Source organism: Anomaloglossus baeobatrachus, chromosome 2 (assembly GCF_048569485.1).
Source record: "Anomaloglossus baeobatrachus isolate aAnoBae1 chromosome 2, aAnoBae1.hap1, whole genome shotgun sequence".
In the NCBI taxonomy this organism is placed as follows: domain Eukaryota; kingdom Metazoa; phylum Chordata; class Amphibia; order Anura; family Aromobatidae; genus Anomaloglossus; species Anomaloglossus baeobatrachus.
This window is the reverse complement of record NC_134354.1, coordinates 375,871,240-375,943,328: the sequence shown is the minus strand read 5'-3', so window position 1 is coordinate 375,943,328 and position 72,089 is coordinate 375,871,240.

Here is a 72,089-nt window from a genome sequence, read left to right as displayed (position 1 = left end):
ACACAATTATTGGATCACATCACCCGGCGCAGCAGCACACTCATCTGATAGGAGCGGGTTAGTTGCATGTATCTCTATGCAGCTGACACACTCCTGTCTGAAGAGTGTGCGGTGTGTGCGGCCGTGCCAGGTGATCGATCCAACAACACTATGTAACAAAAAAAACAAAAAATTCTCTTCCTGGGTTAAAAGTGTTATTACCTATTTAATTGTGCATTACGTATTTTGGAAAAAGGTGATGTAACCTCGAAACTTCGCTTTTGCGACTGCCACAATGATTTTAGGATACCTGTGTAGTCCAATAGTAAACTCATTATATTCAAATGTCATTGTTCATGCGAACTACACATTACAGTTGTTTCATTAGTCTGATAAGATTTATTTTCTCCTTTCATGGTAATAAAAGTATGAAAGATGTTTAGGACTTCAGGATTCCAGACTTTACATCATTCAAAGCTTTTGATACACATAATATTACTCCATAATGGTAACCAGTATCCTTCTCTTCCCCTTGCCCATTTGGCAAAGCTTAAAGAAGACTATGAAAATGTGAAGTGATTGTTAAATGCAATGAAATATGAGGAACAATGTTGGGAAGTAATTCGAGATTTCAAAATGGTTGCATTCTTGATGGGTCTTCAAAGAGGCTTCCATGCTTTGCTTGCCTTTGGGACAGCAGGGACGCTACCATAGACAATATAGGCCTGAATGTACTGACTTTCTGTGGGGAACAACAACATTAAATGGGAGCCACTTGTAGACCCTCGAAAGGTACTAATGCCACCTTTCCATATCAAACTAGGCCTCATGAATCAATTTGTCACAGCTTTGCACAAGGAATCAGTCCTATTCAAGTATCTACAAGATCTCTTCAAAAACCTTTCAGAAGCAAATGTTAAAACTGGTGTTTTATGTTGGCCCTCAAATCAAGAAAGTTATGGAGTGTCAAGAGTTTCCCAAACGCCTCAAAAGAAAAGAGAAAGAAGCATGGATCCATTTTGTTAATGTAGTTACAGGCTTCCTTTGGAAATCATAAAGCCGAAAACTATTTTGCATTGGTTAAGACTGGTGAAGCAAAATGGGCTCCAGGAGGTCTCAAAGTCCATATCCTTGATGCCCATCTTGATAGACTGAAACAGAAGATGGATTCCGAGGAGCAAGGAGAGTGCTTCATCAAGATAGTAAATTTCAAAATGTAGGATACCAGGGAAACTAAAGGAAAACCTGATGGGGGACTACATTTGGGGATTAATGCGTAAAAGTGGTATGGCATACCCTCACAAAAGTAAACATTTCTAGGTTCAATTTGTAGCATTTTGATTAAAATATGCTAATGATTTGAAATATATTGCATTTTATTTTCATTATGAGCTTAAACCCAAAAGATGGTATTCCAATTTCAACTTTTCAAGTTTTTGCTGGCTAATAAATTTTTTCCATGTTTCTATGATATGACCAATTAAAAAATGACATTTATTGCCTGGGAACAAAAAATCATGTTACATAGTGTAATCGTGCAAGCTGTACGTTCGTGTGATCGCACCCTTAAGGAATAGAATGTATGGGAATTATCCCTGTAAAATGGGGTCTTGCTTGGTGCAGCAGTAAGTTACTTAATGCAATAAACGCTGTTTGTATAATCTTCCAGCCGGTCCTCGCACGTACTAACACTGTCCCTTGTCCAACAGCAGCTTTCCCTTTGCTCTCTCCAGATGAAATGCACCTAAGATGGCGTCGGCAGGTTGAGTATAGACCCGATGACACAATCCTGCCAGCTAATCACAGTAATGCCAGTAGAAAAGATATATATATATATATATATATATATATATATATATATATATATCATTACTATGATTGGCAAGCAATCCCAGCATGTTTAGTTGCTGAAAATCAGGCAGCAAATATGCGGGGCGGGGACTCGAATCTCACGAGGTGAGGACCAAAATACTGGTCAAGTAAATACCTCACACACTATTGTTTGAAACGACTAGTGCTGAATACATTCGCTCATCACTATTATTACATTCCAAATTAATCTTTGGCTGTGCTTCATGACTGGCTCATTGAAATAAGCATTCATGAAACAATGAAAGACAATATGAAGACCTCAATAGATCAAAAGGGAAAAAAAATTATAATAATTTAAGAGCTCCTACCTCAAAATAAATATTGGTAATTACACAACATCCTATAAAGTGCAGTATACTTTGGCAAATAGACTAAGTAAGGTTTCTTTTGTTAATGTAGATAATGTGTTCCAAAAGCACCAAGTAGTCAGATATGTTCAAAACACTGCCGATAAGAGCAAAAAAAACTGAGATGAGCATAAATAGAAAGAAATGTGAAATCCAGGCGATAGCCCCACTCTTATACATTTCTGTTAGTGTCATTAGGTTTCTTGCCTACCTTTTTTTTCTTTTTTTCATTGCAGAACATTATGTATTACCTATATTAACCTTTATGAGTCCAATGCACTTTATTTTTATTTCAAGGAGTGGTCCATTCATTCAGTTACATGTACTGGGTGTATTTATACAATTCATTTGAGATAAAAAAAAACACATTTTCCTACGTGACCTGAAGTGGTCAATAGATAGGGACCGTATTATCAAAATGTGTTTAGGTTTAGATGTTTACAATATTGACATATTTTTTTATCATCCATATGTTAACCCCTTACCAACATATACTATAAGTCAAACTTGCATCTTTGTTGGCAAATGATGGCTAGTATTCACTTTGACACTAAAAGCCGTGGGTGGAGTGTAGCCCGTGACTGTTAAAGGGAACCTGTCCCCAGATTTGGTGACTATAAGCTGCGACCACCACTAGTGGGCTCTTATATACAGCACGCAGTGGGCTCCTATATACAGCATTCTACTGTGCTGTATATAAGAGCCCAGGCCGTTGTGTAGAATGTAAAAATTACTTTATAATACTCACCTAAGTGGCGGTCCGGTGCAGACTGGTCGGATGGGTGTCTCCAATCTCCGGGTCCGGCGCTTCCTCTTTTGGCCATCTTTGTCCTCCTTTTTCTGAAGCCTGGGTGCATGACGCGTCCTATGTCATGCACAGAGGCTGGCATTGAGGTCCTGTGCAGGCACACTACAATACTTTGATCTGCCCCTACTTTTCCTCATTCTCTTCCATTGGCCTTGTATATGTATTCTTTCTCCAGCTCATACCGGTCACTATTCCTCTTGTGATCCAAACCTCTTTTTATTGGCGTTTTACACCTTTTTCCTTATTTGCTTAATTATTAATTAATCTGACTATGTATTACACATTTTTCCAATGGCAGAATATATACATCTTTATCTGAGATTCCTTTGATTGCTGTGTTTTATAATAGTGACTAATATATATTTCTTATCTGTGTTGTTTCAATCTCTTCATTATTTGTATCAAAGTGGTGTAAAGATATACATTTTTTCATGTAACACATTGTAAACAATGTTTTGTTTGTTTTGTTTGTACTTATTTAGACAGTATATTGACAAAGGCCAAAAAGAGCCGAAATGTCCATTGGATTCTGTCTTTTCTGATTATCACAATTGAACTAATAAAATCAAATTCATTACATCTGTAACTTGCAATTTTTGCCTTTTTCCAATTAGAATGCAAAAGTATTATATATTTTGCACTTGTTATCCAATGAAACAAAAAGCGGATCATATTGATAACTTGGTACAGAAAATGTTTGTCTGTACTTTCCTTTGAAATTGCAAGATGTCCAATAGCGGTATCAGCTCATAAATGGTAGCAGCCAAATCGATTCAATTACACCCGTCTAGCCAGAAGTCTGGCTGAGCCCTCGGTTCCACTTGCGATTATCACAGACCAGTGCAATCCGATAAAACATCTGATTGCACTCGCACCAGTGTTAAACAATGGAACAGTGTGTATCTGTTATTTTTTTGTCATGCCAAGTCAGCATGAGAAAACAATCAAAGCATGCTGCATTTAGCAAAGAGTCTTGCATCACACACACTCATACAAGTCTACAGGTGCGTGTCAAGCATCGCACTGCACTCACATGTCATGCACAGACAGGCAGTGAAGAAGAGGGAGAAAGTATTCTCCCTCTTTTCTGCACCTGTGATTCGATCGCAAGCTCAGATCACAGTTACATGACATTTGGCAAACGCTCACAGCAGAGCCTGAGTCAAGGGTCAATAGCATATTTCATCCAATACTCTCACATCGGATGCCATACGTTAGTGGAACCAAGAGCTTAGAATGGTCTTCTTGAAAGAAATATTGCCCACAGCATACAGTTAACATGAAAACATGGACATAAAGCCAATCAACTCAACTATGCACATCAATATAGAAGTTGTGGTGCAGAAAAATTGGAGCCAATGCTCTGAACTGGTGAGTCAAAATTTGAAATCTTTGACTGTTACAGAAGACCGCTTGTTTACCAAACCATTGGAGATCAGTTCAGTAATGAGTGTTTGCAGGCAAAAGAGAACGGTGATGGAGGTTTCTTGCAAGTTTGTGGCTGCATTTCAACTAATGTTGTTGGTAAATTGGTCAAGACTAAAGGCTGCTTTACACGAGTCGATATATTGTGCGATGCATCGTTGGGGTCACGGATTTTGTGACGCACTTTCATCATTCGTAACGACATCTCCTCATGTGACAGCTCCTTGCGAGTCCAACCGATGCCTAATCGTTTGAAATTCGGCCATCGTGTACTCATCGTTTAATTCCATAAAATCGGTCAGTTTAGTCTTAATGAACGACACATTGCAAAGTGTGACACCGTGCAATCGGCCATCCTCGTAGTTATTTGTGACGTCATTAAACGTTCAGGGCGTATTTGTGGTTTTAAATAATCACGCCTAATCTAATCGGATTGGTTGTAGCAGATGCGTTTTGATTGGTTATTACTGTTATAAAATACTGAGCTGTAGTCATGATGTGTGAACATTCAGCCTTGGCGTCATGCACAGTGTTTTATAGTGCATTATTCCTAATTTTTCTTACGTTTGTTTGTTCGCTGCCAATCACCCCATTTTGTGACTCCTGAATGGAAAGCATACTTGTTGATGACCTTGGAATCTCTTGATCTCTTGTGAAGTCAAGTAGATCAAAATACCACAGCCGTGGGACATAAAGATCGGCAGTCGCAGCCCCTGAACGTCGTGACTCCTCGACTTTATTGAGTTCCTTTTTATATACAGTGCGTATTCCTTGTATTTTTTTCTTGATAAGATTTACATCCACAGGCTCATTAGGAAAATGGTTTTTATAGATAGAAATCAGATCCGCATAAGCTGCTTGTTTGATGCGTTTGTTACTATATTCAGGCGATTTAATTTTCCAAAGACAGGTTAATGTGCGATATTTTTCAATGAAATCACGCAAAAATAATTCGTTTTGATGAGCCGTCATCTGGGAATGAATATATGAGAACATTTTATTTGACACTGTTATAATAAACATGTAATCTTTTTTCTTTTTAAAACAACAAAAAAGCAAAAAAAAAAAAAAACAACAAAAACATTGTTTCAAAAAACATAATACACGATAAAACCTACACAAATAAAAATAAAAAATAAAAAAAAAAAAAACATTGTGAACGGCTAAATGACACAATAAATAAACCATACAAAACCAAATTTAACCCACCTTTGGAAGATAGATACTCTGAATTCGTCATAAACCAGACCACAAACAAGATTGATGCTAAGGACACACGAGGCAACAAAGACAGACGCAGAAGAGAAACTATATATATGGGATGTAACCAATCAACCACATTAGCAGAACTGGATTGAGCAGGTCAGAATAATTCAGGGCGTGCAACAATCCAGACAACGTCACGGAGGGGTGTATAGTTTGCCTAATTACGCCCATACAAAAGACAGATTGACCAAAGGAAAACATGTGTGAAGCCTTTTGGACGTCCGCCATGGCCAATCAATATATCGATGAGCGCTTTGTGGTCGTTTGACAACACTCAACGTGTGACACATGGACAACTACCTATCAGCGATACAAACAAAAAAAAAAAAAAGACTTTGCAAAATAAATCGCACGATGGATCGACTCGTGTAAAGCAGCCTTTACTGTGTCCTAAATGATGAGAATTATACCAGGAACATAACTAAGGGGCACTTTGCACACTGCGACATCGCAGGTGCGATGTCGGTGGGGTCAAATTGAAAATGACGCACTTCCGGCATCGCATGCGACATCGCAGTGTGTAAAGGCTGGATGATACGATTAACGAGCGCAAAAGCGTCGTAATCGTATCATCGGTGCAGCGTCGGCGTAATCCATGATTACGCTGACGCGACGGTCCGATGTTGTTCCTCGCTCCTGCGGCATCACACATCGCTGTGTGTGAAGTCGCAGGAGCGAGGAACGTCTCCTACCGGCCTCACTGCGGCTTCCGTAGGATATGCGGAAGGAAGGAGGTGGGCAGGATGTTTACATCCTGCTCATCTCCGCCCCTCCGCTCTGATTGGCTGCCTGCCGTGTGACGTCGCAGTGACGCCGCACGACCCGCCCCCTTAACAAGGAGGCGGGTCGCCGACCACAGGGACGTCGCACGGCAGGTGAGTGTGTGTGTGAAGCTGGCGTAGCGATAACTTTCGCTACGCCAGCTATCACCACATATCGCTGCTGCGACGGGGGCGGGCACTATCGCACTCGGCATCGCAGCATCGGGCTGCGATGTCGTAGTGTGCAAAGCCCGCCTTAGTGTGTGAGGTACATGCAGTGGTCAATGCTAACCATGGGGTGTCACTGAGTCATTTCTGCTATGAAATTATGTGAACAATGCACTTTAGTTGGTGATCCAAGGTGTCTTTTAGAGAGCGTTATTCTGTCACCCACCAGAAGTGCGATCTGGTGGGTCTCGGAACTAGTTCTTAACCTGATAACCAAATCAGAGAACAAGTAGAATGACAGTTCAATGCTTTCTGTATCAGTTGTGTTTGTGATTTTCAGACATAAAAACAAATGACGCTCTTAGCGTCTTCACAGCTTGGGGATAGGTGATGTCTAGTGGGGCGATGAATTCATTGCTGTACCACATAGGAAGTGAAGATGACAGGAAGTAAACAATCCATAGTAAATTCCAGACCCCCCTCAGACTTCCCATGGGGTCAGCTGGAAAAATGCTTGCATTTCCAATTGACTTCTATTATGCGCTTTACTTAAGATGAACACCCGAGCATTAGAAATTGCTTAGTATGAGTAATTTTACAAACCATGGCACTGAAGCTAATCTGTATGGATGTGAATGGCAGAGAAAAATTGAAGAAAGGTTGTTGCACAGGATAGCCCAGATGGTGGATAAGCAGCACCAATCAAGTTCCAAAGAAATTTGACTTGCAGGCTCAGTGTGCAGTAGTGTCAGTGTGAACTATCCATCGCCATTTGAATGAAATGAAACACTATGGCAAAAGACCCAGGAGAACCCCACTGGTGACAGAAAGACATAAAAAAGCTAAGCTGCAGTTTGCCAAAATGTTTTTGAGTAAGTCACAAACTTCCTGGGAAAGCGGCTTTTGGACAGAACAGACCAAGATAGAGCTTTTTGGTAAAGCATATTATTCTGTTTCCTGAAAATGGAATAAAGTCTACAAAACAAAGAACACAGTACCTGCTATCAAATATGGTGGAGGTTCAAGATGTTTGATCTTTTGGGGTTGCTTTGCAGCTGATTGAGCTAGGTTCTTTGACTGTGTTCCAAGCATCATGTACTCTAAAGATTACCAAAGGATTTTGAGTTGCAATGTAGTGCCCAGTGCCAGAAAGCTGGGTTTGCATCCTAGATTTTAGGTCTTCTGGACGGACAATGACCCCAAACATACATACAACTGGAAGAAGTACCCAAAAATGGATGGAAACAAAAGTGCTGGAGAGTTCTGAATAGCCAATAATGTGTCCAGATCTAGATTTCATTGAACAACTCTAGAGATAGCTTAAAATTTCTGTTGGGGAAAGGCACCGAGACCTGGAGCAGTTTGCCAATGAAGAGTGGTCCAAAGTTTAGAGGTGTGAGAACCTTTTTGATATGGTTATAGGAAGCGAATAAATGCAGTTATTTATTCCAAAGGGTGTGTAACCAAATAATAAGGTGATGGTGTTAATCATTTTGTCTGGCCCATTTTTTTTAAGTTTTGTGTGAAACTATGTCCAATTCGTCTTTTTTTCCTCTAATTTTTGTGTTGCTCCAATGCACACAAAGATAATAAATATGTCTAACAAAATATGTGTAATTGCAATAATTTTCAGGGAGAAATACTTTATTTTCTGAAACCATATCAAGGGTGCCAATAGTATCAAGCATGACCGTACATAGATCCATATAATTATATCATGATGTGCTCAAAAAATGCGCAATGTTTTTGGGCAAAAAGGGTGTATAAGATCCAAAAAATGGAAGGTAAATATAATATAAGAAATATAAATAGTAAAAGGGTGTGCAATAAATAGACATGAAGTAGGAAGCACTGTACAAAAGTGAACAATGCATAAATGACAATGTTAAAAATCCACAAAGAACATAATAATATGAGATAAATACATGAGGAACTATACAGTGGTGAAATGAGAGAGAATGGAGCAGAAATGAGGTAAGAAATAAATGATTAGGACATTGAGCATAGAATTATATACAATAATCCCACAATGGTTATCAATATATAACTAAGGCGGGCTTTGCACACTACGACATCGCAGGTGCGATGTCTGTGGGGTCAAATTGAAAGTGACGCACATCCGGCATCGCATGCGACATCGTAGTGTGTAAAGCCTAGATGATACGATTAACGAGCGCAAAATCGTCGTAATCGTATCATCGGTGCAGCGTCGGCGTAATCCATAATTACGCTGACGCGACGGTCCGATGTTGTTCCTCGCTCCTGCGGCAGCACACATCGCTGTGTGTGAAGCCGCAGGAGCGAGGAACATCTCCTACCGGCGTCACCACGGCTTCCGTAGGATATGCGGAAGGAAGGAGGTGGGCGGGATGTTTACATCCTGCTCATCTCCGCCCCTCCGCCGCTATTGGCCGCCTGCCGTGTGACATCGCTATGACGCCGCACGACCCGCCACCTTAGGAAGAAGGCGGGTCGCCGGCCAGAGCGATGGTCGTAGGGCAGGTGAGTGCGTGTGAAGCTGGCGTAGCGATAATGTTCGCTACGCCAGCTATCACACGATATCGTACCTGCGACGGGGGCGGGGACTATCGTGTGCGACATCGCAGCATCGGCTTGCGATGTCACAACGTGCAAAGCCGCCCTAAGTATATAAATAGCAGCTAGTAAACAATATGTCCACCCATACAACATTTATGCATTTAAAAACCCCTTTAAATGAAACTCATAACATGAATAAGCATGTGGATGCCACATAAGTGAAAATAATTATTTTAAATTACAAAAATTTAAAAAGAAGCTAGTCTATAGTGAGAAAAAATGATCAAATAATAAGAACAATTGTGACAAAACTGATTCAAAGCTAATGGCCTCATTTAGTCCTTTAGGTTGTACAGTGTGCAAGGTCCAAATCCATTTGCTGTTATGTTGAGAAAGCCCTCGAGTGATATTATCACCCCAGGTACCTGTAAAAATGCAGTCGAAGCTTCGTACACGTAACAGTGTTGGGTGACATTAGTGGTAGGCTTTAAGGTGTCTGGGAATTGTTTTGAAGGCGTTCATATTTTCTTTTTTAGCTTCTTAGTTGTCACAAACATGTTCTCGTACTCTCAACTGCAACACTCTGGAAGTGAGGTCTAAATAAATTGCTGGGCAGATGCACACAGCATAGTAGACCACTTCCCGAGTAGAGCATAAAATACTATGCATAACGGTATTGAGTTGGGGAAGTGTGTCACCCAAGTCCTGTGTCCAACCAGCACATGCTTTGGATGTACTGTATCAAACATCAACAGGAAGTACAGTTGAAACGAGAAATTTCTATACACTAGCTAAAAAGACACATCTGCATGTTTTTCTCACCATGTGCCATGAAATTAGAATAAACCTTTCCAATGTTAGGTCAATTAGGAACCAAAATTGTTTATATTTGCCAAATGCCAGAATAATGAGAGAAAGAGAGAGAGAGAAGAAAGAGAAGAGAGAGAGAAGAGAGAGAGAGAGAGAAGGTTTTAAGGCATTTTTATTACTTTCTGCAAAGTCAAAAGTTTACATTTATTTCATTAGTTTTTGGTACAATTGTCCTTCAACTGTATGATTTGGGTGAAACATTTTGGATATCTTTCCATAAGTTTCTCACAATAGTTGGTAGGAATTGAGACTATTTCTCCTGACAGATTGTAACTGAGCCATATTTGTAGGTCACCTTGCTCGCACCTTGCTCTACCACTCCTGTTTTTCACAATTAGGATGGTGTTCTTAGGCTTTAAAGCTTCCCCCCTTTTTCTTCATAATGTAATGATGGGCATTATGGCCAAACAGTTCAATTTTAGTTTCGTCAAACCACAGGACATGTCTCCAAAAATTAAGGTCTTTGTTCTTGTGTGCATTTACAAGCATTAATCTGTCTTTTTTCTGTTTTTTTTTGGAGTAATGGCCTCCTCCTGACAGATCGGCTTTTTATCTCATGGTGATAAAGTACTCATTTCACTGTAGATAATGACACAGTCTTACCAGCTTCCACCAGCATCTTCACAAGGTCTTTTGCTTTTGTTCTTGGGTTGATATGCACATGTCTAACCAAAGCATGTTTATCTCTGGTTCACAGAACACATCTCCTTCCTGAGAGGTATGATGGCTGAATATTCTCATCTTGTTTGCACTTGCGCATAATTGTTTGTACAGATGAACAAGGCACGTTCAGGTATCTGGAAATTGCATCCAAGGAGGAACCAGTGTGTCACCCAGAGAAGGAGGTACTTGGTCCCGGGCAGTAACATGGGAATGTCACTCTGGTGGCCGTTGCCGGGTCCCGTGCTCTGGGCCCCTTTTGTTAATGGGGGGTATTTACAGGGGAGATAAGAGTTGTGACGCCATCTGCAGGTTGCGGTTAGGAATGGAGAACCGCCGCTGCTGAATGTGGGTACTCCCAGGGCTGGTGGTAGTGGCAGCTGTGATGGTAGGCCATCCGCAGGTAGTGCTGTGCCTGGGAGATGTAGTGGGGCAATAATGGGGACCACACCAGGTTTAACTTAACTTTAACAGTCTCTACTCACTGTGGACTCAGGGGTTGCTGGCCCAGGTCCCTTGAAGGACCAGTGGCAATGTAGTGACCCAGGTTGCTCTGTCCCTGGCACTCTCTGTAGATTGAGTCCCCATAGAATTGAGCATTTGGGGACCCCGACTGTCTCTTTTGGGGTACAGTCTCCTCCATACGGCGGACAGTGTGGACCCTGCGGGCGGTAAGTGTCCGATCCCTGATCCTAGTTTACTGATGATGCCCCAGGATTATTTGGTTTGTTGAAGTCCGAGAAGGTGTCCGCCCCAGGCAGGTATTTGCCAAACAGTCTAAAACTTGCGCTTGACCTAGGGCCCTGTGCCCCTTGCGTGCTTCGGTCCCAGCGGTATCCCGGTACCCGTCCTGGTGACCTCTCTCCTGTGCCCCGGGGTCACTGTTACACAGACCAAGCTCATGCACGTCTGCACACCTCTCCTGTGTGCTCCCAACTCTTAACTCACTACTCACTCTCTCTGACTGCTGACCCCTCCCATCAGGCTGGTTATACCCAGGAACTCGTTCCCATGGCGACAATCTCCTTACGTGGTTAACCCTCTATGCCCAGTGTGGAGAAGAAAACTAGGATTTAGATTGTGTTTGGATAGAATCGGCACTGGTACTCCAGGTCCCAGGGATGTAGGTCATGCATCCCCAAGAGGATGCAGTTCTCTGTAGTGCCCTGAGGGTTTCAGGGGTGCTACACCAGACTTGTGCAAGTCTGCAGGTACTGCAGGCAAATTAAACTCTTGATAATAGGTTCCATAAGAGATTATACATGATCAATAGGGATTTTTACAATAGCACACCATGTGGTCATGGTATGTAAGGGGAACCAGCAGCTTCAAAAAATAGGTGTCATATGTAGTCTTGCACAAAACTCGCTGACTGTCATGGCGGTGTCAGACTCTGTTCCCATTTCAGAGTCTGACACTTTGTCCAATGGTTTCAATTGGACCCGGCATTGACCTGCTTTCTGCCTATTGATAGACAGGCTAGCTAATGTTAACCTCTGCTAGACTTAGGCTTTTTTGATCACATGTTGTAATGAAACCAATCTCTTCTGCGCCTATCATTTTTATGCTGGAGGAAATCCTCTACCTATGCCACTAAAGTTTATGCTGTGTTGTTCTGTGAGCTGTGGTATCCCAGACTTGATGGAGAAAGAGTTGCTTTGTGATTGATGCTGTTGTGGAGTTACTCGTCATCTTGTTGTTTTGACCCTGCTCTTGTTTTCCTCCTAATCTCTTATTAAACTGTTCAAAATCACTGCTGTCATAAATCCACTGGCTTTTTGCCTGGTGTAACCAGTATCCTAAAAGATTTATAATGTGTTTCATAAATACCTGTATAAAAAATGTGTGGGTTCAGGAGCTCTGCTTCCCGCACCTCTGCATCCCGTTTTACTAGATGGGTCATTGGAATTTCAGGTATCTAAGATAATTGATTCTTGTTTTGTTTGCTGATCTTTACAGTACCTGGTTTTTCTGGCTAGGTTATGGTCCTGAAGAAAGGACTTGGGTACCACATATCCATGTGAAATGTCTGGTTAGGGCATTTCATAACCTCGATCCAGAGAGTAGAGGAGACAAGGGCTCTCAATACCGCGCCAATGACGCAAACGGATTCAGAAGGAGATTAATGCTTCTTTATTTCCATGCACAAGTCAACGGGTTTCAGGAGTCTCAGCTCCCTTCATCAGGACAACAGGCAAAGAACATCAAATCTGCTGTGACCGAGGTTCAAACAGCATATAAACCCCATGTAATGACGTCATAGGTCCACCCACATCAGAAAAAATCATCGGGATCTCACTCATACAGGATCCACATGACGTATTAGCATATAATACATTCATTGTTAACTGAAATACACAGTAAGAAGTCAGTTACATAAAAGCCTGACCAATCCCCCAGGGAGACTGATTATTTCGGGGATAGACTCCCTTACAGTAAATTTAGCTGCCTATGTAGATCGTATCATGTTTATCCATGTACTCAATCTAAAAAGCCACCTACGAGATTCCACACAGCTCATTAACATGATTAAGGATATTAAATGGAAGGATTCTTTCCTGTTCATCACTCTAGATATAACGGCCCTTTACACCAACATTGCCCATGATCTTGGATTGGAATGCATAATAGGTTGAATTCACACCGGCATAACATCAAAATAGGCTTTTTACTACATGGATGTCAAGACATGTCACTCTGGTACACAATAAGAAGTCTAATTTAAGGGTCACCCCTATTGAACAGATCCCGTCCCATATTCCTAATCGGATAGAGATGTTAAGTAAAAAAGAGACATATTGGATTTACTGATTGAACACGCTTAAACCCTTGGGTTTTAATGAGGTGACAGACTTGTTTTACTAATAACTTTTTATCCATTTTACAGTTATATATTTTTTTTTGATCTTTTATGATGTTTATATTATCTTATATTTATGTTCATATATCTTAGATTAATGCTCATTCCCTTGAAATCCCCTTTAATAGAAATGATTAAAATTTTCCCCTTCTTTTAAATAGGATTTTACTTTGAAGTATATGGCCCCCTCATTTATTAGGCCAGGTCAATAGCGTCCAATTGATTTTAGGTCAATCGTGCTATTCAGTGTTTCAGTAATTATGTATATAGATACAGTTTTATACATATTTATATGTTTCCCTTTCTTTTTCCCGGCTCCCTTTGTTATTCAGCCCCATTCACATGGTTATTGAATGTATCTCTGAAGTGATGTCCTGGAATCAGGTGCCACGCAGGCGTAATAAGTTTTTTCCCACGCTTCTGAACTTTTTTCACCTTTCTAACTCCTGTGAACCTTTTGGAGACATGCGCAGTACACTGTTTTCTGTCACCCGTTTCTTTTTATCAACTCACTATTGATTCAGTTTTAGACGTGTGTAATTTAATACCTTTTATGTCAGTCTTTTTCCTGAACTGACAAGTCCTTATGAAGAAAAAAATCGCACACACACATAGATGTTCAAGTTGTTTAGATTTAATAAAGAATTCTGACACGGGTGGATGGTCTTGTGGTTAAAACTCCTTTCATGTCTGCTGCACAATTTCTAGACTCTTGAACCAAGTTCTAGACAAATGTTTCACTCCTTTTTTCTGTGTCTATATGTTTTTTTCTTTATTTACTAATATAAGTTTTTACTAAATTATATATTTTTTATGGACCTAATCTTTTGGCTAACACGCAACTGACTTCTTGCTGTGTATTTCAGTTAACAATGAATGTATTATATGCTAATACGTCATGTGGATCCTGTGTGAGTAAGATCCTGCCAATTTGTTCTGATGTGGGTGGACCTATGATGTCATTACATGGGGTTTATATGCTGTTTGAACCTCGGTCACAGCAGACTTGATGTTCTTTGCCTGTTGTCCTGATGAAGGGAGCTGAGACTCCTGAAACGCGTTGACTTGTGCATGGAAATGAAGAAATATTAATCTCCTTCTGAATCCGTTTGGGTTATTGGCGCGGTATTGAGAACCCTTGTCTCCTCTACTCTTTGTTATCAGCCATACCTGGGACTGGTGCCTGGACCCGGATTCTTAGATGCTCGCATAGTGGTTGTGACTGGCACAACCACTATAGGTGAGTTTGATCTTACTTTTGTACACTTTCCATATTGGGGTAAGACCTTATTGCACTTTTTTTCCACAGCTCTTCTCTATAATAACCTCAATCCAGAGAGACCAGGTCTTGAGGGTCCAGAGGTTCCTCTTAGAGGGAGGAGTATTGTCACAATGTGTTTTTCAAAAAACTTGCCAACTGTTTTGGTGGCTTCAGGCTCTTTTTAGTATATCATTTGCAGGCTCCACATCTTCTCCTCTTCCTCTCAAGGATCAGTCCTTGGCCGTCTTCTTTTCTCCCTCTACATTGCCCAAATTGGATAGACCATCAGCAGTTTTGGCTTTCAGTACCATCTTTATGCTAATTACACACAACTATACACCTCATCCCTTGAGCTCACCCCCGTTGTTCTACAGAACACCAATGACTGCCTGACTGCAGTTTGCAGCATCATGTCTGCTCTCTATCTGAAACATAACCTTTCCAAAACTTAACTTCTTCTTTTCCCTCCATCTTCCAACCTTCCTAAACCCGACATCTCCCTCTCTGTGTGTGGTACAATGATAAGTCCTAGGCAGCAGGCCCGTTGTCTGGGTGTTATACTTAACACTTATCTCTCCTTCACCTCCCACATACAATCTCTTGCCCGCTCCTGTCGCTTGCACCTCAAGAACTCTCTAAAATCTGCCCCTTTCTCACAATGGAAATTACAAAAACCCTCACTGTGGCCCTGATCCACTCCCGTCTTGACTACTGTAACTGTGGTACCCCAATGGTTCTGGGAGCCACAGTGGCGTTGTTCTCATCACTGGGGGCAATGTTATGCTTGAAAGCAGTGGGGAAATCTCTGCCAGGTACACTAACATGCAACATCACTAACTTCTCCAGACCAGTATGGGAAGCTCATAACCTGTGTTGAAGGGAGCCTCTCTGGACATACTGACCTGAGGATGGATTAGGGAGCAACAGGAAGGGAGACCTCAGAACAGTAGTACAAAGAAAAGAGAATGTTTTCTGTCTGAGAGCTGTTGCCCAGCTCTCCAAGACCGAGTGCATAGAGCGGGATTCCGACATCCCATACTACTGGGTGCTAACGGTCCAGTAGTAACGCCGGAGGGCAGAAGAGTTCACCCCCTCTGGCCTACCTAAAATCCGGAGGCAAAGTGGCAAGAAAGAGCCCGGGGTCACTGCTACAGAGTGGGCACCAGTAGTGGCTCGCGCTACCCATCAGACGGAAGACTTACCACACTTAGAAAGAGGGATGCTGTTCAGCTTCAGGCCACAGTGACCTACAACTGCGAATAGAAGGAGGCTTAGAACCATCAGGCAGAGAGAAATCCCCTGCTGCTTTCAGGCTGAGCAGGCCACCAACTCCTGGACTTCACCAGTAAAAGATAAAAGGAGATTCCAACCTGTGTCATTCAGTTCTTGCCGTTGCCCTCAGGCCTGCACCCCCAACATATTACTACATTCCACCGTCATCATATCCCTGGGGCCTAGCTTCACCTGCGGGAAGCAAATCTACCCTAGTTGCAGTGACATCTGCCCCAGAGGACAGCGACAGCAGCGGTGGCTGTTACCTGGCCGCATACCACAGGTGGCGTCACGATCAAGACTTTCCTAATTACCACCCTCTACCCTCCTTTCTGTACACCTCGGGGTAATGGAACCAGACCAGACCACCCCGTGACATCGCAGAGGATCTGCATCCCCGGCCCGGCAACGAGAAGGTTAAAACACATGCCTCATCCACACTAACTTGAACCTCTCACTCCCGGATCCAATACTTCTTCCGAGCTGCACCAATCCTCTGGAATGCTCTACCCAAACAAGCTAGGATGAATCACAACTTGCTCAGCTTCAAACGCACCCTAAAAACGCATCTTTTTAGGGCGGCCTATCACACTCCCTAACCGAACTAAATTCACATAGTCCCTCACATATTCCCTCCACGCCTTCTCAGAATATAACCAAACGTCAAACTCCATGGCACCCAAATGCATCTCAAGGTTCCGTCCGAATGGTCCAGGCAGCCATTATCTATCCCCCATTTCCTTGAGATGGCTGGTTTGTCATTGTAAATAAGAACCTGTACCTTTGTTCTCCCCCCCTCATTGTAGATTGTAAGCTCTCACGAGCAGGGTTGTCTTTTTTTTCCCTCGAATTATTGCATTTTCTATAACTGTTACTTGTTTGTATATGATCCTCCTGAATTGTAAAGTGCTGCGGAATATGTTGGCACTATAGAAAAAAGATTATTATTATTATTATTATTATTATTATTATTAATACATTGCAAAGTCTGACACTCCATCCAATGGTTTCTCTGGTGTTTCTGATCAAATCAGGCAGACCCTTCGGTCGACCTACTGTCTCCTCATTCATAGAGATGCTAGCAAGAGTTAACTCATTAGGTTTTTTGATTACATGTTGTAAAGAAGTGTGACGCCTCAAGGCTGTGGGGTACCCGGTCTCGGGCGTGTGGTGCGCAGGGGGGAACAGTCATGGTCACGGCCGATGTCCGGTTCCGTGACTCTGGTCAGCCCGATAAAAAGGGGGTGAAAAATAAAAAGGAAATAAAAATAAAGGAGTTCTCGACTACGCCACTTGCGGTTTGCGGCCAGGTTATTGAGGCCGCTGCTGCAGGGCCTGCTGGGGCTGGTGTAGTAGTCCAGGTTAGGTGTTTTTTGGGCCCTCCGCAAGCAGGGCTAGGCCCCAGAAGCAGATGATGAGGGGGCAATGGTAGGGGACAGTCAGTGTTCATGTACGGAGGCGAGGAGGAATTAATCCCCACCGGTATTGCAGTTTCACCTTCCCTTTTACTTGTGGCTGGTACCTGGACCCGCTGGTGCCAGTTACAGGTGTTCCCGCTCCCCTTGTTCTCTGTGCCAGTTGTGACCTGGGTTATCTGTCCTCAATGCACATTTGTTTGTATTAGGCTTCCGTGACCTAGCGCTTCTGGGGAACCCCTCCGTTTCAGTCTTGGTCCTATTGCAGGCAGCCAGGACTATTTAAGGGGTTCAATCCTCAGTACCCTCTTTGCTGCTGATGATTCAGACTCTTTGGGTTGGTGAGGGACCCTGGAGATCCCCTCACCTGGCAGAATTAACAGTTGACCATAAAGTGTCCCGCTGTTCTAGGGTCTGCACCCCACCTTGTGCTGAGTCCTGTGAGCCTTGGTTCAAGACTTCCAAAGGCATCCCACGGTTCCTGGAGTATTACACTTCCACAGGTAACTGACGGTTCCTGGAGTCCTAGTTCCTTACTCCACAGTCCCTCACTCCTGTTACAGCATTCCATTGTTACTTCGGGTCTTGTCCCTTCTTTCTGTACTTTCACTCTCAACTCTCAACTTCCACCTCTCCTTTCCATGACTTCTTCCCGCCATTTTCCCAACTGACCACATGCCCCTCCCCTTGCTAGGTCTCTCCCTACACATTGGGTGGCAATTATCCAATAAGTTCCATCCCTTTTACCTGTTGCTAGGAAGTCTCCCAGTCTGGAATTGGGGTTATGTATGTGGCCTGGGGGTGCTGGTGCATTGACTGCCATGGATATTCCAAGGTTTAGGTTTCCAGAGGTTACATTTTGTGGCACCTGATACCTCAGGGGTGCCACAGAAGCCAATCACTTCTGCTCCTCTCATTTTTAGGCTGGAGGAAACCTTCTACCTATGCCAACTATAGTTTATGCTGTGAGTTGTGGTGTCTCAGACTTGATGGAGAAAGAGTTGCTTGTGCTTGGTGTTGTCGTGGAGTTACCTGTCTTCTTGTTGTTTCCACCCTGCTCTTGCTTTCCTTCTAATCTCTTATTATCTTATACCTCTGTGTGTATGTGTTGTGTGACAGAGTTTTGGTTTCCCTATTTGTCTATCTCTATTGGTATAAACACACTCCTGTCCTGGCCCCCCTGGGAGATGGGGAGGGGGTAATCATGGCGGTTTAGGACGAGGGACAGGTAGGAGACTCTGACATCCCCACCATTAAGGGTATCTCTGAGAATAGGGATAGCACATGGCCCCCTAGCCTGATGGTCAGCTTATTGGATCGAGTTTCCCGCTACCCTCATGGTCCCTTATGATATTAGGTGAGCTAAAACATCATTTATTTTAAAAATGTTTAAAACCAATGGGAGGATAAAATATTTTTATAGAAAAAAAATAGAAAGACATCAGGTCTAAACATTTCAAGCAGAAAGCTCTTAGTCTTCACCGTTTTTTTTCTCCTAACCTGCGGTTAGTTTATTTTCATGGATCTTTGAAATAAAATTAAGTTCTTAGAAGTGCAAATTCCCTTTAAAATAGTATTTTATTTATATACATAGTATAAAAAAAAAATATACAGATGCTATATGGTGAGCCAAGGACTCAGACACCAGTTTTTTGTTACACCATCTGAGAGCAGCATAATGCAGGAATATGATTCCAGAGATGTGTGACTTGCTGGGTGCTGCAGCTTTCATTGAAAACTTTTTTATCTGCTGCAGATCTATCAGTTCTCTGAAAGGTAAGCTCTATACAACCCCGCCTACAGTATAGATAAACAGCATTCTGTGTACACTGTTTATAAGCATAAAGCTGCCAATCAGTGGTGGGGGTGATTCTGGACTACCTGGCCTAAGATCAATTAACCTTCTAGGTGGTGTCCCTTCCGATGAAACAGAAGTGATTTTTATAAAACTACAATTAGGAGACTAATTAGACTAATAAGTGACACATCACTGGAATCAGGATCTCTGCTCTAAATTATGAGGCTCTTACTGTATATTAAGTAGCAAAAACCTCATGACAGATTCTCTTTAATACAATCAACTAGTTTTCCGCTTTTAGAACCCTTTACGTGTGTTTTCTTTGTTTCCAAGCCTTTCCTTACCTCATTTCATTTCTCTAAACAAATTAAAATATAGTAATAATAATATCATTATATTTCCCTGCGCAACCAGCAGCAACAGCTTTGAAAAGAACACATTACTGCTGACCACCTTGTAATCACATGCAAAATTAAGATTGATGGAGTGATCAGAAGAAATGAAATTACCCTTTCCCTCTGTATTATCGGCACTCGTTTAGGAAATGCACATATTGACCTCCATTTTTTTTATTCAATCTGTAGCTCAAATGTCGAATCAATATGCAAATTTCTCTTGCCACACATTTCCCAAATATGACTCATTAAAAACTTTCAAGTAAATAAATGCAGTTCCCTTGCAGTTTGGATGGAAATATTGCAGTACATATAAATGCAAATGAGTTCCTGCTTGTTACTGACGCTAATGTGATTAAAGGGGCAATTTCATCAACTCAGAAATAAATCCTTTTCTGCTCTACTCAACACATGCTTCACTCTCACTGTATGAAATGAATTTCGTGTACAACATACAAAAACACACTTCCATTATGCATCTTGGAATATTTAGGAAGAGAATTATATTGTATACAAAAACTAGGACATGACTTTCTGGAGTTATATATTGTGGTTCTATAACAAAATGCCATGTATTAACAGCATCTTTTCATGACTTTATATACTATATAGTTTACTTAATGTAAATACACTATATAAATTATACTGTAGTATTCAGTAAAGAGTCCCTTTTTTCATTTTAACAATGCCCTCCCCAACCCGTCAAATTGGTCCAATGCTGCCCATTTATAACTAATTTGTTGGAGACAACCTAGTCAAAAATTAACTACTCATGCACCATTTACACTATAACTATAGACCACACGTAAGCTAGGCTGCAGCTAAAAGCAGTTTCATTGGTAATTTTATTGTGCTACTGCACAAGAGAATTACAATATCACACAGCCCAAAACAAACTGCTTTCCAATTTCAGTTTTCATGACATTGCGGATAAGTCAAACTACAGCCACAAGGAGTCAAGTCCTGCTCATCCCACTACGGCCCCCTTCACACATCAGTCAAAAGCACAGACATTTTTCACTGATGTGATAATGATGCATATGTCCCTCTGTGTGCCATGATTTTGGCACACGTGTGATCTCCGTGTGCTAGCCGTGATAACACACGGAGATCAGCCACTTATACTCACCTGTCCACGCTGCTGCTGTCCATGGTACTGAGGTCACCCACAATGCTTTGTTTGGCCGCTGCTGTCTCCTCACTGCTGCTACTTATGGGTCGGCTGTGCAGTGAATATGCGTGAGTATAATTAGCTGGCCTGGAATCAGAAACAGCAGCGGCTAAAAACAACATCGCTGGAGACGGGTGAATTTAAACAGTTTTTTATTTTAAATGTACATGATTTCTCTGGTACGTATCACACGGAACCCATTACTCTGAGAAATTACTGATGAGAAAGCCATGGAACCCATAGGGTGTAGGGACGACATGACAGCCTAGAGGGCAGGGAGTTGATAGGGTTAAACAGTGATGGTTAGTATAGGAATGAGGAAAAAGAAGGTGATTGGTTAGGGGGTGGAGTAAGGTGGTAGGACAGGGGGGAGCTTCATGGTGTATATAATAGGAGGTGGGGGTCAATTACCTCCTCTTGCACTTCCTGGATGACAGCTTGGAGGAATCTCCATCATGACGTCCTGATGAATCCTTGGATCTGGTCAGCATGGCGGTGCAGGGTGCCCAGGCAGCGCAGTCCCACATCCAAGCTGCCTGGGTGTCTCCTCGGCACCATCCCCTCTCCCCCCCTCCTTCTGTGGTGCATTGCTGGCGGCGGTTTTATTTTTCAGACCTCGCCGGGGGTCTTTTGGCGTAGGTGGGGGAGAGGAGGGAAACTTGAGAGCCCCCACCCCCGTGGGGACCCTCTGAGGCAGAGCGGGCAGAAGCAGCTTGTTGTGCCCTCTCTGGCTGCTGGGAGGAATCTCCTGCAGGGCCGCGGTGGCCGAAAAGGGGGCGTGTCCAGCCCGGGGGCCTACTTTCGGTGCGAGGCCTCGGGCTGGATTTAGGAGTGAGGCGGCGGCCCCCGGTGGAAGCGCGCCCAGCGGCGATGGATGCACTACATACTCCCCGAAGAGGGTATGGAGGGCTGCAGCCTGCAGGGACACCTGTGTGGCTGGATCGTCGGGTCCGGAGGAGGAGAGACAAGAGGCCTGCTGTCTCTCCTAGAGGAGTCATTGGGTCAGTGGTGCAGCTCCCATCAGTAGCGGCTTCCCCCAGGAGGGGGGAGAGCCCAGCATTGTGGAGGCGACAATCGGCCCAAACAGGGCATATGGACGTGATGCTCCTGGCTCAGGGGGCGAACCCAGCAGGCAGTTGGTGGGTGCAGCTTGAGGGACTGTCCCGGGACAGACAATGGACATGGATAACTGGCGAGAAAGGACGGGGATGGCTGATCTGAGGACGTCCTCTGGAGGCAGCCTGGCGAGTTAACCAATTTAAGTTTTTGCCTTGTGTGGTGGTGGGGACAGTCGCTATAGTGTAGTAGTGACTAGAGGTGTGAGTAGCAGCTGGGGGGTTGTGGGGTCAGTTGGTGATGTGGTTCCCGGGGGGGTGGGTTCATGTTCTGGAGGCCGGGGGCAGAGTTACGAACGGGGTGGTGGCATGGTGGCATGGCTGTAAGGGTGCAGGTGGCGTTAGGCCCGGTGGTCACAGTTTCAGGATGAGGGATGGCGAAGTTCGGCATTCACCGCAGTTCAGGTCATTGGAGACTTGGTTACGGCTGCTGATGATTGCAGCACACGTGAGCGGGTGGAGACGGAGCATTTGTTGAAGGTTCACTGGTGTGTTCAATAGGAATCTTCTATTGCATGGTGGTTCATATTGGTTGAATTAGGATGAGTAAGGAAAAGGGGCGAGGGGTCCCACCGTACGGAGTGTGCGGAGAGTTTTCCGAGAATTTCGTAAGTGATGAATTGTGGGTGTGGGGCTTCGGTATAGCGCAAGGGGCTGTGGATAATTGGAGCAGGAGAGTGGAAATGTGAAAGAAGGTGAGGTGTTGGTTGCTATAATGGGTTTGTAGGTTTGACATTGCATCTATGGTAGCATGGTGGTTAATTCGTGGGTAGTCAGCATGTTATCCCATTTTGGAGTTTGGTGCTGGGAGGCATTATGAGTCAAGCGGGACTGAATTGGTGTTACTGTAGGTGGTGCGCAGCATTGGGCTGCTGTGAGTGAATTCGGTGAATCAGCAATGATGGGCTGCGGATGGAACAATGGAGTTCCTCGGACATCCGTGACTACGAGGGGGGGGGACTATGCGAATTATGGTTCGGACTTCAGGATTGGGTCCTCGTGGTGCATAGAATGTAAGTCGTGTGGCCTAGGGCCGTATGGTGTTATTATGTTTTTTGTGTGGTTGGGCTCATGGCATCTTTGGGCTGGTGGAGTTCGATTATATATTTATATACAATTTATAAAAAAAAAAAAGGAAAAAAAAAATGATTGGCCCAATGGTAGGTATGTGGATCTTGGCAAGGGTTTGCTTGGGGAGCCGTGGTGCTCCGTTCTCACAGCAGAAAGGTAGTTGGTTTGGAGGGTGCAGTTGGGCGTTACGGGAAAATAGTGGAACACCCTATGGTGGTCGGCTTTGAGCGGGTACTACGGTGTGACTACTACAGTTTTAATTTATCATGGGGTGTAATATGAGGGCTCAAAAGGGGTTGTGTGTTATAGGGTGTCCTATAAGAACACAAGGCCCGGACATTGTGTTTAGTAAAGTCTGTGTCTCCTGATGCCCATAGTTGCATATGGAGTCAATCGGGGCTAGTGGTGTGGCTGAAATTTTCTGTGGTGTATTGTTGTACAGGGGACTTGTCGTTGGTGCAGTTTGCGGAGGGAAGCAGGCCATGAATTACGGTTTGGAGGTCAGGGCGATGGTTGTAATTGCGTTCTGTTTTTGGGGGCATGTTAACATTGGTGTGGGGCATGGTTCTGTTAGGCCGCGTGGGCTTCATGGAAAATTAAGTGGGCCCGAATTCGGATGAAGAAGGTCCATTAGTGTGGTGGTTGAGTATGTGGGAAGAATTTTTGGAATATTCTGGGAAAGACAGCTTGAGCCTCTGTTGTTGTCAGACGGTGTGATTGCGGAATAAATCGGTCCGGGGAGACCGATAGCGTTATTTTGCTCTGGGGAAGAGGAATATCTAATGCATGTGTTAGTGAGTCTGGGGCGGGAAGGCAAGGACGGTGCGCCCCCCCTCCCCCACCCTACTTTTTATTTTATTTTTTTAGGCTTCAGGGGAAATGTGAAGGCTATGGATTGCAGTCATTTTCAAATGGGGGTCAATTTTTAACCATTTCCTTAGGGGACAGGATGCAAAGTGGCTCAGCCGAGTAGGCAGTGTGAGTGAGAATCTGTTTGTTGTATCTCAACCCCAGTTGTGGTTAAGTCCAGCTGTAGACAGGAAGAGGGGCAGGGTGACGGTACAGTGGTTCCTTGGTCGGTAATGGGGAGGCCGATGGTACGGGCAGTACTGCATTTAACTTGTTTAACTGATGCCGGTTGGGCATGGTGTGGATTCAGGAATAGTTGGGAGCTTGTGGCATGGTGTGCTGGGTGTGCCTGAGTGGCCATCAGGCTGTCAGAGGGAACCAGTGGCCGTCAGAGGTAGCCAGTAAGCAGAGTGAGCCAGAGACGTGGCTGGGTCCCTGTCGAGCTGGAGACAGGGTTGCCTACAGTTGTTTAATATTATGGGGTGGCACAGGCTACGTATGATGGTGTGGAAAGCAAGGAGGTGGCTTTTGGAATGTTTGTCTTGGGAGCCGAATCGTGGTATCAAGGGCGTTTTGGTACGAGGTGGTGGCCGTGTTATGGGGTGGTCATGGTGTGTTGTCCACTGTGACCCATATTGAAGGGCAGTTTTGAAATAAATAAACAGATTGTGACATGGGGAGGTTTAAGGGATTTGGGGTGTTGTGTGCTGCCACCAAGGATGAGGGGAGTGTGGTGCAGTAAGGTAAACTGGTAACGTTGCCTGGCGCATATATGGGATGCTCAGAGTTTAAGTTGAAGGATGGAAGGGTTTAACGGTTGGTTTCAGCTTGCAGATTGGAGGAGCAAGCTTTGGGTGTGTGGGGGTCCAGGCCACGCAAGGTGTCATGTGGCCTGTCCTGTGGCGGGGGTAGGTCTGGTCCAGAGGCCGTTTAACGGATAATGTTATTTGATTGGAGAGTCACTTGTAGGATATAGTGGCTCCGGTTACAGGGATCTTGCAGGCATGGGTCCTGCAAGGTGGGGGTATTGATCCGCAAGTGATTAATACCTCATCTCCGGTCCGGTGTGTGTTGCGGCCAGGGATCATGTTTTGGCGGTGGAAGGTGGTTTCTGGACCAGGCCTACCCAGGGTTATGTATTGTATTACGTACTGCATTATTATTATGGTATTACCTATTGTTAAATGTTGAGGACGCCCGTTGGATGGCACCCCCCTTGTGTTAGTGTGTAAACAATAGGCAAAAAAGGGCTGCTGTGGCCATTTCTACCAAGTCGCAAGCAGTGTCCGTGTATTATTGATAACGGACAGGGGTGGGATTCAGCCAGTTCTGGAGAACTGGTTGTTAAAATAGCAGCCGGTTCCCTGTATTCATTTGTGTTAGTGTCTTTTTAAGACACTGACACAAATGAATGCCCGTACCTCCGCGCCACACTTCCTGGTTCAGTGGAGCCTGTCGGCTCCCTGACCCGGCGTGCAGCAATGTGCTGATGCTGCAGAGGTGACGGCAGTGTGAGGAGGGAGCTCCTCCTCCTGCCGTCTGTCAGCGTGCAGAGAGCCGCGAAGGAGGACGGGAGACAGAGGAGAGGCCACCGCTGCAGGTAAGCGCTCAGTCAGCCAAAGATGCAGGGAGAGGGGCCGCATAAGAGGAGAGCGCTATATGGGGAGAGGGGCCACATAAGAGGGGAGCGCTATATGGGGAGAGGGGCAGCATAAGAGGGGAGCACTATATGGGGAGAGGGGCCGCATGATAGGGGAGCACTATATAGGGAGAGGGGCTGCATAAGAGGGGAGCGCTATATGGGGAGAGGGGCCGCCTAAGAGGGGAGCGCTATATGTGGAGAGGAGCCGCATAAGAAGGGGAGCGCTATATGGGGAGAGGAACCGCATAAGAGGGGAGCTATATGTGGCTATATGGGGAGAGGGGCCACATAAGAGGGGAGCTATATGTGGCTATATGGGGAGAGGGACCACATAAGAGGGGAGCTATATGTGGTTATATGGGGAGAGGGGCCACATAAGAGGGGAGCTATATGTGGCTATATGGGGAGAGGGGCCACATAAGAGGGGAGCTATATGTGGCTATATGGGGAGATGGGCCACATAAGAGGGGAGTGCTATATAGGGAGAGGGGCTGCATAAGAGGGGAGCTATATGTGGCTATATGGGGAGAGGGGCCACATAAGAGGGGAGCTATATGTGGCTATATGGGGAGAGGAGGCCATAAAAGGATAGTATTTGCATAGAGAAAGGGGCCATAATGGGATCGGATCTGCAGGGGGAAAGAGGCCATAATGGGATGGGATCTGCAGGGGTAAAGGGGCCATAATGGGATGGGATCTGCAGGGGGAAAGTGGCCATAATGGGATGGGATCTGCAGGCGGAAAGTGGCCATAATGGGATGGGATCTGCAGGGGGAAAGGGGCCATAATGGGATGGGATCTGCAGGGAGAAAGGGGCCATAATGGGATGGGATCTGCAGGGGTAAAGGGGCCATAATGGGATGGGATTTGCAGGGGAAAAGGGCCATAATGGGATGGGATCTGCAAGGGAAAGAGGCCATAATGGGATGGGATCTGCAGGGGAAAGGAGCCATAATGGGATGGGATCTGCTGGGGAAAGGGGCCATAATGGGATGGGATCTTTTGGGGAAAGAGGCGATAATGGGATGGGATCTGCAGGCGAAAGAGATCCCATGAGATGGGATCTACTGGGGAAAGAGGCCATAATGGGATGGGATCTGCAGGGAGCAAGAGGCCACATGGGATGGGATCTGCAGGGGGCAAGAGGCCACATGGGATGGGATCTGCAGGGGGCAAGACACCACATGGGATGGAATCTGCAGGGGACAAGAGACCACATGGGATAGGATCTGCAGGGGGAAAGAGGCCACATGGGAAGAGATCTGTATGGGGAAGGTCATCCGTTCCAATTTTAGCAGGGCTCCTTTAGTAATTTTTTAAAACTGTAGAAAAACTGTTTAATATAATAAGAGTGACAGTGACTGGAACAACTGGTGCTGGACAGGAGAGTGACGGTATAGGAAGGGAAGAAGAGGAAAGAGATTATACTTTAAATTACTTGTATTTTTTGGTTGAGGAAAGTGCATGAAAATGGGTGTAGCTAACAAAATGGGTGTGGTTACATAATGGGTGTGGTTTTCAAATGGGCGGTGTTTACAGAGAACCTGTTGTTAAAAATTTGAATCCCACCACTGATAACGGGTAAGGGTAATTGGGAATAATATAGGAATCAACGACCGGAAAATCCCTCCTGGAAATGTCAAGAAAGCCATGGAACCCATAGGGTGTAGGGGAGACATGACAGTCTGGAGGGCAGGGAGTTGATAGGTTTAAATGGTGATGGTTAGTATAGGAATGAGGAAAAAGAAGGTGATTGGTTAGGGGGTGGAGTGCGGTGGTAGGAAAGGGGGGAGCTTCATGGTGTATATAATAAAAGGAGGGGGTCAATTACCTCCTCTTGCACTTCCTGGATGACAGCTTCCCACCCACCCTCCCTTCTATTGTGTATTGTTATTATTGTTGTGTTTATATGCATGTATAATTAATCAATTTTAAAAGAGGCAGTATGTTAAAAAAAAAAAAAAAAGAAAGAGAGAAGAAAGGAGTGGAGAAAGTGTCTTGTGTATATATATAAAAAATAAAAGAGCAAACAAGAGGAAAAGAAAAGAGAGAATATTTCTTTGTGGATTGTGATGTATATTGTCATTTGGGGATTCTTGTAAGTGGTGTGTGGCGCCCTGGACAAGCCAGGACGTCACAGATACAGCAACACCACACCCCACACCCCGGTTAGGAACATCAGAGTCAAACACAAATCCTTGTTGCCTCCCTCCAGGGGCTGATGTCCACACCAGGTGGGGCGGAGCCAGGTGGTTGGCTCCACCCACCGAGGAGTTCACAGTCCTGGAGGCGGGAAAAGGAGAGAGAACGGTGAGGGACAGTGAGAATGAAGGAGTGAAGTGGTAAAGGAGCAGTCTGACCATGTCCGGGCACGTGGCCCGGGCACAAACAGCAAGGTTGGCAGACGGTGGTGACCGCCTGCAGGCGAGGCCCATTGATGCACAACCGTAAGGACCGGGGACGGGCGGTGGCCTGCCGGTACCGGACCGGGGAGCGAAGAGAAGCCAGCACCATTCGGCAGGGCCTACGGACCCCGACCAGGCTTGGAGTCACCGTTAAACTGGTCAAATCCGTCAGCGACGAGAACCTCCGGGGTTTCCCAGCAGTAAAGACCCGACTGAAGGCAACCGCTCAACCATGAAGGGAAATACAGCTACCGCCACAATTAGAGTTCCCAGGGCCAGAGCCTGCGGGCAAAAGGGGCTCCTCTGGCAAATACACCGCTGGGGAGCGGAAGCAATCGGGGCCAAAAACACATCAAAGGTGCCAGGAGAGACAGTCACCGCCAACCTACCGGGAGTGACCACCGCAGCCGTCTGTGGGACCCGTCCATCCAGGCATTTGTTTTACCAGAGACTCCGTGTACGTTACTGGCTGAGTGAGTACCACCGTGCCGTCTGGCACTGCGCTGCCCCCGCGACCCTGCACCTCCCCAACTCCTGCCATCCACCCTCCAGTCGCTATCACCGGGCCCCGGGACCACCAAACCCCCTACCCACGGAGGGGAGAGAAACACCTCAGCTGCTCCCTGTCATCGCTCCCAGGATCCCTGTCCAGAGCAGCGGTGGTGTCCCATTATCATCACAAACCGTGGGTGGCGTCACGGACTACATCCCCAAACCAAACCATCCCTTTCACTCACGGGCGAGGAGCGCCGCTCGAGTCCCCGGATCCGGCCCACCGCTCGAGCCACCGAGCAGCAGCATCAGCGTCGGACCCGAGCGTTGTGAGCGCAGCGCCCTCCCCGCCCGCAACAGGTGAATAAGAGGTGTGGTAATGTGGGAATATATGTATATGTATATGATGTATATGTGAATGGTCAGCATAAATAATGGGGATTAAGTCCTTTGTCACAGCAGCGGAGGTAGGTCTGGTCCATAGGAGCTCTAATTGTTACTGGTGTTTGGATGGAGAGCCACTGAGGAAGGTAGAGTGGCCCCGATTACTGGTGACTTGCAGGTACAAGGTTGTCTGCAGGGTGAAGGTATTGCTCTGTTGGTGATCAATGCCTCATATATGGGTCAGTGTTGTTGCCAAGGGTTATATTAAGGAGTTCTTGGTTGCAGGGGAGTCGCAGGGGAGTCACAGGTGGCTACAGTGGTCCAGGTGACAGGTAATTGAAAGCACGGGAGTTTTTTGGTTTGGGTAAGGGTATTACTGTTTGGTGACTATTACCTCATTTATATATGGGACCATTGTTATGGTCAGTGATCTATTTTGGCGAAATGGTAATCGTAGGAGGAGCCACTGGTTGGGTTTATGGTTCTAGATCCCAGTGCAGTGCAGGCATGGGGTTTCTGCAAGACTTGGGGGTTTTAATCCGTAGGTGATAAATACCTCTTATCTCTGGGCTGGTGGTTGCGGCCGGGGGATGTTGTTAGATTAAAGTCGCTAACGGGCTTTAAGGTTTTGAGTTCACAGTTACTGTTATGCACATGGGGATTGATCCGTAGGTGATTGATGCTTCATATCTCTGGGCTGGTGGTTGCGGCCGGAGATGATATTGGGTTGGAGGTAAAGAGTAAGGTGTAGGGTTGGAGGCACAATTGATAATTGATGCCACTTGGGGGTTTAATCCGTAGGTGATTAATGCCTCCTATCTCTGGGTCGGTGTGTTGCGGCCAGGTATTGTGTTCTGGTGGTGGAATATGGCTTCTTCTGAACCGGATTTACGTCAGGAGTAGGTTTGGTCCAGAGGCGGATTAATGGATAAGGTTGTTTGATTGAAGAGTCACTTGTGGGATATAGTGGCTTTGGTTACAGGGATCTTGCAGGCATGGGGTCCTGTAAGGTTGGGGTATTGATCCATAGGTGATTAATGCCTTGTATCTCTGGGTCGGTGTGTTGCAGCCAGGGATTGTTTTTTCTGGTGATGGAGTATGGCTTCTGGACTGGACTTATGGTGGGGGTAGGTCTGGTCCTGAGACCGTTTAACGGATAATGTTATTTGATTGGAGAGTCACTTGTAGGATATAGTGGCTCCGGTTACAGGGATCTTGTAAGCATGGGTCCTGCAAGGTGGGGCTATTGATCCGCAGGTGATTAATACCTCATCTCCGGCCCGGTGTGTGTTGCAGCCAGGGATCATGTTTTGGAGGTAGAAGGTGGTTTCTGGATCGGGTCTACCCAGGGTTACGTATTGTATTACGTACTGCATTATTATTATTATGGTATCACCTAATTTTAAATGTTGGGGACTCCCGTTGGACGGCGTCCCCCTTGTGTTAGTGTGTAAACAAAAGGGAAAGTAGCAATATACAATAAAGATCCAAAATATACAATTGTTCGGGTAGCTGGACCAATCACTGAGTCATAAAAGAAAATTTCAGACCTAAAACATAACTTTTACTAATCCATATAATAAAATGAACAATAGTTCATAAAAGGTTAAAACCACGGTTCACAATCGTCTCAAAAATTGGACGACCAACCGGACCAAAGTATAGAACTACTGAGATCCTAAGCAGCACATTCAGCCTCAGCTGGTTTGCACATCCGTGTACCAGTCTATCAGCACTATCAAGCTTGAATTAGGCTATACACGCGCCTGGATGCGTGAATCGGGCATTGTGGAGGGTCACGAAAGAAGCGTTGTTTCAGTGACGTCCACTGCTGATATCCCACCTGGACTCCCCTGATGATCCACATTGAAACGTTGGGAGTGGGAACCGTTTAAATTGCCTGACTGCGGCTATCCAACTATATGGGACTTGACGTGCTGAGAAACAGCCCCCCGTGTATGAGTTGGTAATCCGACAACTAATGCCTGCCATAAAATCTGGAACTTGGTAAGACCATTGCTGTTTAGAGAGGAATATATATATATTCATTCTTAAATTCCTCTATAAATATCTGCCGACTAATATACACAGTGTGAGTTCCCCTGATGGGGGTTCCAATATGACAACTTATCTGTGTTTATACCTCAGGTGGTTTTAGCACGTATGCCAGCACAAATATATATCTGTGTCTAATCTGTGCTGATAGACTGGTACACGGATGTGCAAACCAGCTGAGGCTGAATGTGCTGCTTAGGATCTCAGTAGTTCTATACTTTGGTCCGGTTGGTCGTCCAATTTTTGAGACGATTGTGAACCGTGGTTTTAACCTTTTATGAACTATTGTTCATTTTATTATATGGATTAGTAAAAGTTATGTTTTAGGTCTGAAATTTTCTTTTATGACTCAGTGATTGGTCCAGCTACCCGAACATGTGTAAACAAAAGGCAATAAAGGGCTGCTGTGACCATTTCTACCAAGTCGCAAGCAGTGTCCGTATATTATTGATAACGGCTAAGGGTAATTGGGAATAATATAGGAATCAACGACCGGAAAATCCCTCCTGGAAATGTCATGTGCGCAGATTCATTTATTTTAATGGGTCTGCATATGCCCGTGATTCTGGTACGTGTAAAAACATCAACATACAGTCAGGGCCAGAAATATTTGGACAGTGATACAAGTTTTGTTATTTTAGCTGTTTACAAAAACATGTTAAGAAATACAATTATATATATAATATGGGCTGAAAGTGCACACTCCCAGCTGCAATATGAGAGTTTTCATATCCAAATCGGAGAAAGGGTTTAGGAATCATAGCTCTGTAATGCATAGCCTCCTCTTTTTCAAGGGACCAAAAGTAATTGGACAAGGGACTCTAAGGGCTGCAATTAACTCTGAAGGCGTCTCCCTCATTAACCTGTAATCAATGAAGTAGTTAAAAGGTCTGGGGTTGATTACAGGTGTGTGGTTTTGCATTTGGAAGCTGTTGCTGTGACCAGACAACATGCGGTCTAAGGAACTCTCAATTGAGGTGAAGCAGAACATCCTGAGGCTGAAAAAAAAGAAAAAATCCATCAGAGAGATAGCAGACATGCTTGGAGTAGCAAAATCAACAGTCGGGTACATTCTGAGAAAAAAGGAATTGACTGGTGAGCTTGGGAACTCAAAAGGGCCTGGGCGTCACGGATGACAACAGTGGTGGATGATCGCCGCATACTTTCTTTAGTGAAGAAGAACCCGTTCACAACATCAACTGAAGTCCAGAACACTCTCAGTGAAGTAGGTGTATCTGTCTCTAAGTCAACAGTAAAGAGAAGACTCCATGAAAGTAAATACAAAGGGTTCACATCTAGATGCAAACCATTCATCAATTCCAAAAATAGACAGGCCAGAGTTAAATTTGCTGAAAAACACCTCATGAAGCCAGCTCAGTTCTGGAAAAGTATTCTATGGACAGATGAGACAAAGATCAACCTGTACCAGAATGATGGGAAGAAAAAAGTTTGGAGAAGAAAGGGAACGGCACATGATCCAAGGCACACCACATCCTCTGTAAAACATGGTGGAGGCAACGTGATGGCATGGGCATACATGGCTTTCAATGGCACTGGGTCACTTGTGTTTATTGATGACATAACAGCAGACAAGAGTAGCCGGATGAATTCTGAAGTGTACCGGGATATACTTTCAGCCCAGATTCAGCCAAATGCCGCAAAGTTGATCGGACGGCGCTTCATAGTACAGATGGACAATGACCCCAAGCATACAGCCAAAGCTACCCAGGAGTTCATGAGTGCAAAAAAGTGGAACATTCTGCAATGGCCAAGTCAATCACCAGATCTTAACCCAATTGAGCATGCATTTCACTTGCTCAAATCCAGACTTAAGACGGAAAGACCCACAAACAAGCAAGACCTGAAGGCTGCGGCTGTAAAGGCCTGGCAAAGCATTAAGAAGGAGGAAACCCAGCGTTTGGTGATGTCCATGGGTTCCAGACTTAAGGCAGTGATTGCCTCCAAAGGATTTGCAACAAAATATTGAAAATAAAAATATTTTGTTTGGGTTTGGTTTATTTGTCCAATTACTTTTGACCTCCTAAAATGTGGAGTGTTTGAAAAGAAATGTGTACAATTCCTACAATTTCTATCAGATATTTTTGTTCAAACCTTCAAATTAAACATTACAATCTGCACTTGAATTCTGTTGTAGAGATTTAATTTCAAATCCAATGTGGTGGCATGCAGAGCCCAACTCGCGAAAATTGTGTCACTGTCCAAATATTTCTGAACCTAACTGTATGTACCAGAATCACTGACGTGTGAAGGGGGCCTAAGAGAGATAGGGCCCTTCCTTATGATTCTTATGATTGGCCTTACTACACAGGCAACTTGTCCACTCCTTATCCTTTTGCTTGGCCTTACTACACAGGCAACTTGTCCACTCCTTATCCTTATGATTAGCCTTACTACACAGGCAACTTGTCCACTCCTGAATTAGCTACTTAAGAGCATCTTCCAATAAAATGCCTTATTTTAAATAATTGTTTTGAGAAATAAAACATGCTGCAGAGACACATTAAAAGACATACAAAAGAAAACAAGATATGTTACAATATATATATATATTTGCATTTGCGTTAATAAATAAAAGTACAGCAAACTATCATTACCAAAGAAATAGAAGGTTTATAGAAGAAAAATACTTAAATCATGGTAATGACTTGGTTTTAAGAAAGAAAAACATCACAGGTCCCAAACTTTGTCAGGACAAGCCCTATTTTAACACAATTTATTCTCTTGGAATGATGGGGTTCATTATGGGATCCATGATGTGTTGACTGCAGGTCCGGATTTGGAATCGGCCACACTGGGCAGATGCTCACTAGGCCACAGCCCTGAACTATAAAGTGGGCCACCAACCCTCCTTTTCAGCTGCCTACCCTAAAAGTACAGGCAATGTGCATGTGCACATACTCAAGACGCTACTATGGTCCACACAGAGACGTTATCATGTCTGACACTGATCAGTACCATTGTCAGGATGTTTTTCTGTGAACAGAGTTCACATCTGCTCTGTCCATAGCAGGAAAATGGAAACTGATCCTCTGCGTGCCATCAATGGACACACTGCCGCATTTCAGCTTCCCTCATCTTCAGGATCCGGTGAATCCAGAGATAGAGTGTTTTTAGTGTTTGTTGTAGTCTCAGCCTCCTATATAATGTATATAGCACAGTTTCAGCCTCTATTTGTGATAACCAGTAGAGATGAGCAAACCTGTTTAGTAAAGGTTTGCCAATTTCAAATTCGGTACGAGTCTTAGATTGCTCGTTTGGGCTGGGTAACCCCGAGCACTATCCCCAAAAGTCGGAGAACTTCTGTTTTGTTGGGTTTTATGCCCCCGAACACTGGCTGCATTTCCAAAAATGCTTTTGTAATATCAATTTCTGCTTTTGTATAGGAATGTTGTGCTGTCTGATGTGGGGATGTACATATTCAGTGGAGGAGGTGGGGACTCTTGACCGGGAGAAGGCTTTTGGCGGAGCACTATTTTTTTTCTTAACTTTATTTGCGGATATTCCTGCAGCCATTCCTGGTGGCAGCAAACATCCACAAGGTTCAGCCATAAGGGCTCCTGTGATTGTATGCCTAAGTGACAGGTTCGTCTGTATATAAAATGCAGACATGTTGCGTCTGCACCATTTTGTGAATGTGGAACGTTAGGGAAGGTGCTGGCGCCAGTGTTCCCGCGGGTGCTGCTAGACAGTTAGCTTAGCTAGGGGTTTAATGCTAGGTACTTGAGTTAGTTGAGATAGATAGAAGAACAATAGTTTAGACTAGGGTTGTGCAGTGTAGGTGAGCTTAGCTAGGGGTTTAATGCTATGTAGTTGAGATAGATAGTGAGCGATAGTTTAGAATAGGGATGTGCAGCATAGGGAAAAGTATGTGTGTGCTACAAATTGGCACATTTTATGATAGAAATAGGGATTGGTACTTGTAGTGCCTGCTAAAGCGTTTTCAGGGGAGCATCTGAAAAGGTATTGCTATGTATTGCTGCCTGCTCCAAATTAGGCAGTCCAACCACATTTATAGGTATTGTTACTTATTGGTGCCTAACCTAAAAAAGTTGCTTGGGAAGTATCTAAAAAGTGTTTCTTGGAAATTTTAATTGCTTGTTCAAAATTATGCAAACACAGTTATTAGTATTGTTACTTATTATTGCCTGGCCTAAAAAAGTTGCTGGGAAAGTACTTAAAAGGTTTTTCTTGGCAATTTTAATTGCCTGCTCAAATTTCTGCAAACACAGTTAAAGGTATTGTTATTTGCTAATGCCTGGCCTAAGAAAGTTGCTAGCGAAGTATCTAAAAAGTGGTTCTTGGCAACTTTAAGTACCTGCTCAAAATTCCGACGTGAAATACATTTATAGGTATTGTTAACGGTGGCTACGGAAGATTTGCTATTGAACAACCTAAAAAGGTCTTCTTGGCACTTTTCTGAGTCTGTTCCAAATTACGCAGTGAACCGCATTTGTAAGTAGTGGTACTTTTTAGTGCCTTCACAATATTTCCAACTCAGGCAGGAAATAAATAATTTAACTTTTGTGTCAGGTTTCTGACAGGTGTGAGCATACGGTTACTAAACAAAAAAATTGTCGTGGAAGGGGGAATATTTGGGGTGTTGGATGTGTACGTGTGGGAAGATCTGTTAGTCAAAAGTCTAGTCAGCAAACAGTGGCTCATGCTATCCCAATAGAAATGAGGAAAATTTCTGTTACTGGACTGCTTACTCCACTAGATTTCTTTGGTAAGCCGCACATAGCTTCAACTTTGAAATGAGGCTGATAAACAGCAGATGCTGGAGTGGACAGGCAGTGCATCAAGCAGCCTCTCCTCCTCTTCCTGCATCTCAACATCACACACAGTTCATTCCTCAGAGGTGCCACTCCAACTACACTTCTTTGCACCGTCTCACAAATTGCCAATCAGCAAACTAACTGTGAGGAACAACACATCGGCGAGTCTCAAGGATACTCTGAAGGTTCTTTGTGATATGAGTTTAAATATATTTTCCTTGTATCCTCATGGCCTGAATACATTAATTTTATCTTTTACATTTTTTGTCATCCCACAACTGTTTTATGTTCAGCAATCAATTTTTGGGGGAAATTGTAGGTTAACCTATGGGCAGCAAATGCTCACCAGCCTTAGAAAATATTTATATGGTGAATTGGGAGCATGAATTTCTGCTTTCTCCTAATAATCCGTTTAGTGACCAAATTTTATGGGTGGGACGATACATCGATAATCTGATATTCATATGTGATGAGAGCATTCATCAGGATTCTTTTTTTTTTATATTTAAATAATAATGATAAGAGATTACAATTTATATCCAAAAAGAAGTCCATCAGCACGTCCTTTTTAGTCAAATTTGTTATAGGTGTCGCGGGCTGCGGGGCGCTGCGCTCGCTAACGCTTGGGTCTGGCGCTGCTGCTGCTGCTCGGTGGCTTGAGCGGTGGGCCGGATCCAGGGACTCGAGCGGCGCTCCTCGCCCGTGAGTGAAAAGGGGGTGGTTTGTTTGGGGATTTAGTCCGTGACGCCACCCACGGGTTGTGGTGAAGATGGGCACCACCGCTGCTGGTGACGGGGATCCCGGAGCGATGGTAGGAAACAGCTGGGATGTTGTTTTCCCCCTCCGTGGGTAGGGGTTGGTGGTCCCGGGGCCCGGTGGTGTGACGGAGAGGCAGGGTCAGTGAGGTGCAGGGTTGCAGGGACAGCACGACACGGTGACAGATGGCACGGGTGTATTCACTCAGCAAGAGATGCACAAAGTCTCAGGTAAACCAAACGGCTGGATAGATGGGTCCCGCAGCTGGCTGCAGTGTCTCTCCCCGGACAGGTGATGGTGGATGTCTCTCCCTGCACCTTTGTGTACTCTGTTGACTCCAATGGTTTCCCAATGGTAGTCTGCTCCCCGGTGTATAGATACCGGAGGAGCCCGTTTTGCCCATAGGCGCTGGCCCTTGGACTTCTAGCCGGTGGTGGTGGCTGTATGTCCTCAAGGTGTGAGCGGTTGCCTTCAATCGGGACTTGGTTGTTAGGGAACCCCAGGGGTTCCTGTCACATTTGGATTTGACTATTGTTGGCGGCTCCAAGCCTGGTCGGGGTCCAATGGCCCTGCCTGGGTGTGCTTAGCTTCACTCCATTCCTCGGTCCGGTACCGATGGGCCACCGCCCAGCCCCGGTCCTTATGGCTCTGCGGAGTTCCACCAAGTCCTGCAGACGGTCACCACCGTCTGCCAACCTTGCTCTCAGTGCCTGGGCTCCAACCCAGACACTCGCAGTACGTGACCTCTCACTTGCACCTCCTGAACTCCAACTCCTCGCGACTGTATCTGACTGCTTTCCCGCCTCCAGGTCTGTGAACTCCTCGGTGGGCGGGGCCAACTGCTTGGCTCCGCCACACCTGGTTTGGACATCAGACCCTAGAGGGAGGCAACAAGGGATTTGTGTATGACTAATGTTACTGTCCTGGGGTGGGTGTGTGTGTGTGTTTTGTCTGTGGCTACCTGGCTAGTCCAGGGCGCCACATAGGTAATGCTTCATCTGGGAGAATCAGTATAAAGATGTATAGGAATCTGATCTCAAGCAACATTGTTACATGCCTCCAGTTGTCATCCCCATCATGTCCCAAATAATTTGCCTATATGTGAATTTATATGTGCCAGATGGGCCTACTTAGATAAGCATTTCAATATAGCTTATGAGGATATAAAAATGTGACTAAAGGATAGGGGCTATTCAAACAGCTGTATTAATCGTGCACTAGCCATAGCCCCCTCTCAGACAAACCATGCCCGCTTGTATAATAAAAATTAAAAAAACACATTGCACACATTCGGAAACACCTGCCATTTTTTCCACTACGTTTTAGCAAGAATATCCAAAGACTGTAACAATTTTCAAGAAAAATCTGCCTTTATTGTCTCAGGATCCAAAACTGGACAATATCTTCAGCAAAGGAAAATTATTTATCCTTAAGAACGCAAGATCCCTTTCCAGACTACTCTCACTAGGTCTTTACATTGGTGTAGGTAGATCTAGGGATCGTTGCATCTGGCTACAGATTCAGGGCTGTTACCAGTATGGCTTACCACGGTGTTCCTTCTGCAAATACTGTATATACAAAAAGGAGACATAGTCACATCATATAGCACAGGATTAAGTCACAAAATAAAGTCCTTTATCAATTGTAATTATACAAATCTTGTGTATATAGCCACTTTCCATACATGTAGGTTACAATATATTCGAAGTAGGAATTGTAAGCTAAAAGTTAGACTTTCTGAAGACATCAATAAAGTGAAAATCAGTCCTAACACAGTAAACAGATCGCTATCAGGATTGTCAAGACACTTTCTTGAGAAATGTCATGGGAACACTGAGAACTTATCTTTATCTGCTATAGAAATGGCTAAGTGTCCGACACGAGGTGGTGACTGGATGTATCTATGTCTCTATTACGGGCTCGGGAGGCATACTGGATTTTACGTATGTAGAACAGTGCACCTTTGAAACTGAATTATAAAACAGATCTCCTGTATTATTACTAAGGAATATCCCAGGGGGTTTCCTCGTCATTTTGTATTTTTTGCCTTTTCTGTTTTTTCTTGATTTATTCATTTACATATTTTTTACATTTGCATACTTGCATATACACATGTTCATATTGGCCAAGAATGTCATGATTATTGAATTGATATAATGTAATGGCTAGCACTGTGAATGGTGTCATTATATTGATTGGTATATGTGGACAGGTAAAACTTTGCAAAAAGTTTTTTACATACTTTATTTAAATATCTAGTGATCCCATGCTCTCTCAACAACTATATAGTGTAAAGCCTGCTTTACACCTTTCAATTTCGCATATGATATCGTATGTGATGTGACCCGCCCCCATCGTATGTGCAAATTTTAGATATAAAGGACTGGAGAAAACGGGTTTAATGCCGCGCTAAAAACCACGAGCATGTATAAATCAAATTATTCTCTTTATTTAGATCATTCCTACGCGTTTCAGAGGCTCATCTGCCTCCTTCCTCAGGGAAAAGAATCTTACAGACAGAAAGGGTTTATCCTTATGAAGCAGCAAACAGAGAAAAGAAAAAAAATAAAAATGTGAAAGCAACCAATCATGACATCATCATTACATATGTTCCTAGGCGATGACTCATTGCCTCGTGGAATAAGGCTATGTCATAACATATACAACACAAATTTCAGGATATTTCGCATAAGAGGCAATAAACAATAATAAAGGATAAAAAGAAAATGAAAAATGAATAAAAAAAATTTTTATTTGAATGAATGCTTGTCTGTGTTTCATTTTTAGAAAAAAAGTCTTTTAATGTGTATGAAAAAGAGGGAGAAGTTTTTATTTGTATTTTATTTATTTTATTTTATTTATTTTATATATATAAAGAAAAAAAAAAAAAAAAAAGAAGAAAAAGTTTTAATTATATGTGAAAATATATATGTAAAAACAATGGACAGAGGAAAAGAGGGTTAATTCCCGTATCCAAGACAGATTCAAACCCATAGATTTGTGTCTGTGTTCTCATATGCTATTAAGCTACCAATGCTCCATATAAACAGCTTGGTGTTGAAAGCTAACACAGGTAAACACCTGAACAATTAAGGGATTAGAAAAAGGTATATATTTATGAGACCTATAAATATAGAAAGATTCAGGTTTGTGATATACTATTTAGTATATGTGAGATTCAGTATATATAAAATAGAATTTTGACTGATTTTTTAGCCCTAAAATCGTCAACCAAAAAAAGAAAAAACACTTTAGAGGGGTCAGAGCAGGATCTAAATTACAACAAAAAAGAGAGAAAGACCTGCTGAGAAAAGCTAAAAAGCAAAAGAATAATACAAATCCCCACATCCATAATCTTCAGGAAATAAATGGTACCACCAAAAATAGAAATATCTTTAACCTATCTGATCATATCCTTGATAAACTTGAAATTCAAGTATTAAATAAAGGCTTATCTTTTTGTCCATCATCTAGATCCAAGGACTTTGATCTTTTTCTAGATGTTCAAAATTACATTAGGAAACTGACACTCAAGAGACATTTTCTCTTGAAAGGTGACACTGTTCCCACCGCCACCCCAGAGTCAAGTCCATACTGTCATACCACAGTTAAAGCCAAATCTAAATTTTACCCAATAGCGAGCCAGGGGCATTTTTTAAAGACTTTTTGCGACCTGGTGTTAATGGATTTAAAAAGAACTGTCAATCAGAAAAAATTCTTCAAACAAAATCTGTCACAAAAAGAAAAAAAGGCTCTAAACAAACTTAAAACTAATGGAAACATCGTCATTCGAGCAGCAGATAAGGGAGGGGGAATAGTCGTACAAAACAAGGTGGATTACATTAACGAGGCACTTAGGATCCTTTCTGATCCATTGTATTATGAAGTCGTAAGCAATGATAACTATAATGCTGCCATCACAGCTTATAAAACTTTGATCCAAAGTGCAATTGATTCATGTATACTTAATTCAACTGAAAAGAAATTCCTACAAGTAAAAAATCCAGCAATGGCTTTCTTTTACCATCTCCCAAAAACTCATAAAAATCTGTATAACCCCCCGGGCAGGCCTATCATTTCAGGTATCAATTCCCTTACAGCTAATTTAACGGGGCCGCTGCAGAACCACCTAAGCGCTCATCCACGCTAACAAAGGGGTTGTGACTGGCACAACCCGGCCAGGTGAGTGCACTGTCTTTATCCTCTTTTAGGCTATGTGCGCACTTACCGGATTTTGCCGCGGATTTTCCGCGGATTTGCTGCATGTTTCGCTGCAGAAAATGTTCATAACATCTCTGCAGTGAATCACCTGCAAATCCTATGGAGAAAAAAAATCCTGTGCGCACTGGGCGGAATTTGACAGCTGCATGTTTTGCTGCGGGAATCCCGCAGCAAAAACAAGTGCATGTCACTTCTTTTCCGCACATCGCTGTGGGATTTCCCTCCATTGACTCAATGTTAATCATGAAATCCCGCAGGGAATAACGCAGGCAGCAAATTCTGTGTGGTTCACTGCGTTTTCCTGCGTTATTCCCTGCGGTATTTCGCGGTTTACCTCCGGTAATGTGCATCACTTGCTTGCGGTTTTGCAGGGAAGTGATGTCATTACAGGAAGAGGAAGCCGTGCAGAGAGTAAACACACACACACACATCACAGACAGAACACAGACACACATCACAGACACACATCACAGACACATAGAACACATAGACACAGACACATAGAACACACATAGAAAGAAAACGGAAATATAGAAAAAAAAGAACGTGGGCTCCGCTGTATATTTACCGTCCAGCCGAGGTAAGCACACAGCGGCGGCCCGGTATTCTCAGGCTGGGGAGGGAGAGGGGCAGGGATAATGTCCCCCGCCTCACTCCCCCTCCGGCAGCCGAGAATATCAGCCGCAGCTGCCCCGACACTGTCGCATGCAATATGCGACAATACCGGCGTGTCCTCGGCTCTTCTTGCCACCGTGTAGCAGTGGTGGCAAGGTAATACAAGGGGTTAATGGTGATGGGGGACCACCGCCATTAACCCCAGGCTTGATCATGGCAGCGTCTATGTGACAGCTGACATGATCAACCCGTAAGTAAAGTGAAAAAAACACAGACACCGAAAAATCCTTTATTTTAAATAAAACAAACAAGCCTCGTTCACCATTTTATTAACCCCTCCCAAACAAAGCTCCGGCGTAATCCACACAGCTCCGGCTCCGGCGTCCTGCACTGCTGACATCCAGCCACGACTGTCAGACACAGGCTGAATGCAGCAGACAGCAGAGGTAATTACCGGTCATTTCCCACGGCCGGTAATGTGAACTCACTGCCGACCGTGGGAAATGCAGCGATCTGTCATCTATCTATCCTTCTGTCTATCCCTCTATCTGTCTATCTGTCTATCCCTCTATCTATTCTTCTGTCTATCTACTATCTCAGAATTAAATGACTTTTTTTTTTCTTTTTTTTTTTTTTTTTCAATGTGCTTTATTGCATTGAATGCAATAAAGCACATCCCAACCCGCACGCGGCAAAACTGCGGCAATACCGCGAATAATACCGCGGTAAAACTGCGGCAAACCGCGGCAAACCGCATGCGGTTTTCGGGTGCGGTTTCCCGCGGTTTTTTACCGCGGGTGCGGTAATCTTTGAGAGGATGCGGAATTTTCACAAGAAAATTCCATTTCCCAGTGCGCACAGAGCCTAACTCTGTAAACCGGGTAAAACCCTATTGCGCCTTTTTTCTCCCCCATTACAGTACTTCCCATCGTATGTGCAGCATGTTCAATTTTTTGACCGTACCGCACAATCGATTAAAAGCTGTCACACGTACTTACCCGCCCATACGACCTCGCTGTGGGCGGCGACCATCCACTTCCTGGAGTGGGAGGGACGTTGACGTCACAGCGACGTCACGTGGCAGCCGGCCAATAGAAGTGGAGGGACGGAGATGAGTGTGACATAAACATCCCGCCCACCTCCTTCCTTCCGCATTGTCAGCGGGAGCCACGGACGGAGGTAAGCTGTCGTTCAATGTTCCCGGGGTGTCACACACTGCGATGTGTGCTGCCTCGGGAACATTGCACAACCGCACGTTCAGTTTTTGAGAAATGAACAACGTGCATACGATGAATGGATTTTCGTTCAATCGCAATTGCATGGAGGTTTTACATGCTACAATCATACTTACGATGCCAGATGTGCGTCCCTTACGACGTGACCCCGCCGACACATCGTAAGATTTATTGTAGCGTGTAAAGCGCCCTTTACTATCATTGATTGTGCAATGTGTCATCTAATTTGTCACCAAATCTTCCACCATTTTATGCATATGCCATAATATATCATATGTGATCGAGATTAAATATGTGATTTAGAGAAGATATTGTTTGGTTTTCTGTGGGTTTCTCTGTCATGGTAAGTGGGCAGTCTGCTGCAAGTTTTCACAACTTAATATAGAGTTGTCATGCATGCATATAAGTTAGTTTTGGTGAGTATTTGTTGCTGCTATGATTAAGAGCATACATCACTCGAAACACGAAGGATTATGTATTATTCCAAATTTCTATTTTTTTAACTATGCACTAATGAAATGTGGGTTTTATGAAAAGGAGATTTTTTTCAGTTTTTGCAAATGCTGGACGTCAATCCTTTGGATTTTATTTGTGACTGCCCAACTAAACCGTATTGAATGGAGACTGGATGGGGTCATGTATTGCGAGATTTTAGCCAACAACCCTCTTACTTCATTGAGAGCTGTGACAGTTTAGTCACACAACTGTGATGGGGTTACTCACTTGGCTTGCTAAAACCAAGGTAACACACAGGAAACACTGTCATTTTTAAAGTCCAGCCACTTTATTGCACCACCCATAAACTGCACTTTATCACATAAATACAAATACATTTTTAGGTCCATTCTATTCCTTACAGGTTCAGTTACACTTCCAGTATCCTAGTGGAGCTATCTCGCCTTCAACCAGGAATACAATCATGATACTACAGTCTGTATTCTTCACTGTCCTTCCGCTACTGGCTTTAGGCTATGTGAGCATGTAACGCCCCTGTAAATGGGTCGTTACAGGGTATTAAATGTTACCCCATTTTTCCCAGGCAGGAGGAAGAAGAGTCCCCACCACATTCACTCACATCACACTGGCAGGAAGGAGTTAATAGCTTTTGCAGCATGAAGTTTTGAGTCCATGACTCATCCTGTCTCGTTAATGAGCAGGTGGCTGGACACAGCCAGGTCCCCATGACAACCAAGGGGAGGGGGGCCTTTAGTGCAGAACACACAGAACGTTTGTCAGAACGTCAGAGGCTTCAGCAGAGTGCAGACTTACACAGGACAGCTCCCTGCTGAGGAGATGCCACGAGACCAGGGCCGATAACACCTAGAGGAAGGGAATGGAGCTGAGGACTGGGGATCCCTGGAGAAAGTTGTACACGGTGGCGGTTGGTGTGTGTCCGCTACTGGAAGAGAGACAGACAGAATGGCGGAGGGTCCCCAAGATGCTCCATGCCACGGGGATAGCATTATCGCACCAAAAGAGAGAGGGACCCCCAGATCACTCCACCGGCCCCTTCCTCCTACCTGCCCGGGACCGACCAAAGGCTACAGGCGGCGAGGACCAGCACCCGGGTGCGATGTGGAACGGACTTTAAATAAAGAACAACTGGAACCGCACTCCGTGACTGCTGTGAGTAATGCCGCCGCCCTGTGCCCCCGGTGTCCCTGAAGACTGTTGCCCTGGGTCTCATAATCCTCCCGGGGCCACCCCGCTCCACCCGTGGGGAGCAATTCCATCCGGCTGCCCGTAACACCTGCCCCGGAGAGAGACTGCGCAGCGGCGGCTGAACACCTGGCCGCAAACCACGGGTGGCGCTGCAAGCATCCCCCGTTCCCGTCCCGTACCGTTTCCTGGGGAGAGAGTGATGGCAAGCTCTCCAGGAACTCCGTTACCCTCCTTCCATCCCCCTTGTAACACCGGACAGATGGTCGGACTTTCCTTTTATTGAAACCCGCCGGAGGTCACGGAAGCCGGGTCCGGCCACTCACAGCCTGACCCCGAATACCACCGGCCCGGTGACTATGCGAGCCCTGCAAGCCCCGGCGCGGGCGTTTCAAGCACCCTGCAGTTTTGTTTCTTTAGCAAAAAAGCACCCTCTGGCAGAAAAACGCAGAAAGAATTGACCTGCTCCTTTTTTCTGCAACAAAACTGCAAGGAGAAAAGAAGCAATGTGCTCACAGCCTTTCTGAATTCTCACAGACTTTGCTGGGGAAGGAAATACATGCAGTTTAGGGCAACAAACTGCACCAAAACTGCACTAAAGACGCATCAAAAACTGCACTGTGCAAATAGGACCTTATTCAGTAAACAAACACCTCTGTCTGATGTTTCTTCCTGAAGGCATAGCAAGCCTGACACAGTGAACACATGCCAAACAAACAAAGTTCACATTAACAGGTGAGAAAAACCAATGGGCAGGGGCATGTGGATACTGAGACAGACTCATCTCTCCCACTATGTAAAACCTGGCCCTGAAATGCTCTAGGAAAACTAGTGGCACTATAAGTACCAGAACAGACATCCAGGTTTACACCCCTTCTGTGATACATACTGGCTTACTTTATACAGAGCTTGAAAAATGGGTCGTGGCTGACACAACACCCAGACTCCCCTGCAGCTGTCATGGTGAGTTTGTGCATGCGCGGAAGCGGGGATTAGTCTCCATAGCTCTCAGACATGCACAAACCCCTTATAGATGGCCGGGGAGAGCAGGCGGAGCAACACAGAGATATCAAACCAAAACATGGAGGAACAGGGTGTTCCTTGATAAGTACATACAGAGGAATCTCTTTGCGATTGAGAACAAATTCTTCAGAGCTAATTGGGAGGAATTGTCAAGCGCTTGTTCCCAGGGTTTACTGGGGCTCCTAAGTGACCTGAATTGTACTTCAATTAAAGAAATGGAAGTGGAGATGGAGGATCTTCTTCAATTTATTAAATCTAAGTTGCCAACAGAAGCTCTTTGTAAAGTTAATGAAGAGAATGATTAGGAGCTGGGTAGAATAGAGGAGATTCAAAATAAAAAAAATTCAAAGGGATCTATGTGATCAACAGATTAAATCGGGTGTATAGATGGCAACAGGCATCTGATAGATTCCGATCTATGTTTCAATCTAAATCCAGGACACAGTCAAGATCTACCTCTGTCAAGTTTGTCTCTCTTCTGACGAATCTGGGCCTTCTGGGCGTACTGAAAGAGATAACCTGGGGACTGACCCAGTTTCTACTGGTGTCATGACTAGATTAAAATCTATGAAACAGCAAGTCCCTAGTAAAACTAATAAAAAGGACACCAAGTCCCTTCAGGTAATTAATTTATCAGCACATGTGCTGTCTGGGGCTCAGATGGAGGTTCTCTCTAAAGGGCTCTCCTTCTCACATAATAATTCATTCTATTTCTTTACAGCTATGAAAGACCTATATATTATCTCCAGGAAGTTAGTACCTAAGAAATTACACACATTTGATGCACCAATATATGATCTTGATAACCGGGATGAGAGGGAGCCCTTGCCATTTTGGATGAACTCCAGTCTGAGCAATCCCCTGACAGCACAGGGAGGTTTCCATCTGCAATCATGCCAAAATCCATGAGATTTCCTCTTTTGTGCATCTGTAGACATATTTACTAAGTAGGTGCTAGACGGCTTTACTAGACTATCATCGAGACATAGATTGAGAGAGGCTGGACACTGAAGGAGCAGGACACTGTAAGATGAGCTCCTGATTCAACCAGATTTTATACCTTATAATGAGCAGATTGGGGGACATAATACGGAAATCAACAGATATGACGGAATACTAAGCACACCGGACAAACATTTTAAGGATTTTAAGCAATGACAAGAAAAATCACAAGAAAAATGAATACAAAGATGGAAAAGCAGGACAAGATTGCCTAGTGGAAACCAAGCAAACAGACCACCATCAAACCCTACCAGCACAGCGCATCCCCAAATTAAGGGCTACATGCCAATACACTGCTAAAATAAGAATTGATCGTATATTACGCATTAGAAAATATAAAAGAAAGACCTTTAAAATGAAACTACACGGGGATTGCACTGTAGTCAATGCAGGAGACCTGGAGAAGGCAACTGGAGCTAGCAGGGGGTCTGACACATTAGTGATAACCTTCCCTGAGAATGCCAGATCCAAGGAAGTTAGGAAAGCCATAAAAATGGACACTATCAAGAAAAACCCAGAGACACTACTAATAGACTTTAATGAACAGGGGGAAAAAAACAAATCTGTTATTCTACTCAGGGCACCAAGAAGCCTGGGACCAGACTCTCAGCAAACATTACAAGAACATCAAAAAATGGGGCAAACAAATTAAGGTACTGTCACACATAACGAGATCGCTAGCGAGATCGCAGCTGAGTCACCGTTTTGGTGACGCAGTTGCGATCCCGTTAGCGATCTCGTTATGTGTGACACTTACCAGCGATCAGGCCCCTGCTGTGAGATCTCTAGTCGTTGCAGAATGGTCCAGGTCATTTTCTTCAAAGGCGATGTCCTGCTGGGCAGGACACATCGCTGTGCTTGACACTGTGTAACAGGATCACAGTGACTGCTGAGATCGTTATACAGGTCGCTACTGCGATCTGTATTGTTCTGCATCGCTGGTAAGATCTCACTGTGTGACATCTCACCTGCGACCTCCCAGCGACTTACCTGCGATCCCTATCAGGTCGCATCGTTTTTGGGATCGCAGGTAAGTCGTTATGTGTGAAGGTACCTTTAGTCGTTATGTGTGAAGGTACCTTTAGGGTCCCTTCACACATAGCGACGCAGCAGCGATCCCACCAGCGATCTGACCCGGTCAGGATCGCTGCTCCATCGCTACATGGTCGCTGTTGAGCTGTCAAACAAGCAGATCTCAACAGCGACGCAGCAAGGATACGGCGACCTTCACAGCGATCTCAGCGGTCGCAGGGACCATGTCACATAGCACGATTCTAATCTTGAATCGTGCACCGTTTCCGCGCCCCCCCCAGTCCTATTGGTGGTTGTAGGTGCGTTGTGACTGGGCGGTCACTTAATATTCAACTGCACAGAGTCACTGATTTTCAGGGATCCCGTAGAGAACGCAACTGCGTCACGCAAGTCCCTTGCGTCGACGTTATAATTCTATTGGACGACGCTGATTTAGGGCGGGTTTTCCCAGTGTTGTTGTTTGGGTTTAGTGTTGTGATGAACGGATGAAGCGATGCAGAATGGACTGTATTGCGATCTGCTTGCTACACGCGGTCAGGGACAAGTGAACTAGCCCTACCTACAAAATGAACTGTAATAGAACAAACAATGGAAGACGCCCAATGAGACGTCCAATGAGAACGCAGTAGCGATCACCAATCAGAACAGAGAGGGCGTGGAAACCAACGAAGATGCACGCCTACGTGAGTCGTGAACAAGGTCGCTGTCTAGGAGTCACACACAGAATTGCGTCCTGCACAGCAGGACATCGCCTTTGAAGAAAACGAACCAGCACTGTGTGTAACGAGCAGCGATCTCACAGCAGGGGCCAGATCGCTGCTCAGTGTCACACACAGCGAGATCGCTAATGAGGTCACTGTTGCGTCACCAAAACCGTGACTCAGCAGCGATCTCGCTAGCGATCTCGCTATGTGTGAAGCACCCCTTAGAGTACAGGATGAGGAGGACCCTGAGTCCTTTAATTTCTCCATAAATATTTATAGCAATGAACTATCATGGTGCAAGGAACGGAACCAAAAATGGAGGAATTTCATCAACAATTCCAGCATATTAAAAACCAAGTGAAAACCCTAATGAAAGAAGGAAGGAAGCATATTCACAAGTGACCAGACCATAGCAGACAGAATCTCCAGCCACCCCCCAGCCCCATCTACATCCCAATCATCACAACCCCCCAGGGATATGCTCAGAGACTCCTTGTCCCAATTAGAAAGCGAGTTTATTCAATTCAAAGAAGAATTTCAAAGAAGCCAAGGTGAGAAAAATGCAAATGACCAACTGAGGGGAGAAATATCAAGGGTGAAAACAGACCTGTGGGAATTGCAAAGGTCACTTCAAGGGCTACAGGAAGAAAATGCATACCTCAAAGAAGAAATAACCCAGCTAAAATCCTCAATCCTACAACAAAAACTAGAGAGGGCACCTCAAAGTATAAGCACTCCCCCAAAACAAATGCCTGCACCAACTACCCCGATGCCAGATATTTCACAGACCTGCGACAACCTCAGCCAGACGGACTCTACACATAACCCCAGCAATAACAATACAGCCCCACCAGCACAGCAAATTAGGGTGTCCAACACCTCTGGACCCAACAACACAAAGGAAACCCCTACCATCAACCCCAGCAATGAAAATGCAGCCCCATCATCACAACAAACAAGGGCAACCAACACCCAAAGACCGAAAACAAATGGCCCAAATAAAACACTGGATCCTGATATAGTCCTAATAATAGACTCAAACGGGAAATACCTGGACACTCAGAGACTGTTTCCGAGGGCTCGGGTCATAAAAATTCACTGCTCAACGATCCCACAAGCAGAGGAGGTGATCAGTAACCCATATTTCACAGAGCCCACACACCTCATACTACACACTGGCACAAATGATATCCACCAAGAGACAGTCACAAAGGACCGCAATAGCAGCCCAGCAAAAATTCCCCAGAACCAAAATAATCCTGTTTGCCCTGCTTGCAAGGAAAGATATACACCAACAAATAACCCAGCAAATCAACTCAGAGCTGGCCGCCAGTATTACCACACCACCAAACATACAGCTGGCAAGACACCCTGAAATAACGCTTCATCACCTCTATGATGACAAACACCTCAATAAACAAGGAGTCAGACATCTAGTAAAAGAGCGAAATGACATGGTTCTAAACAGACCTCCAAGACTACAAGCAAGACACCCACCAAACAGATGGCAGCCCACAGAGACCCTCGGAGAGAGTCCACAGAGATGGCAGAAATACACAAGACCACATGCCCTACAATGGCAATACAAAGCAACAGAGGGCAACAACATGGCAGAAATAAGGACATTGCTCAACACATTGTGCAGCAAACTCTTGGGACACTACTAAAATATGCCACCCAAACCCACCACTAAATCCGGTTATGTCCTATGAAAATCTATCCTTCCTCATTAAAAGGTATATCAACTAAATATAACATCCTTAGTTATCAGCAGCTGGAACATTCAAGGATTGAATGTCTCAGCTTTTGGGTCCAAGACAAATGACCCAGACTTCAAACAAAGGCTAAAGAACATTGACATCTAGATCCTCCTTGAGACATGGGCCCGGGCAGAGGAGGAATCTCTCGCACCCATGGGATGCAAGGAATTTTCTGTCTCCGCCCAGAAAAACAAGAACACCAAACACGGCCGCTGCTCAAGGGGCATACTAATATGGTACAAGGAGGAGATCCAAAAACATATCAAGGCAATAAAAAGAGGAGAAAGCCATATCTGGATGAGGATAAGTAGCTCCATCCTCACCTCTCAGCAGGACATCTACCTCTGTGCAGCCTACATCCCTCCATCAGAATCACCATACTATAAGCTGGACATCCATGAGGACCTACAGAGGGAGGTAGCCCAATTCCAGTCCATGGGCAGGGTTCTCATCTGCGGAGACCTCAATGCCAGGACGGGTACAGAGAAGGACTACCTGTCACCTGACGGAAACGCATATGTTTTGGGAGATGAGCCCTTCTACAGAGACTCAGTACAGACAACAAGAAACAGGTATGATAGAGTGATGAATAAAAGCGGCAGAACACTGCTGAACCTGTGCCGGAGCTTGGGGCTGCATATACTGAACGGGCGCACCAGGGATGACTCATTAGGGAGATTTACACTAAACTCCCACATGGGCAGCAGTGTAGTGGATTATGCCATAACAGACATAGACCCAGCAAACATAAATGCCTTCATAGTCACCCCCGACACCCACATGTCAGACCACAACCAGACACTGCTGTACTTGAGATCCACGGACAAGTCACCCACACAAAAGCCCCACTTAAGCTGTCCCACAACTTGCCACCATCCTTCAAGTGGCCCAAACAGTTAACCATTGAATACACCAACATGACCAACAGAACAGAGATTAAAGAGATGCTTGTAAACTTTCACACAAAATACATTAAATCAGCAGGGGATCAACCTGGCAGTGAACGACTTTTATAACATCCTATAAACCATGGCAGAGCTAGCAGGCCTCAGAAGGACCAACTCCAAGAGACCTACAAATAAACAAGGCCAAAAATGGTTTGACAAAGAATGCAAGGCACTGCGCAACTCCCTAAGGATAGCCTCAAATCAAAAACACAGAGACCCGGACAACAAGGAGCTAAGAGTGGTCCATGACACCCTACAGAGGCAATACAACTGAACCCTCAAGGAGAAAAAACAAAAGCACATCTCCCACAAACTGCACCAGCTCGAACACTCCCTTCAGGACAACTCATTCTGGGAGACATGGAGCCATATCGGTACAAATCCCAAGCAAAGCACCCTCCACATTCAAAATGGCAACATCTGGCACAGCTACTTCAAGGGCCTCTACAAGAATATCCCAGAAGACGACCTTATCCCAGAACAAGAGCATCTAATGACTAAACTGAGGGACATAGAGGAGACAATCAAGGACTTCCAAAATCCTCTGGACATACCAATCAGTGTGCTGGAAATAAAAGACAGTATCAAACTGCTAAAATGTAAGAAGGCGGCGGGCAGTGACGGCATCCTGCCTGAGATGATCAAATACAGTTCCCCAGATATACATGCAACACTGGCAAAACTATTCACCCACGTCCTGAGTGCCGGCTACTTCCCTCAAAGCTGGAATCAAGGTCTCATAACACCCATCTACAAGAATGGAGACCAATATGACCCAGCAAACTACAGAGGGATCTGTGTCAACAGCATTCTGGGAAAACTGTTTAACAGCATCATTAATAAAAGGATTATCACCTTCCTCACCCAGGGTGACATTCTCAGCACAAGCCAAGCTGGGTTCATGCCAAACCACCGCACCATGGACCACATTTACACCCTGCAAAGCCTCATCAAGACCCACGTCCACGGCAAAAAACAGGGGAAAATATTTGCATGTTTCGTGGACTTCAAAAAGGCATTTGACTCAGTTTGGCATCAAGGCCTGTTCCTGAAACTTCTGGAGAGCGGAATAGGTGGCAGAACCTATGACATGATCAAGAGCTCATACACTGAAAACCGGTGCAGCGTGAAGGTGAACAGGAAGAGGACGGCTTTCTTCCGACAGGGCCGTGGGGTCAGACAGGGCTGCAGCCTAAGCCCAACTCTATTCAACATCTATATAAATGGACTAGCAACAGCTCTAGAGTCCTCCCCCATTCCAGGCCTCAGTCTCCATGACCGAGAGGTGAAGTTCCTGCTGTACGCAGACGACCTCCTGCTACTCTCCCCAACCGAGAAAGGCCTCCAAGATAGCCTGGCAGCACTGGAAACATTCAGCACCACATGGGCGCTTCCCATCAACCAAAAGAAGACCAAAATCATGGTGTTTCAGAAGAGGAACCAGAATAAAATAAACTCTCCCTCCTTCACATTAAATGGCTCCATGCTGGAGAAAACCAGCAGCTATACCTACCTCGGTCTGGAGCTAAGCAATAACGGGAGCCTCAAGCAAGCAGCAGAAGCCCTGAAAGGAAAAGCGTGCAGAACCTTCTACGCCATCAGAAGACAACTGTACCACCTCAAACCACCTGTGAGAGTCTGGCTCAAGATATTTGACAGCGTCATCACCCCTATATTGCTATATGGCAGCGAGGTATGGGGCCCAGTGACCTACCCAGACCACACAAAGTGGGATTCAAGCCCAACCGAAGTCTTCCACATGGAGTTCTGTAAATATCTCCTTCAAGTCCATCGCAGCACCTCAAACATAGCCTGTCGGGCAGAGCTGGGCCGATTCCACTTATGGTTCAGTATACACAAAAGGGCGCTATCACACCAGGCGCACATACAGAACAGCAACCCCAGCTCCTACCATCATAAAGCCCTGCTGAGCCAGAGTCCAGAGCAAGCCAGGAAACCCAACAGCCAGTACAGCCAAAGTCAGCAACACACCCTGACAAAAGCCCAAATAAAAGAGATCTCAGAGAGCTGCAAGATGCAATACATAGAGGACTGGAAGAGTGAATTAGAGAACTCCCAGAAACTCACCATCTATCGGTCACTGCGGAGGGACTACACTCTGGCCCCATATCTGGAAAGGTTACGCCACCCCAAAGACAGGCAGACCCTGAGCCTGTACAGACTGAGTGCCCACAGCCTAGAGGTAGAAACAGGGCGGCACTGACAGACATACAAGCCGTGGGAGAACAGACTGTGCCAGCACTGCCAGCAGGGGGCTCTGGAGGACGAGGCGCACTTCCTGCTGCACTGTGACAAATACTAAGCAGTGAGGGCCTACCACTTCCAGAAATTTACCACCCATACCCTGGACTTTCCATCCATGGACGAGGAGATGAAACTCCGCTTTTTACTGTGGGAAGAAGAATCAATGGTGGAGATCGCCGCCCAATATGTCACCACATGTCATAAGCTGAGGGGAACATAAGGCCCCTAAATGGACTTTCAGAGCCCAAATTGTGCCCCTAACTCCCTATAACCCTGATCCCCCTCCCACCACACTTACTGTATTTATCTTGCTTTGGCAACACTAATTGTATTTTGGTCTTGCCAAAAAAGCATATTTGAATTTGAATTTGATTTGATAATTTCAGTCACCCTCAGAGAGTAGCTTTGAGATAACTAGAAAATTGGAAGGATGTTGTCTTTAAGCTGGTGGACAAGGGGGGAAATATCGTGGTATGGCCCATTTATAAGTACAAAAAGGAGGCTCTTCCCCATGAAAGGGGTTATAGTAACTGCAGTATAAAGAAGGGCTACCTCAGAGCTAAGAACACCTCCAGATCTCAACTTCTTCAGACCAGACAGAAAGTTATATCTTTTGAGCATAAAACTAAATTTATTATGTACCTTCCTTGACCCACGCTACAAAGACAAATTTGCTTCGCTACTTGTCGAGGCAAATAAGGATTGTACTACGGAAACATTCAAGAGGGCTGTAATGGAACAGTTGATAAAACGGTTACCCTCAGAAAATGCTGGCTTCAGAGGTAGCGTGTCATCTCATGCAACAGGATTACAAGAGAGGGCTACGCATAGTAGGAGCAACACAGGCAGAAGACTAATGTGCCAAAACTGGTTAATTTTCCACAAACCGTCAACTTCGAATCAGATACCAGTTTGGGCAACTATGAAAAGGAGGGAACACTTAAGTAAGATGGTGAGGGACTATGTAGGTGACCATATCAGCGTGCTTTCAGAGTCTACTGTTCCCTTTTGCTATTGGGTTTCCAAGCTGAACACTTGGCCAGACCTTGCCTTATACGCTTTGGAAGTGCTAGCTTGCCCTGCTGGGAGTATGTTGTCTGAGTGTGTTTTCATCTCAGTGGGGTCAATAATAACAGATACTCACTCACGACTATCCATGGAAAGTGCAGACAGTTTGACGATGATCAAAATGAAGCATCGATGGATTGCCCCAAAGTATCTCAGGCCGCCTGTTAACAAGACCCAATAAAAAGTGTATCCACAAAATTTGTATTTCTTAAGTTCAAATAAGTTCCATTGTTTCTCATTCAAGACTATTTTGTCTTCTATCATCTAATGAGACCACATGACTAATCTAACTTGTTATGCTTCTGCGATGTAATTTTTCGGCCCAATCACCCAGGGCAATATTTTTCAAGCCTTTGTACAATATGCACTGGCACAACCACTGTCGAGGCTACACTGTCTATAACAATTGGTCAGGCAGTCTCTATTTGTGTTCTTCAATTATGCTGTGCTCCATGGTGTCTGAACCATTCCCCCCTGGGGAAACTGATTTGTTTTAACTCCTTGGCATGCTATGCACTGTTGCAAATCCTCCCAATTTTTTAAAAAAAGAAAGCAGTTGGGAGTACTTTCGGACACACTGCTCCATGGTGTCTGAACCATTCCCCCCTGGGAAACTGATTTTTTTTTTAACTCATTGGCATGTTATGGACTGCTGGAAATCCTACCAATGTTTAAAGAAAAAGCAGTTGGGAGTATGTTCTGATGCTGTGCTACATGGTGCCTGAACCACTATCCACTGTGGAAACTGAATTTATTTAAATCTTCGGTTTTAGCTAGTGGAATAAAGCCTGAGTTCCAGAGTGAAACAGTTGCCACTTCCACGGTGCAGCATGCTTCACAAACTGCGGTCTAGGAAGCAGGCGATGAGGCCTCCTGCTCCCAACCTGCTTTTGACCAGATGCCATCATCATCAACGACATCAGCTTCGATGTCCCACCATGGCATTCATTTGTCCATAAAACAGACATTACTGAATAATTTGAATATAATTTGAATAGAGGGCCACTGGAGTTGGTGGTGTTGGTGGAGGAGGAGGAGGGCAAGGCCAACATCGCAATGGGCACATTGTAGCTGGTCTTTTAAAGTGCTGTCAAATATGTCCCAAAAAAGGAGGTGCAAGACACACACCAATATAATGTATAAGTTAGAGCCCTTTCTAATCGAAAAGGGAGAGAAATGTAAAAAACGAAACGTGTGCACATATGCCAAAGTAGGTTTCTTGAGGTTGGGGCTTGATTTTACGTTTTTTTTTTTTAAAGTGATTAGGCACTACAAACTGTTTCTTCTCTATTTCTCCTCTTTTACTTTGGTTTGAGAGCTGTTCTGGCGACTACGTGCTGCTCTGACCACGTTTTTTCAACACACCAGAAATGCAGTCAGGCACCTTCTACAGGCTGTGCCCATACTGTTTATGCCTTTTCCCATCCATTTCAGCCTTTTCCTCAGTCACCACAGTTCGCAGCTAGGTCCAACGTGAAATTATTCGAGTTTCCCTTAGACTTACACTGCACATCAAATATTCGCAAATAGTCGAATAGCAGCGACCTATTCGTCGGATATTTGCGAAGTCGGATATTTTGGTATTCGATCATCCCTACTAATTAGAAGTCAGAAAGGTTACATGAATCTGAATGATGGATAGTCAGTTATCTACTTAAGATAGGGAGGAGAAGAACCTTGTTCATTCATGGTCCACAGTTTGCAAGCAGCCACAGCATATTATGGAATTGTCATGGTTGTCTCCCTGCTTTTTACCTATGTGACAGGTTTTGGACTGGATCTTCTCATTTCCTTTTGAGATTCTACATTTAAATACAGTTTCCTTTCTTTTGGTGCTTAATGAGGTATATTCAAATTGTCTCTCCAGTAAAGGAGACAAACTCTAGCACAGCGCCACCTATTGGAAGTAGCGATCCTAAATGATGAGGTATAGTCAGTTTTGTGGCCAACAGCTCACAGCAGTGCAGATCAGCTGTAGCTGATTTGAGCCCATGCCCCTTTAGGTTTAAATAGTGGGATTTTTCCAGCAATACTTGCGTTGATAGAATATTTCTGTTCTGGCCATCCTGGTGGAAGGATCTGCTGGAGTACTTTCCTGTGCTCATCCATCTTCTACTTTGGAGTATGTCTGCAGCCATGGAGTTTGGTGTTCGAATCATTTTGTTTACCTGTCTTTCCTTCCCTTCTGTGTTTATTAGTGCAGCAGTGGGGCTAGTGTCTTTTGCTACCCTTCTCACTCGCCAGGGTGTTTGCAGGGCTAGTGAGGGATTAGGTATCCGGCTCAGTGATGGGTTGAAACATACCCTATTGGAACGCTAGGGAACTAAGGTACAGCTTAAGGAGAGTGCAGGAGGTGCCCCACCCCCCCTAGCGCTAGGACCCACCATTGTTAAGGTGTCCTCTGTGTTTCCCCTTGTGTGTGGAGTTTTTTAGATTGCATCAGACACCTGTAGGACTGAACGCCAGTGTCACGCGCTGCTTTTGAACTTCTCCATCTCCGAGTGTGACAGGAATAGAATTCTACAAATATTTAAAAAAAATTGACCCGCACATCCAACATGTGGGAATAGGTGCTAGCTGAAAAAACAATTCTATTGTTACTGCTCTATTACTGCATTATTGCTATATGAAAAAAAGAGATTTTTAGTTTATGTATTGGCCAATGCAAGCAAGCCCGGAAACAAACGGCAAGAAAATCGTTGGCTTTTTAGTGTGCAGCTGCATTTTGGGATTTTTCAATTAATATAGAATTAGTGTGAAATTTCCATAAATTTGCTTGTCCTAGTGATTTTGAACAATTTGTAAATAAATAAAAAATAAAAGATTTTATTTAATGTGATTGAAGCAAATAACCCAAAAAAATGCTGCCTTCAAATTACACATTAAAGCAGTTTGCATCAGCAATTTCCCCATAAGGCTGAAATATCACATGGTACTGTATATCTCAATCAATTAAAAATGACTATGAAAGACTGTATTAAAGCCAATGCAGCCATATTAATATGGTAATATTGTAGTTGTTAGCTTTTTGGATCTGTACACACTTGCCTTGCATTTCATGTTAGCTCCTTTTTGGAAAAGTGTTCACACTAGTTTTAAAAAAGCTACCTTAAAAAAATGAAGAAATACAAACAGAATTCCTTCTAACTACACAATGGCCTTTTGCTGTATTTTGCTTTCTCGGCAGATGTCTACCTAGGTGATTTCTACTCTTTATGAAGGTAGTAAGATTTAAAAAAATCAATATATATCTATATATACACACTGTATATATATGTAAACATGAATACATTTATCCAAATATTTAACTATTTTACTACTCCAATATTACACCCATAAACACCACACTTGGCAATCTATTGCCCTTGCTATCTTTTGGACAGTTATGTCAGGGTGTGCAAAAGAGTTAAAGGATAATTTTCAAAATTACAATTTTGTCTTGCAATATTGTATATATATATTAATCAATCTGTGCTAATATAACTCAATTTGCACACATTGCCCTCCTAAGAATGCCCCTTTAGGCCCCTCCAGGTTCTATTGCCCTCCAGGTGCAATTGGTACCATCCTCTATTAGTTCAAGTGGCTTTGGTCAATCATAGTGCAGTCTTAGTTAGCTATCTTCTAGCTGAACTGTGCTCTGGTATGTGTTTTGAACAAAGCATAAATTGTGAGGGATAATGTTACAGAAAGGGGAAGAGCTTACTTCATTATAGTGCATCCAGAGCTGCTACCAAGAAGCTTCAATATGTCCATGTGCTGGTATCTAAAAGAAGTGATATACTGCAAAATGGGGCTGTTTATAAAGAGGGCTGCGAGGAGTGATGTACTGTTTTCAGGATGTGTCTGTATGTATCTGCAAGGAGTGATGTACTGCATGATATGTCTGAAAGAAGAACTGTTCTTAGGGGCTGAGGGAAGATATACACTGCAGGATAGGCTATCTAAAGGGAGGCTAGTATACTGCAGCAGGGTACTCTGTTTGCAGGGGATAAAAAGAAGAAAATATTGCAAGATGGGGCTCCATATATATGGACTAAGATTAGTTGAGTTGTGTTTTGTACATTGTGCTTAATAACCACTGATGCCAATATTGCTCTATTACTGCACATGACAGAGGATTATCTTCTGACATATGCATTAATAGCATTGCATTTGCAGTTTCATAAGTCTGCTTTTTCAACAATGGGCAACAAACGCTACTCTACAAAGAGCATTCTCTCCTCTGCTCGATACTCGATTGATCATCAGGGTGCTCAGGTATGTTCAACACCCAACGACTCCAGTTTAAAACATTAATCATGACATACAACGCCATCCACAACTTGTCTCCTCCTTACATCTGTGACCTAGTCTCCCGGTACCTAACTGCACACAACCTCAGATCCTCTCAAGATCTTCTTCTCTACTCCTCTCTTACCTGCTCTTTCCACAATCGCGTACAAGATTTCTCCTGTGCCTCCCCCATACTCTGGAATGCTCTAGCTCAGCATATCAGACTCTCCCTTACCATGGAAAGTTTCAAGAGGAACCTCAAGACCCATCTCTTTCAACAAGCCTTCAACCTACAATAACCCGCAGTCCAGTACACCATTGTGCAACCAGCTCTGTCCTCACCTATTGTACCCTCACCCATTCCCTGTAGACTGTGAGTCCTCGCGGGCAGGGTCCTCTCTCCTCCTATACCTGTCTGTTTTGTATTGTTAATGATTGTTGTACGTATACCCTCTTTCACTTGTAAAGCTCCATGTAATAAATGGTGCTATAATAATAAATAATAAAAATAATAATTACTCTGTTAAATTTTGCGGGTGCTTGACTGCCATGCTCAATTCCACACCCCGCAATTTTCGTGTCTGTTAGACAACCAATCAACATGCATGCATTGCGTGCCATACACTGTAATGCCGTAGCTATGTTGGCTGATGGCATTATTGTAAATGGCTGGCTGCATTGCAATATTGGATATTTTATAAGACCTGTGACCTAATGTTTGGCATTCTCTCCTCTGTAAACGTTTCAGGGAAAGTTGACCTAGGGCCTCTTCATAAGTCCATGTTTCCAGAATGTGAGGTTTTCATTTTTACATGTATTGGTGACACGTATACATGCATACTCATTAAAATAAGTGTTGATTTTCAAACCCATGTGTTTCCACACAGACCAAAAGACGGTTAAAATGGACAACTTACTTTTGTCCCCGTCGAAGCAATTTAGTAGCATTCAAGAGTGTTACCCTATTGTCCCAAACACAGTAAGCGTATATGAACATGTGGGCTGTAGTTGTTGCTTGATGTCTGCAACTTCCAAGGACAATGTCTGCAATTTTTTAGCCAAGGCATTAATTGGATCCAAGCTGACACCCCAGAACACACAATATGGGCAGGCTGCAGGCTAGCTGTAATGGCGTGCACCTTACACACTCACACATGTGATTAGGGGAAAAGGGGAAAAAAGGAACTGCACTCCACAGGTCCCTGTACAAACTAAAAGGCACTAGTTGCACAACTAAAAAAAACACACTCCAAACTTGGTTCCTGAAAGTCAATGTTGTGGCAATGTAGTAACAGAACAAGTGTAGTGCATATTGTATAGATAAGTGACTGTAGATAACAGAACCAAGCTTTACTCAACTAAACATAGACATGATGTTTCCACGCCAAGTCAATTCTGTGGGCATGACTTTGTGAAGTCTAATTCCATTGATACAGACTACAAACATCCTTCTTTGGACTGGTCAGTAAGTGAACTCATGTCTCCTGGACAGTGGCGTAAATAGAGTCCGATGGGCCCCTGTGCAAAGTTTGAACCTGACCCTCCCCCATGTTCATCAGATGTATAGGTAGTTGTAGCATTCTAAGGTGGGCTTTGCACACTACGACATCGCAGGTGCGATGTCGGTGGGGTCAAATTGAAAGTAACGCACATCCGGCATCGCATGCGACATCGTAGTGTGTAAAGCCTAGATGATACGATTAACGAGCGCAAAATCGTCGCAATCGTATCATTGGTGCAGCGTCGGCGTAATCCATAATTACGCTGACGCGACGGTCCGATGTTGTTCCTCGCTCCTGCGGCAACACACATCGCTGTGTGGGAAGTCGCAGGAGCGAGGAACATCTCCTACCGGCGTCACCGCGGCTTCCGTAGGATATGCGGAAGGAAGGAGGTGGGCGGGATGTTTACATCCTGCTCATCTCCGCCCCTCCGCCGCTATTGGCCGCCTGCCGTGTGACGTCGCTATGATGCCGCACGACCCGCCCCCTTAGGAAGGAGGCGGGTCGCCGGCCAGAGCGACGGTCGCAGGGCAGGTGAGTGCATGTGAAGCTGGCGTAGCGATAATTTTCGCTACACCAGCTATCACTCGAGATCGTACCTGCGATGGGGGCGGGGACTATCGCGTGCGACTTTGCAGCATTGGCTTGCGATGTCACAACGTGCAAAGCCCGCCTAAGGCTATGTGCACACGCTGCATTTTTTTGACGCTGCGTTTTTGTGCTAAAAACGTGCAAAAACGCACCCGCATCAAAAAAAGCGGCAAAACGCATGCATTTTTACCGCGATTTGGTGCGTTTTTGGCTGCATTTGCTGCGTTTTTGATCTCTGCGTTTTGCTGCCTTTTCCCAATGCATTGCATGGGGGGAAAACTCAGAAAAACGCAGGAAAGAATTCACATGTCCATTTTTTTTTAAGCTCAAAAACGCAGCTTAAAAAAAAAGTTGTGTGCGGACAGCAAAAATGAAAACTCATAGACTTTGCTGGGGAAGCAAAGTCATGCAATTTTGATGCCAAAAACGCACCCGGAAAACGCGCAAAAACGCCACGAAAAACGCACTCTGTGAACTTACCCTAAATCCTATTAAGAAATACGAGTTGACCCCCTCCCCCTGTATTGTGTAGTACTGACCCCTATCCTGTACTAATGTCCTCCATCCTGGGCTACTTCCTGATAAATATGTCCCCCATCCTGGGGTATGACCTTATTATGGCTATATTATGGAATACATTTTGGTATATATGGCCCCATTATGGCGCCATCCTGGTATATATGTCCCTTTCATGGTCCATCGTGTTATATATAGTCTTATCCTTGTAATATGTCTTTATCATGGCGCCATCCTGGTATATGTCCCCATCATGGCCCATCCTGATATATGTCCACATCCTTACCCCATCCTGATATATGTCCACATGATGGCCCCATCCTGGTATATATGTCCCCCTCCTCGTATATATGGCCCCATCATTGTATAGATGTCTCCATTCTAGTATAAATGTCCCCATAATGGCCCCATACTGGTATGCATGTCGCCATAATGAAAACCATGTTCACACTGGCCATAAGATAAAGAAAACACCCCCAAAAATATTATGAACATGTACTCTGCTGTAACTAAATAAAAGTATAGTGCATATAAATAAACATAGGGTACTTAGTAAACACTATTTTTGATCAAAAAAGCATTAAGCCATCCCACCCTGACAAAGCGTACCCATATCGGGATGGTACCTAACGCTCTCTAGTATTAAAATCTTACCATGTGTCAAAACAGATCTCAATCTGAATAAGAGCAGAAAGTGACTGTGTCCCAGCTGGACATACAGTCATGGGAAGAACTATAGATAAAATGCTCAGCCACACCCTATTTGTACTGAGTACAAGAGACTACAAAAAATGGCCCAATCCTGGTATATATGTCCCCATAATGGCTCCAACCTGGCATACATGTCCTCATTATGGCCACATCCTGGTATATATGTCCGCATAAGGGCCTCATCCTGGTATACATGTCCCTAAAATGTCCCCAGCCTGGTTTATGTCCCCCATCTTTGCTACATCCTGGTACATATGATACATCCAGGCCCCACACCTTCCCTCTGCTCCCCCGGGTTCCTCAACCAATGATAGCATGCCACAACTGACCAGCGTTTAAGCAGTGCAGTGTATGACATCACTATCATGCGTGGCACACCCACTTACAGCTCAGTGAGCTGCCAGGTGTCAGCATATTCACTGCTCCCCATGCCCTATATTATTGGCGGCTGGCACATTCCAATGCTGGGATCCGATGGGTCTCTATGTTACGATTTGTTTCAGTTGGATGCACGCTCTCGGACAAACATCCAGCTGACACAGGCACTAGGGGCGACAGACCCCCTGCACCCTCGGGCCCGGCAGTCACGATCATTGCGGCCTCAATAGTTACGCCCCTCCACCTGGATAACCATTTGCTTTTGCATACATATATTTTAAACTACCCAGATGGGGTGTATACCTACATATTTATCATACTACCACATGCAATTCATGGTATTTGATTCTCATGTCCTTGTTACATAATGCTTAACAATATTGCTTTTACATGTATAGTTCACATAGTTTTTGCACTGGCTTCACTTCAGGTTCTGTACAATTTAGAATATTAAGAAGCAGCAGATCAGCGCCAACCCCAACCTTGCGAGGCTCATCATTTTCTACCCCTTCCCAGGAAGGGAAACTCAGCATGTAAATGTTGAGAGGATTTCCACTCTAAAACACACCATCACTTTACATTTCTGTTTAATGAATCATAAGAATTATAGGAACATTACAAATGTATTTTCCTGAGCGGACTATTAGTTTGTTTCTCTGGGCTTCTAATAGAAGACATGCTTCATTTAAAACGCTGAGAAACCCCCAGGCTGCCAGGAAATAAATGGTATTATTCCAGGCGTTTGCTTCATTTTTAAATGATCTTATCAGGAAATATGCAGAAGTATTATAGTTGAGCTTATTATTTCACTCCAATACTCTGCAGGTGCCATAATGCTGAGCGGCTATATGTGACATAACAGGCGCTGCTTCTTTTTATGAGATAAGCCGGCATTATAGGTTTTGTATCAAATCCATGTTTTAGATTAGACTTAATGATTTTTTTCTTATATATAGCATAATTTATAGTTAATTATTAAAATATGTGCTGGTTCCATGGGGAAATCATTTAAAGCTGTAATTAGCTTTCAAACTAAAGAGATGATATCGGAGAACAATCTTTTTCATGTTTCACAATTCATAACATAAGCTAACGGGACTTCCAGACCTCACAAGATTTCAGGCAATATTTTGCAGATTAATGGAAAATAACGTAGTTAACGTTGTAAGAGGTGAACTGAAGTAGGAACTTGACGACTTGACAATCTACTCTTTTATGTTTCTAAGTCAAGCATTGACCATTAATATCATATTGGTATGAGCCCGACAACTAATGCCTCTAATGGAGATGAGCAGACCCATTGAAGTTCGGTTTGACTGGTTAGCCGAGCTTTACATAAAGTTCAGTTTGGGACCTGGACTTAATCTGAACCCAATGTAAATCAATGATTGGGCAGTTCTGGTGTCCGCACACATTCAGCCATTCATAAGCAGCACTTCTGGGAGAGGGTGGAAGGAGTTTTTTCTTCTATTCTTTGTTATACATACTATATTTGATCATGGTGTTGTTACCGCCAGTGTGAGCCATTCAAACACTGCAAGTGGCTCACACTGGGCCGAGCACCAAGCGCACCCGAGCATAGTGATGCTCAATCAATTGGTTAGCATACTTAAAGCACCCAAACTCCAAACTCATTGTTTTTTGTAAGTCCTCATTTGGTACGAACACTGAACATTACTGGTCGGGGTCTCTCTTCTCTAGCCTATCACAAACAGCTTTTTTCAGTTCGAGTGCCTGATGGATGTAGTCAGTGTATGGAGCCATAACATAGTTGAAAAGTACTGCACTTCAGCTCCTTTTCAAGTGAATATGAAATGAGCTGTAATGGCCACTGCACGGTGAAGTGAAGCCATACTGTTCTTACTTTGTTCACTGTTTACTTCCAGACACTGCAGGAACTAACAACAGCTAATTGGCAGGAGTGTTGGACCGCCACCATTCTGATATTATTCACTTATACAGAGGATATCTCATCAATATTAGAAGCACCATCAATCCCTTAAAATATGTCAATGTGCCTAATATGTGAATTTGAGCTATGCTGCAATGGCCACTACACCATGAACTTTAGCCATACTGTTCCAGCTCTGTTCACTGTTTACTTCCGGACACTGCAGAAACTAATTAAAGCTAATTGGCAGGATTGTTTAACCACCACCATTTTATATTATTCACCTATCCAGAGAATAGGTCATCAATATTATGAGGCCCAACAATCTCTTAAAACAGAGCCGGACTAAAATTCAACCCTGGCATTTGGAGGTGCACAGGCCCACTTGTCGCATGGTGAATGTGTAATATCTTTGTGCACTTGTAGGTTGTGTAACACGACCATATAACATGTAGTCACAGCTGCAGCCAGTATTACAGCTCAGTCCTATTTATTGCTATTAGTTGCAGGACCAGGCAAAGTAGCTATTTTCACTACAGAGCTGGGTCTCATATATAATGAAGAGGATACTGCACTCTCCTTAGTGCTGCGGCCTCATCATATAGATGGTGGGCAGGGATGTCAAATCAGATTCCACTAAACTAATATTGATGACCTATTCTACAGATGGGTGATCAGGGAAGCTGTAGTTGTCACTAGTGATATTTTTTGGTGCATACTACTTAGGGAATATGCAATGACATTTTTGGGGGGCAGATCCCACCATGGAAATCTCTGTGAAAAATATTTAAAATGAATGAACAGCTGCATCTACTTGCTGTGCACAGGTCCAGGCTTCTGAGCAGTCTTTAACCACTTCAGGTTTTTAAAACCACCAAGTGATTAAAAAAAGTGATCGCCCTATTCTTCTGGTGTTTTCCACTCAGAAAACACTCTGTGCTTTACAATACAGATCAATGGGAAGGCTGAAAAGAACATCTTTTGTTGCATTTTACCTTGTTTTTTTTTAAAAGCGCAATAAAAAATAGGTGACAAAAATAATGGGAAAATACTAATCAAAAATTCCAAAGATGGTCAAAAACCATAGATACAAGGAAATAACTTAAAACTACACAGAAGAGAGGTCAGGAAAAAAATGCTATGGTTTTCAACATCTTCTGCTTGAAGGACATGGCAGGTTTGTTTGAGTTTAAAATACCTTGTGTGCACATACCCTGAAGGCCCCTTTACACACTGAGACTTTCTAGCGATCCCACCAGCGATCCCAACCTGGCCGGGATCGCTACAAAGTCTCTGGTGAGTCGCTGGTGAGCTGTCAAACAGGCAGACCTGGCCAACGACGCAACAGCAATCCGGACCTGCAGAACGACCTAGCTAGTCATTGGGGACGTTGTAAAGCAGCTTTTTAAAAGGGAAGTCGCTAACGAAGTCGCTGTAAAGTCCCCTTTACACACTGAGATTTTCTAGCGATCATGCTGCACAGCGGGAAACAAAGGACCAAAGAATGGTCCTGAACGATTTGTAGCGATCAGCAACTTCACAGCAGGGGCCTGGTCGCTGATTTGTTTCACATACTGCAATGTCGCTGGGGAGGTCGCTATTACGTCACAAAACCGGTGACGTTACAGCGATGTCGTTTGCGATGTTGCAGTGTGTAAAGCCACCTTTAGCTTTTCAGGTTTTGGAAACCCATTCCTAGCATTGTTTGTTTGTTTTATTTACTCTCCCCGGGTCTGCTATTGTCTGCAGCGCTGGTGTCACATCACAATGACAGCACTACAATCAATCAAGGAGCTTAGCAGCTGATTGGCTACAGTGCTTCTGATAAGATGTCAGAGATGTAGACAATTATAGACACCAGATGCAACAGCACTTTGTATTTTTATAACAAAAGGATACATCAGACATCAAGAGGATGTGAGCACTCAGCATCATGGAAGGGGTACTTACATGAATATATCACCAGAGCCAAGTTTTGAAGATCTGTGGAGGATTTGAAGAGATTCTAATGAGTTTCTACTTCAAAGAAATGTGCAAACATATGCTAATTTGCACTATTTTTGGAGCAGAAACTGAACAGGATCTTGACAACTTCTCATAATCTTAAAACAAAGTTTTGAGAATTTTTAAGCTTTAACATAGCCATAAAAATTGCTTTGGATTAAGTGTGTACAAGTTCAGAACCACAGTCAGCACATGAATGCAGCACCAGACCCACCATCAGCACATGAATGCAGCACCAGAATCACCATCAGCACATGAATGCAGTGCCAGGACCACCATCGGTACATGAATGCCACACCAAAACCACCACCAGCACATGAATGAAGCACCAGACCCACCATCAGCACATGAATGCCACACCAGAACCATCATCAGCATATGAATACAGCACTAGAACCACCATCAGCACATGAATACAGCACCAGAAGCACCATCAGCACATGAATGCAGAGTCAGAACTACAGTCAGCACATGAATGCAGGTAAAAACTGTGACGACATGGACTCTCATGGGTTAAAGTTTCTTAAAATCCAGCCAGACAGCATGATAGATTGTCTATAGACGGGGGAGAAGTCCCTTATTGTTTTTACAAGACTCTTGTTGACTCAATGTAATTGTGTTGGCCACTGAAAGCCAAACGTATTGTTTCTCCAGACATTTCCAGTAACCATTGTATTGTAGTTGTGTATTGATAATGTAATTACCTTAGTAGCCATTGTCTAGTCGGTGACTCCCAGTTTACATGTACACCCTCAGTCTTTCTATGCACATCATTTAAATGAACATTATCCATGCAGCTTGAAATTCCTCCAATGGGAGAAGCAATCTTGGCCAACCAATCGATGAGGACGCAGTGTATCCAAGTGGAAGGTTGTGGCTATAAAAAGGACTTCTTTAAGCCACCAGGGGTTGTTGATGGATGCTGATGGATCCAGTCTAAGCTCTTTGGAGCTGACTAGAGGATCAGGATATCTTATGGCTTCAATCTAGGGACTCCGGACCCGGTTGGAGACCATATCCACAGCCTAGGGATTTCGACTCCGGCTGCCAGGATTTTATCATCAACCCAGGACTACCTAAGGAGGACACGCAGGTTGGGACAGTTCAGTCACCTGTTACAGACTTTGCAGACCTCAGACAGCTTGGAACCTGTGAGGCATGGACATTCTAATCCCTGGTGAGCCAGCGGAAGGGTGAGACTCTGTTGCCGGTTACATTTGTGTGTTTTGCTGGTTATGTGTTATGTGCCGTTAATTGTTTGGGGATCCAATAAAGTCTAATTATTGTGGTTCCCTCACCCTGTGTTGTCTGAATAGTGTTACGCCCACGGTTAAGGAGGCCGGCGTTCAGTTGGGATGAGCCCTGAGCCACGCTGTCTTTCTAAAGGCGGCGGGTTTTAGTGGACGAGAGCGCCCACTGAGCCCCGTGTCTCCACAATTGGTGGCAGCGGTGGGATACTACTCAGCCTGGTTTACCCAGGGGAGCTGCAGTGGACTGGTGTTTTCGGACACCGTCCAGGGCTCAACAACCAGGCAGGCACATAAGCATACCCAGCAGGCCATAGGGGAGGCATTCAGGTTCCGGACGCTGCCATGTCCATCCCCACCAGCTCAGCCATGGGACAAGGACAAGAGAGGAGTTACGACCGCTGCAGTAAATGGATGCTGCAGGATCTGTGCCGGAGGCGAGAGATTGTCTGTTGGAGCGCTGAGACTCGGTCGGACTTGATCCGGAAATTAGTCCGTTGGGATGCCCAGAATGATGCAGAGGACGATGAGGATCCCGCCGATATTGACCCAGAGGATGTAGACTATATGCCACATCATGGATCTAGTGACAATTGGGAATCAACTTTGTCCAAAATGGCCCAAGCCACAGCGTTGTTGGCTGCATTGGGGCCTAGATCCTCAAGAGAAGAGAGGGCTTATGTTCTGGAATATGTTTATGGGATTCCAGCTGCAGTACTGCTAACACCAGCCGGTCGAGAAGGATGGTCCCGCTACCCAGCAGAAGCTGCGCCAAAACAAAGGACTACAAACAGGGCCTGTGACTCGCCCAATCTATGGTGCTGTTATACATGTGGGCGCAATGGACATATAGATAAAGATTGTCTCCAAAACCGAGGCCGCATGCTTGGAGCCTGTCTGCCACTCCAACCAGTCAACATATGCCGAGATGAACCAACGAGACCTGAGGAATGCTACTCCCAAGAAACACCAATAGTTGAGGAAGTGGTTTATCCAGTCAACAGCCTACGGCAGGCCGGACACCGTACACCAGCCAACCTCCATCCCCACATCCAGACGGTCAAGGTCGGTGATATACAGGCTCAGGGACTTCGAGACATTGGATCTTCCATCACTCTGGTAAGCCCAGTTATTGTTTCTCCAGAAGACCCTGTACCAGATTCCCAATTATCCATCTCCCTGGCTGAGGGCCAGCGCTCAGACGTCCCTCTGGCATGTGTGCAGTTGGACCTAAAAACCGACCAGGGAGAGGTCGAGGTGGAGCTTGTGGGCAGCCTCCACACACCTGGTATTTTGGGGACCATCCAGGAAGTGATCGATGTGGGGAATGTGAACAGCCTCCCCATTTTTGACATTGTGGAGACTGACCAGAGCAAGGCTGATGTGGAGCTTATGGACACCGTCCCCACACCTGTTGTTTCAGGGACTAGCCAGGAGGAAGTTGAAGTGGGGTTCATAGATGGCCCCACCAAGCCTGTTGTTTCGGATACCACTCAAAGGGAAGTGAAAGTGGGGCTTGTGAATTACCTGCTCACACCAGTCATTTTGGAGAATGACCTAGGACAAGGACTAGCCAGTCAGTTTGAAGAAGCCATCACCCACCTCCAAGCCAAGCAGGACCCTGATGTGGATCTTTCTAACATCTTTTCCAGGGATGGTTTGCATTCCCGGTCTCCATCATCGACTTCTGAGCCAAGAACCGTGAGTAAGCCTAACCACACTGTGGCTATTGACTGGGGGAGGATTGATAGTGGGAGATTTGTGCAGGCCCAACTCATGGACCCCACCTTAGTGCTTGCCCACAATATGGCTGCTCAACTTGGGGGAGGTAATCAGGGGGAGGTGTATAGATGCAAGCCTCTGTTGCTGACCTCACCATTAAAAAGGACAATGCCGTCAAGAGGAGATGGATGATCGGAAGCCTATCATGTCTGGCTAATATTAAGAAGGGGGAGGAATGTGACGACATGGACTCTCATGGGTTAAAGTTTCTTAAAATCCAGCCAGACAGCATGATAGATTGTCTATAGACGGGGGAGAAGTCCCTTATTGTTTTTACAAGACTCTTGTTGACTCAATGTAATTGTGTTGGCCACTGAAAGCCAAACGTATTGTTTCTCCAGACATTTCCAGTAACCATTGTATTGTAATTGTGTATTGATAATGTAATTACCTTAGTAGCCATTGTCTAGTCGGTGACTCCCAGTTTACATGTACACCCTCAGTCTTTCTATGCACATCATTTAAATGAACATTATCCATGCAGCTTGAAATTCCTCCAATGGGAGAAGCAATCTTGGCCAACCAATCGATGAGGACGCAGTGTATCCAAGTGGAAGGTTGTGGCTATAAAAAGGACTTCTTTAAGCCACCAGGGGTTGTTGATGGATGCTGATGGATCCAGTCTAAGCTCTTTGGAGCTGACTAGAGGATCAGGATATCTTATGGCTTCAATCTAGGGACTCCGGACCCGGTTGGAGACCATATCCACAGCCTAGGGATTTCGACTCCGGCTGCCAGGATTTTATCATCAACCCAGGACTACCTAAGGAGGACACGCAGGTTGGGACAGTTCAGTCACCTGTTACAGACTTTGCAGACCTCAGACAGCTTGGAACCTGTGAGGCATGGGCATTCTAATCCCTGGTGAGCCAGCGGAAGGGTGAGACTCTGTTGCCGGTTACATTTGTGTGTTTTGCTGGTTATGTGTTATGTGCCGTTAATTGTTTGGGGATCCAATAAAGTCTAATTATTGTGGTTCCCTCACCCTGTGTTGTCTGAGTAGTGTTACGCCCACAGTTAAGGAGGCCGGTGTTCAGTTGGGATGAGCCCTGAGCCATGCTGTCTTTCTAAAGGCGGCGGGTTTTAGTGGACGAGAGCGCCCACTGAGCCCAGTGTCTCCACAAAAACCACCGTCAATACATTAGTATATCACCATGCTTAGCCTCATCTACAACTGTATCGCATAAATCGACAACTCTGAGCTTCTTATTAACAATGATAAGAAGATGCTGGGAGTTGTTGTAATCATTAGAACCAGAGTTCTGATAAGATGCAGGCAATATCACAAATAAACATTTACATCCAGGTACCTTACAGATGACATCTTATTTGATCAGAATCATTCCCGTCCTTCTTGTCTCCACGTATTACAGATACCATTATGAGATTTCATGCCCACAGCTTGTCTCTGAAGACTTCCCTCTTTGTTCTTCAGCATCACACAGCACCTTTGTTCTTCGGCATCACACAGCATCACACATTCTCAACCCAGCACAAAGTATCATTATATGCTGCATCCTTGAATAAATAATTGCTGTGCTTCCTTCACAAAATATTTCCACCCATATACACACTGCCATTATCCAAAATATCTCACACACTGCCCCTCATCATAATAAACCTCAACACTGCCCCTCTTCAAAATTTTCCAACTACACTGCCTCTCTATATAATATATCTCCTACCACTGCCTCTCTATATAATATATCCCCAAATTGTCTCTCTATATATTATACCCACTAATCAGCTTTTCTATATAATTTATTGCCTACACAGCTTCTCTATATAATATACCCCCACACTTCCTCTCTATACAATATATCCCCAACACTGCCTATCTATATAATATACCCCTAACACTGCCTCTCTATATAATATACCCCCACGTTGACTCTCTATATAATATACCCTACACACTGCCTCTCTATATAATATACCCCTACATTGCCTCTCTATATAATATACCCCCTAAACAGCTTCTCTATATAATATACCCCTACACAGCTTCTCTATATAATATACCCCACTGCCTCTCTATATAATATACCCCAACACTGCCTCACTATATAATATACCCTTAACACTGCCTCTCTATATAATATAACCCTACGTTGACTCTCTATATAATATACCCCCACATTGCATCTCTATATAATATACCCCCTACACAGCTTCTCTATTTAATATACCCCACACTGCCTCTCTATTTAATATACCCCTACACTGCCACTCTGAATAATATATCCCTCACACTGCCTCTCTATATAACATACCCCAAACACTGCCTCTCTATATAATATACCCCCACACTACCCCTCTTTATAATATATCCCCTACACAGCCTCTCTATATAATATAAGCTCCACACTGCCTCTCTATATAACATACCCCCACACTACTCTATATATAATACTCCTCATACAGCCCCTCATAATATAACCCGCAAACAGCCTCTCTATATAATATACCCCCACACACTGCCCCTCTCCAAAATATTGCCCCCCCACACTGATGTTTTGTAAACTATCCCCCCCTCACACACTGCTACTCTGGATAAAGTACTCCTCTCACTGCCTCTCGCAAAACTGTGTCACATTCACAAATTTTCCCCCTTTATGTGCCTTAATCCCCTCGTCACTCATCCACATTGAGTAAACCTTTCATCTTCGGCTCCTACATGCAGCGTTTACCGCTGCCCAATATGTCTCTGTGGTGCCAACAGCAGTGTTATAACGTCAGCAAGGTGCTGATCTCATCACACAGCTGCACATCAGAGCCCCAGTCCCAGCGCTACCACTGATCAAATGTATTTACATCTGAGACACGCAAACACATTTGAATAAGAAGGAGGGAGCTGCGGTCACTCAACTCAGCAGTGTCTACATCGGGCAGCATAGTTTGCCTTGCGCACACAATCATACAGCACGGTCGGCGGCACAGAACAGCATAACGTGCTGCCTTCTGCTCCTGCTGTTTTCATCTATGCAAATGTGCAAAAGGAAAATTAATGCTGCGCGGTGTGCACACTGCTGAGGAGAGCTGCGGTGACTGCAGATTGAGCGGTCACTACAGAGACCGGCTCTTCTGGCATTTGCCAAAATTGCCAGATGGCCAGTCCCGCCCTGCTTTAAATAATTTTAAACTGCAATACACCTCCAAGTGATGAAAGATTGTTGTTGCCTCTGGGCAGTGTAGCTAATATGAGCAAATCCTTGCTGTAGTCACTGCCC